General features: G+C 41.1%; 4 protein-coding genes across 4 annotated transcripts; all 4 read left to right on the top strand.

Moving 5' to 3' along the window:
• Positions 1-19,023: 19,023 nt before the first annotated feature.
• On the top strand, positions 19,024-30,935 carry LOC130743597 (uncharacterized). The gene is made up of 5 exons (XM_057595838.1): positions 19,024-19,470; positions 19,882-20,583; positions 29,255-30,021; positions 30,151-30,691; positions 30,843-30,935. Exons 1-5 carry the CDS (start codon positions 19,024-19,026, stop codon positions 30,933-30,935), a joined length of 2,550 nt encoding a protein of 849 aa, XP_057451821.1.
• Positions 30,936-38,628: 7,693 nt separating this feature from the next.
• LOC130748153 (cytochrome P450 CYP82D47-like) lies at positions 38,629-42,015 on the top strand. Its single transcript, XM_057601315.1, has 2 exons — positions 38,629-39,802; positions 40,972-42,015. The coding sequence occupies exons 1-2, from the start codon at positions 38,813-38,815 to the stop codon at positions 41,599-41,601; spliced, it is 1,620 nt and encodes a 539-aa protein (XP_057457298.1). The 5' UTR covers positions 38,629-38,812; the 3' UTR covers positions 41,602-42,015.
• Positions 42,016-56,399: 14,384 nt separating this feature from the next.
• LOC130743595 (isoleucine N-monooxygenase 1-like) lies at positions 56,400-64,755 on the top strand. Its single transcript, XM_057595837.1, has 3 exons — positions 56,400-56,411; positions 57,313-57,591; positions 63,922-64,755. Exons 1-3 carry the CDS (start codon positions 56,400-56,402, stop codon positions 64,555-64,557), a joined length of 927 nt encoding a protein of 308 aa, XP_057451820.1. The 3' UTR covers positions 64,558-64,755.
• A 2,526-nt stretch (positions 64,756-67,281) lies between these two features.
• Positions 67,282-68,634, top strand: LOC130748915 (AMP deaminase-like). The gene is made up of 3 exons (XM_057602163.1): positions 67,282-67,482; positions 67,747-67,954; positions 68,336-68,634. The coding sequence occupies exons 1-3, from the start codon at positions 67,297-67,299 to the stop codon at positions 68,368-68,370; spliced, it is 429 nt and encodes a 142-aa protein (XP_057458146.1). The 5' UTR covers positions 67,282-67,296; the 3' UTR covers positions 68,371-68,634.
• Positions 68,635-71,811: the final 3,177 nt, after the last annotated feature.

Genomic DNA, 71,811 nt, shown 5'->3' with positions numbered 1-71,811 from the left:
AAGTTTTGATCTAGTAGTACAACTCTATGTTTTGATGATTACAAGTTAACCTTTTAATATGAACAATTGTGGTACTCTAACGTGTTTTTTAGAGTGTGCTATTTACAGGCTCTGACCTCAACTCAATCTCACACAAATCAGAAGCACTGTGTATAAAGAGCGACCCAAGCAACGCTTTCGCATTCACCATGTTCAGTATGAACAGTGGAAAAGCTTCAGAAGTTCTGAAGTTATACAAACTCTGATGTGGACTCAGTCACTAGAAGTTCTGAAGATCCAGAAAGTCTGATAACCAAGAAACACTGAAGGCTCAGATATTCTGATGGTGTAGAAGACTCTGAAGATCCAGAAGCTGATTAGTGAAATTCTGATGTCCAGAAGCAAGATACTCTGAAGACCATGTACTTCCCTCTGAGTTCAGAAACAGAAGAAACAATGGTCAGAGGATCTGGGCTTTCCCTCTGACTCTGATCAACCGGCTTCACAAGTTCCAACATGAAGCTTTCCCCTGATCAGAAGTCTCCTAGGTTTAAAGGTCAAGTCGCTATCCAAGTACAAAAGCAACTGTACCTTCCTGACGACCTACCTAACAGTCTCAGACACAGCAGAAGCTGGATTTTCCAGAACTGCCCTCCAACAGTAGCATTTCCCATGCAACGCTCAACCCTAATCCTTGGAGTATATAAAGAGGCTGAAGACTGAAAGAAGCGGCTAGAAGCATTCACATACGCGCAAGACAAATTCAAATTCTTCTAAGCTTTCTTTCATCTGAAATTCATTGAGTTTACTATTAGCTTTTTAGAAGCAAATCTCTTGTAAACAATTCTTTGATAAACAGTTTGTTTAGTTCCTTTAGGAGATCAAGGTTGATCGGATCCTAGAGAAGACTAAGAGAGTGAATCTTAGTGTGAGCTAAGTCAGTGTAATTGTTAGTCACTTGTAGGTTTCAAGTGCAGTTGTAACTCTTACCTGATTAGTGGATTGCCTTCATTCTAAGAAGGAAGAAATCACCTTAACGGGTGGACTGGAGTAGCTTGAGTGATTTATCAAGTGAACCAGGATAAAATCCTTGTGTGCTTTTCTATCTCTTATCTTTAGCACTTAAGTTCTCGAAAGATTTGTCAAAATCTTTAAGGTGGAAGCTTTATCTTGAAAACGTTATTCAAACCCCCCCCTTTCTACCGTTTTTCATACCTTCAATTGGTATCAGAGCGCAAGTTCTGATTACCACACCTAACAGTGTTCAGTGATCCGGGCCGGTGTGAAAAACAATGGCTGCCACCACCAGTGAAACTCAAAGAGAAGGTTACAATGCAAAGCCTCCTATGTTCGACGGTCAAAGGTTCGAATATTGGAAAGATAGACTGGAAAGTTTCTTTCTGGGTTTCGATGCAGATCTCTGGGATATTATTGTGGATGGCTACGAGCGTCCAGTTGATGCAGATGGCAAGAAGATCCCAAGGTCAGAGATGACTGCAGATCAAAAGAAGCTGTACTCACAACATCACAAAGCAAGAGCAATTCTTCTAAGTGCTATTTCCTATGAAGAGTACCAGAAGATTACAGATCGTGAGTTTGCGAAAGGCATTTTCGAATCTCTGAAGATGTCTCATGAAGGAAACAAGAAAGTCAAAGAATCAAAGGCATTGTCTTTGATCCAAAAGTATGAATCCTTCATCATGGAGCCAAATGAGTCCATTGAAGAAATGTTCTCCAGATTTCAGTTGCTTGTAGCTGGCATACGACCTCTCAACAAGAGCTACACAACAAAAGATCATGTCATAAGGGTCATCAGGTGTCTTCCTGAAAGTTGGATGCCTTTAGTGACTTCAATAGAGCTCACAAGAGATGTTGAGAATATGAGTTTAGAAGAACTCATCAGCATTTTGAAATGCCATGAGCTGAAGCGCTCAGAGATGCAAGATCTGAGGAAAAAGTCCATAGCCTTGAAATCTAAATCTGAAAAGGCTAAGGCTGAGAAGTCAAAAGCTCTTCAAGCTGAAGAAGAGGAATCTGAAGAAGCATCAGAAGATTCTGATGAAGATGAGCTGACTCTGATCTCCAAGAGACTCAATCGCATCTGGAAGCACAGGCAGAGCAAATACAAAGGCTCTGGAAAGGCAAAAGGAAAGTCTACATCCTCAGGTCAGAAGAAGTCCTCACTTAAGGAAGTCACATGCTTTGAGTGCAAAGAATCAGGGCACTACAAAAGTGACTGTCCAAAGTTGAAGAAGGACATGAAGCCAAAGAAGCACTTCAAGACAAAGAAGAGTCTGATGGTGACATTTGATGAATCAGAGTCAGAGGATGTTGACTCTGATGGTGAAGTCCAAGGACTCATGGCTATTGTCAAAGACAAAGAAGCAGAGTCAAAGGGAGCTGTTGACTCTGACTCAGAATCAGAAGGAGATCCTAACTCAGACGATGAAAATGAGGTATTCGCTTCTTTCTCTACTTCTGAACTGAAACATGCATTGTCTGATATCATGGATAAATATAACTCCTTATTTTCTAAGCATAAGAAGCTGAAAAAGGACTTATCTGCTGTTTCCAAGACTCCTTCTGAACATGAGAAAATTATTTCTGATTTGAAAAATGATAATCATGCTTTGATCAATTCTAACTCTGTGCTTAAGAACCAGATTGCTAAGTTAGAATAAATTGTTGCTTGTGATGCCTCTGATTGTAGAAATGAGTCTAACTATGAAAAGTTTTTTCAAAGATTCCTAGCTAAAAGCGTGGATAGAAGCTTAATGGCTTCAATGATCTATGGCGTAAGCAGAAATGGAATGCATGGCATTGGTTATTCTAAACCAATTAGAAATGAGCCCTCTGTGTCTAAAGCTAAATCCTTGTATGAATGCTTTGTTCCCTCTGGTACCATATTGCCTGATCCTTTACCTGCTAAAGTTGCTAAAAACCCTCTTAAAAAGGGATCCTTCTCTATGTCTAAATATCATGTAAATATTCCTTTAAAATATCATGTTGAGACACCCAAGGTGATCAGAACCTCTGGGGTAACTAACAAAAGAGGACCCAGAAAGTGGGTACCTAAGGACAAGATTATCTATGTTGCAGATATCCTTGATAGCTCCACTGAAACACCAATCATGGTATCTGGACAGTGGATGCTCGCGTCACATGACGGGAGAAAGGCGTATGTTCCAAGAGCTGAAACTTAAGCCTGGAGGCGAAGTTGGCTTTGGAGGAAATGAAAAGGGTAAAATTGTTGGTACTGGTACTATTTGTGTAGATAGTAGTCCATGCATTGATAATGTGTTATTGGTAGACGGTTTAACACATAACTTATTGTCTATAAGTCAATTAGCTGACAAGGGTTATGATGTTATATTCAATCAAAAGTCCTGCCGGGCTGTAAGTCAAATCGATGGCTCTGTTCTGTTTAACAGCAAGAGGAAGAACAACATTTATAAGATCAGATTATCTGAGTTGGAGGCTCAGAATGTGAAGTGCCTTCTGTCTGTTAATGAAGAGCAGTGGGTATGGCATAGACGGTTAGGGCATGCCAGTATGAGAAAGATTTCTCAGCTGAGCAAGCTAAACCTTGTCAGGGGCTAACCCAATCTAAAGTTTGCTTCAGACGCTCTTTGTGAAGCATGTCAGAAAGGCAAATTCACAAAAGTCCCTTTCAAGGCAAAGAATGTTGTCTCAACCTCAAGGCCGTTGGAACTTCTACATATCGACCTTTTTGGACCAGTGAAAACTGAGTCTATAGGTGGCAAGAGATATGGGATGGTTATCGTTGATGACTATAGCCGCTGGACATGGGTAAAGTTTCTAACCCGCAAGGATGAGTCTCATGCTGTGTTCTCTACCTTCATTGCCCAAGTGCAAAACGAGAAGGCTTGTAGGATTGTGCGTGTCAGAAGTGACCATGGTGGAGAGTTTGAGAATGACAAGTTTGAGAGTCTGTTTGATTCCTATGGAATTGCACATGATTTCTCTTGTCCCAGAACTCCTCAACAAAATGGTGTTGTTGAGAGGAAGAACAGAACTCTTCAGGAGATGGCTAGAACCATGCTCCAAGAAACTGACATGGCTAAGCACTTTTGGGCAGAGGCAGTAAATACAGCATGTTACATTCAGAACAGAATCTCTGTGAGACCAATTCTGAATAAGACTCCCTATGAATTGTGGAAGAACATAAAACCCAACATTTCTTATTTTCATCCTTTTGGCTGTGTTTGTTATGTTCTCAATACTAAGGATAGATTGCATAAATTTGATGCTAAATCTTCTAAATGTCTATTACTTGGTTATTCTGAGAGATCTAAAGGTTTTAGATTTTATAATACTGATGCTAAGACTATTGAAGAATCTATTCATGTTAGATTTGACGATAAGCTTGACTCTGACCAGTCAAAGCTAGTTGAGAAGTTTGCAGATTTAAGCATTAATGTTTCTGACAAAGGCAAAGCTCCAGAGGAAGCTGAGCCAGAGGAAGATGAACAAGAGGAAGAAGCTGGTCCCTCTGACTCACAAACTCTGAAGAAGAGCAGAATCACTGCAGCTCACCCTAAGGAATTGATTCTGGGCAACAAAGACGAACCAGTCAGAACCAGATCAGCCTTCAGACCCTCTGAAGAGACCTTGCTCAGTCTGAAAGGATTGGTGTCCTTAATTGAACCCAAGTCCATAGATGAAGCTCTTCAGGACAAGGATTGGATTCTGGCCATGGAAGAAGAATTGAATCAATTCTCCAAGAACGATGTTTGGAGCTTAGTGAAGAAGCCTGAGAGTGTCCATGTAATTGGAACAAAATGGGTATTCAGAAACAAGCTGAATGAGAAAGGAGATGTAGTCAGAAACAAGGCAAGGCTAGTTGCTCAAGGCTACAGCCAGCAGGAAGGAATAGACTACACTGAAACATTTGCTCCAGTAGCAAGACTGGAGGCAATCAGACTGTTGATCTCTTTCTCAGTGAATCACAACATAGTTCTACATCAGATGGACGTGAAGAGTGCCTTCCTAAATGGTTATATTTCAGAGGAAGTCTATGTTCATCAACCCCCAGGTTTTAAAGATGAGAAGAAGCCAGACCATGTGTTCAAATTGAAGAAGTCACTCTATGGTCTGAAGCAAGCTCCCAGAGCATGGTATGAGAGACTGAGCTCATTCCTTCTGGAGAATGAGTTTGTAAGGGGTAAAGTAGATACAACTCTTTTTTGCAAGACTTATAAAGATGATATCTTAATTGTGCAAATTTATGTTGATGATATTATATTTGGTTCTGCTAATCAATCTCTATGCAAAGAATTTTCTGAGATGATGCAGGCTGAATTTGAGATGAGTATGATGGGAGAATTAAAGTACTTTCTGGGAATACAAGTTGATCAAACACCAGAAGGAACATATATCCATCAGAGCAAGTACACTAAAGAACTTCTGAAGAAGTTCAATATGCTGGAATCTACAGTGGCCAAGACTCCAATGCATCCTACATGCATTCTGGAGAAAGAAGATAAAAGTGGTAAAGTATGTCAGAAGCTCTATCGTGGCATGATAGGTTCACTTCTATACTTAACTGCATCTAGGCCAGACATACTATTTAGTGTTCATTTATGTGCTCGTTTCCAATCAGATCCAAGGGAAACCCACTTAACTGCTGTTAAGAGGATCCTAAGGTATCTGAAAGGAACCACTAACCTTGGCTTGATGTATAAGAAAACATCAGAGTATAAGCTTTCAGGTTATTGTGATGCTGATTATGCTGGAGATAGAACAGAGAGAAAAAGTACTTCTGGAAATTGTCAATTTCTGGGAAGCAATCTAGTCTCATGGGCAAGCAAGAGGCAATCAACCATTGCACTATCAACTACAGAGGCAGAATATATCTCAGCAGCAATATGCAGCACTCAGATGCTCTGGATGAAACATCAGCTGGAGGATTATCAGATCCTTGAGAGCAATATCCCAATCTATTGTGATAACACTGCTGCAATCTCATTGAGTAAGAATCCTATCTTGCATTCAAGGTCAAAGCACATTGAGGTAAAGTATCACTTTATTAGAGATTATGTACAGAAGGGCGTACTTCTTCTGAAGTTTGTTGATATTGACCATCAATGGGCAGATATCTTTACAAAGCCCTTAGCAGAGGATAGATTTAATTTTATTCTGAAAAATCTGAACATGGACTTTTGTCCAGAGTGAAGATGGAACAGAACCTCTGACTATGATACTTCTTGATCAGAAGATGTCTAGTCCAGAAGGTAACTCAATCAGAGTGTGTGTACCCATTGGTACTGACTCTGAAGCTGAGACAGCAACACGTGTGTCAGTATTTCTGATGCATAGTTCCTTGTGCCCGTGTGACAGTCTGTCATGTTGCGTGTAGATGTGTTTCTCTCCTGTGTGTGATATGTGTATTTACTGTTACTATCTATCTTTAATTTTCAACCGTTGATTTTAAATTGCTTTTTGAATCAACAACGGTTATTTGTCAAAACCCACTATACACACACAATCTCCTTCACTTTCGGTTTTTACTTTCTCTCTCTTCTGCTATTTCAAAACCGCTTACCCTCGATTTCTCTCTCGATCTCTCTTCATCTTTCAACCTTCATCTTCTACCTAAACCTTCAACCGCTCCAAAAATGGTGAGTCAAACCAGAAGAGCTACTGCAGATGCAACCCAGTTCCCTCATATGGTAGTTGGTCTAGCAACAGGTCAAAGGGGTCCTGAGAATCCGAATCAAGATCAAGGTCAAGCTCAAGAGCAGATTATTCCGATTGCAGAACGGGGCTGTGCCGTTCACTGCGTATATGCTCCTGAGGAACTTCAAGTACTGGCAGAATGGAGATTCGACCTCGACAACCTTGCTACAAATGGGTATGATCTTCGTCCTGAAGTCCAAGCTCAAGGTTGGGGAAATTACTTCAACAGGCTTCGAGGACCGGTGTATGACAAACTGATCAAGGAATTCTGGAAGCACGCCGACTGCGATGATACTCAGGTGGTATCTCACATTCTTGGAAGGAAGATCATCATTACAGAGAAGTCTTTCGTGAATCTGCTGGGTGCAGAAACTGCTCTTGGGTATCGTTTCCAATTCACTGAATCGAAGCTGAAACCCAAGACGAAGGATGAGACCAACAAGGCCCTGTACACCAATTACAAACCGGGCAAGACTAATTACAAAGTGATGGACCTTCATCCCAAGCTCAGGATCTGGCACAAGATTTTGCTCAACTGCATACACCAGAGACCAAAGGGCAATTCCCCAGACTACATCAACTTCAACCAGAAGGCGATGTTGTTCTTCATCCAAGACAAGAAGAAGATCTGCCTTCCCTACTTCCTGTTCTCCTACTTGAAGGAGTGTATCCGGAAGTCTCGGACCACTGCCTCCATCAAGTCAGCAATCAAGTATATTCCCTTTGGGAGACTGTTGTCTGATCTCTTCATTGAGAGTGACCTCATTCAAGATCTGGTAAATGCTGGATGCACAGAGGATCTGACCACCATTGTCAGTGATGTCTTCACTGCGAATTCTCTAAAGAAAATGGGCCTAGTCAAGAAGAAGATTGCTCGTGCCCATGAAGACACATATTCTGAAATCAGAAGTAGAAGGGTGCCTCTGAATGACTACCCTCTGTGGACACAGGCAGACAATCCTGAAGCCATTAGGTGCTATGTTGAAGACCTAAGGGCTCAAGGCTATGAAATTGATCTCGATGAATTCTTCAGCAGACTGCCGCCAGCTCCAGAGTTTCCTTCTCCTATCAAGAAGAAAGTTCAGAGGAAGATGATCCTAGAAGAATCTTCTGAGGAATCAGATGTCCCTCTGACCAAAGGGAAGAAGGCTGGTCAATCCAAGAGAAAACATGATGAAACCAGCAAGCCAGATGATGGTGATGATGGTGATAATGAGGATGGTCCTCCTTCTCCTAAGAAGAAGAAGAAGCAGGTAAGAATTGTGGTGAAGCCTACTCGGGTGGAACCAGCTGCTGAAGTGATCAGAAGGATTGAAACTCCTGCCAGAGTGACAAGATCATCAGCACAATCAAGTAAGTCTGCAGTTGCTTCTAATGATGATTTGAATTTATTTGATGCACTCCCCATATCAGCCATGCTCAAACAATCTTCAAATCCACTCACTCCTATTCCTGAGTCCCAACCAGCTGCACAAACCACCTCTCCACCACATTCCCCAAGGTCTTCATTTTTTCAACCTTCTCCTACTGAAGCACCTCTCTGGAATTTGCTCCAGAACCAACCCTCTAGGCCAGAAGAACCAACCTCTCCCATTACCATCTAGTACAACCCATTAACTTCTGAACCCATCATCCATGAGCAACCAGAGCCTAACCAAACAGAACCTGGACCCAGAACCTCTGATCACTCTGTCCCAAGAGCATCAGAACGTCTGGCTCCCAGAACCACGGATACAGACTCTTCCACAGCCCTTACACTTGTATCCTTCCCAACAAATGTTGCTGACTCTTCTCCTTCCAACAGCTCTGAATCCCTTCGAAAATTCATGAAAGTTAGAAAAGAAAAGGTGTCTACCTTAGAAGAATATTATCTCACTTGTCCAAGCCCTAGGAGATATCCTGGCCCTAGACCTGAACGTCTAGTTGACCCAGATGACCTATCTTGGCCAATCCTTTACATGAGGCAGACCCTTTGGCTCAACAAGCTCACCCTGCCCCTGACCAACAAGAGCCTGTTCAACCAGAACCTGAACCAGAACAATCTGTGTCTAACCACTCCTCAGTTAGATCACCCCATCCTCTGGTTGAAACTTCAGAACCTCACCTTGGAACCTCTGAACCAAATGCTCAAATGTTTAACATTGGCTCTCCACAAGGTGCCTCTGAAGCTCACAGCAGCAATCACCCAGCCTCTCCTGAAACCAACCTCTTTATAATTCCTTACACTCACCTCCAACCCACATCTCTCTCTGAGTGCATCAATATTTTCTATCATGAAGCCTCATTGATGCTACGCAATGTGCAAGGTCAGACTGACCTAAGCGAGAATGCTGAACATGTGGCTGAAGAGTGGAACAATCTGAGCACTTGGCTAGTGGCTCAAGTTCCAGTTATGATGCAGCTCCTGCATGCAGAGGGAAGTCAGAGGATCGAGGCTGCAAAGCAAAGGTTTGCTAGAAGGGTGGCTCTTCATGAACAAGAACAGAGACATAAGCTACTTGAAGCTATTGAAGAAGCCAAAAGAAAGAAAGAACAAGCAGAAGAAGCTGCACGTCAAGCAGCAGCTCAAGCTGAACAAGCCAGATTAGAGACAGAACGACTTGAAGCTGAGGCTGAAGCTCTTAGATGCCAAGCACTTGCACCCGTAGTTTTTACTCCTGCTGCTTCTGCTTCCACTCCAGCTCCTCACGCTGCTCAGAATGTTCCTTCTAGTTCTACACAGCCAAACTCGTCCAGACTCGACATTGTGGAACAACGTCTTAATACTCATGAGTCTCTGCTGATTGAAATGAAGCAAATGATGATGGAACTTCTGCGTCGATCTGATAAACCCTAGCTTTAGGATCTCTTCGTTTTGATTTCTTTTTCTTTACCTATGTTTTATTTCGTTAACCTCTGGCTCTTTCTTGTTAATCTTTACTTTGCTCGTTTGTGATTATCTATGCATATATCTGACATTATGTTTGCAATTTTTTTTATTATTCATCATAACTGCTTTTACATCATACATTTTCTTTCTTTTTCCTAAAATCCTAGAATGGAGGATCCCTCCTCATTCTTCTGCACTCCTGGCGCTGCTCTGACCTCTCCTTCTCCAGACGCTCCAGTGCATACTGGATGTTGTTGAGCCTGTCTTTTAGCTCATCCCTCTCCAGAATCTCTTCTGCAGTCTTGAGCTTATTTTCCAAGATCTCTTTTTCTTCCAGCAGCTTTAGTTCAAGCTGGCTGAGTTCTTGCACCTCCTCCACGAAGGCGAGAAATTCCCTCAAGTCTCTCTTCAACTCTGGACGCAGGTCCTCCTCCAGCAGTGTCCGTGTTAGCTCTGAGATGGTTGTTGTACCCTCTGGATGCCTAATGTTGAGAAACAAGTCCTCCTCAAAGGCTCTCTTTCTTAGCTCCTCTAATGCGATCATGTCTGATGCCATTTTTCTCTGGTATGATGTTGTGAAGCTTACCCCTCTCTCCAACGCTTTATATAGGCTTCACTTTCTCTCTGAAAGTTAATGCTCCTACAGTTTCTCGAGGTTAAGTTCTTGGTAACTGACCCTCCTCTTTACTCCCTTGGCCGGTGGTAAACGTTCTTATCTTGCATTAACTCTTCTATTTATTTCGCCTAACTCTGATTCATGCATCGTTTTCATTTTCTTTAAACTTAGACCTTCTCTAAGGGGGAGTACCTTGTACTTCAAGCTAAGTTTTTCACACCCCAAGCTTTTTGCTTATGACAAAAAGGGGGAGTAAACCCAGTTTTTGATGTGTAAGATGTGTTAGTGTGATTTCTTTTTCTTTTGGAGAATTTAAGAGTTCCACCTTTATGACCATAGATGTGTCACTGGGCAAATACAAGGAATACATTTCACTTCTTCTGAAGTGATTCTAATTTGACTCTGATACCTAAGACTCTGATACCTTGTCCGTGACTCTGATTACTTATGCGCTCTGATTACTCTATTTTCATCTATGTCATAAGTTTTTCACTCTGAACTCTTATATCATTTAGCTCAGAATCTAGACTTTACTAATGTTTTCATCAGGTATTAGATTCAGGGGGAGCTAAGCTCAGAATCAAGCAGTGACTTGAATTCAGAATGAGCAAGATAAATTATTCACATCAGGATAAGTCTTGTTCTATATCTCTAAACTCTGAGTGAATTCAGTTTAATGTTTAAGAATTGTTCATCAAAAATCTTAGTTTTGTCATCATCAAAAAGGGGGAGATTGTAAGATCAAGTTTTGATCTAGTAGTACAACTCTATGTTTTGATGATTACAAGTTAACCTTTTGATATGAACAATTGTGGTACTCTAACGTGTTTTTTAGAGTGTGCTATTTACAGGCTCTGACCTCAACTCAATCTCACACAAATCAGAAGCACTGTGTATAAAGAGCGACCCAAGCAACGCTTTCGCATTCACCATGTTCAGTATGAACAGTGGAAAAGCTTCAGAAGTTCTGAAGTTATACAAACTCTGATGTGGACTCAGTCACTAGAAGTTCTGAAGATCCAGAAAGTCTGATAACCAAGAAACACTGAAGGCTCAGATATTCTGATGGTGTAGAAGACTCTGAAGATCCAGAAGCTGATTAGTGAAATTCTGATGTCCAGAAGCAAGATACTCTGAAGACCATGTACTTCCCTCTGAGTTCAGAAACAGAAGAAACAATGGTCAGAGGATCTGGGCTTTCCCTCTGACTCTGATCAACCGGCTTCACAAGTTCCAACATGAAGCTTTCCCCTGATCAGAAGTCTCCTAGGTTTAAAGGTCAAGTCGCTATCCAAGTACAAAAGCAATTGTACCTTCCTGACGACCTACCTAACAATCTCAGACACAGCAGAATCTGGATTTTCCAGAACTGCCCTCCAACGGTAGCATTTCCCATGCAACGCTCAACCCTAATCCTTGGAGTATATAAAGAGGCTGAAGACTGAAAGAAGCGGCTAGAAGCATTGACATACGCGCAAGACAAATTCAAATTCTTCTAAGCTTTCTTTCATTTGAAATTCATTGAGTTTACTATTAGCTTTTTAGAATCAAATCTCTTGTAAACAATTCTTTGATAAACAGTTTGTTTAGTTCCTTTAGGAGATCAAGGTTGATCGGATCCTAGAGAAGACTAAGAGAGTGAATCTTAGTGTGAGCTAAGTCAGTGTAATTGTTAGTCACTTGTAGGTTTCAAGTGCAGTTGTAACTCTTACCTGATTAGTGGATTGCCTTCATTCTAAGAAGGAAGAAATCACCTTAACGGGTGGACTGGAGTAGCTTGAGTGATTTATCAAGTGAACCAGGATAAAATCCTTGTGTGCTTTTCTATCTCTTATCTTTAGCACTTAAGTTCTCGAAAGATTTGTCAAAATCTTTAAGGTGGAAGCTTTATCTTGAAAACGTTATTCAAACCCCCCCCCCCTTTCTACCGTTTTTCATACCTTCAATAGGTTCTGAGAATCATTCCCTCAAGAGCAACTAAAGTTGACAATGCATTATTCATTGAGACTTCAAAAGAGTTGTAATGTTGGCTAGGTAAAGCACATGGTAGGTGGTCCCTAAGGAAGACTAAGGTTGCACAAGATTTTGAGTGTGGTCCTTCATGAAAACCGGAGCTTAAAGCAATTGATACTTAGCAAACAAGTCTCTTAACCCCCTTTTGTTTCCGAATTTTTTCTTTTTTTTTTGGAACTCCACCCATTCAATGGAGTTCATTTTTTTCTTTTGATTTTTTTTTTTGGAACTCCATCCGGACATGGAGTTCATCTTTTGAATTTTTTGAATTTTTTTTCTTTGGGGCAAGAGACAATTGCATTTTCTATAAACTAGCTCCATTGAGAGTTAAGAACCACAACTCCCCATTTTTCCAACCAAACAACCAGCCCAAATAACAAAGGTAACAAAGAAATCTCCATAAGGCTCAAAAGGGTCAACTAGGGACAAAGATGTTATAAAACAATTTCTGAAGTACAAGAAAACCTACCAGTCTCGAGAATGCAAGTCTCCTAAAGCTACACTCAAGGAGGCATAAAATGAAACACAGAACCAAGAAGTGCAAGTGAGTCAGGATCCTCCAGGGAAATTATATAGTGAAGGGTCAAAGATGGACCCTTGTGAACTCACATCAACTCTATCCTCAAGATAACACTTAGAAGACTGAAGTCTCTTCCTCTCTTTCCCAAACATACAATCACTCCCCAAAAGAAAGCACAAAGTATCCACTTAAAAACATTTTCAAAACCAGCATCATGTGAGTGAGCAAGACTTGGGAACATGTCATTTGAGTAAAGTGTGAAAAGACCAAGGTATGAAAGACTCTATAAAAAAAATGCATGATAAAAAAGTTAAACAAAATCTATAAAAGAAAAATATGCTAAAAATGCATGGACTAAAATTCAGAGTAAGAAAAGAACCTCCTTCCAAGTGATTGAGTGCTTCCAAGTGTTCTCCTTTGGTCTTTCAAATGCTGGAAAACAAGGTGCTCAAGTGCTAATTGCCACCGCTCGAGCGCCATTGTATCCTTTTTATTTCTTGGAAAAAAAACAAAAGAAACAAAACGTAAAACAGAAAAAAAGAAACATGGGTTGTCTCCCATTCAGCCCTAAGTTGGAGTCTTAGGTAGACTTTACCTCAAACTCGTAACTCAAACCAAAAATCACAAACAATCCCCGGCAACGGCGCCAAAAACTTGTTGGTCAATTCGCAAGTGTACGAATCCACCCGGTTTTAAATATCGAACCACAGGGATTGTGAGTGACTAAATTCAGCTTAAGCCTTGAGTATGAAGGTTTGTTTTATTGAATAAGAGATATGTTGAAGTAGTAATAAGGAAAAAAGGAAAATAAAAAGACAATTCAGAAAATAACATGCTTTGGGTTCTTGTTCAACTAGTGAATTTAAGCACATCATTCTATGCACATGTTCTCATGGATCTCTCCTTGATGATATAGCCTAGTTACTCACTTATTGATTCCTCACATAAGCAATTCTCTCATACTAAAAGCTAAGCCCAATTCCTTGTGTACTTAGTCATTTATATGAGGTTTTAGATCATGCAATTTCAGGCCATCAAACCCCAACCCTTCCTCTATTCCTATAGCAAACATAGAAGGGGTAATCCCAAATCGGTTCCCTAATCTATAACAAACTTCCGTTCTGATTATAGAAAAGCAAAAAGCAAGCATGCATACAAGCTTAGATTGAAATTCAGAAAATGGGATTCAAGGGAAGAAGAAGAACATGTGGGAAAGAACTTAAGATTATAACTCAAATATAAAAAGTCTTACAAAGAAATCCAAAGCAAAAGAAGAGAGATTAGAAGAACCTGAATTACAAGCTTAGAAGCCCTCTCACACTCTCCTAGATGCTCCTCTACCTCTAAGTTTATGTAAAAATGAAAGTAGTATCAAAGATTACAAAAGAAAATGACTAAAATCCTATTTATAGGCAAAATTCACGAGGTTGGGCTGTTCCGGGCGCTCAGGCGCCAATTCAGAGCGCCTGAGCGCCAATTCCATCCTGAAAACATGCTCTCTGGAGCTAATTGGCGCCTACCCAGCGCCTGCCAACGCCTAGGCGCTCCAGCTCGCTTGGAAAAGACTCTTTGGCTTCTGTAACTCCTTTTTCAATCCTCTTTAAGTCCTCCTTCAATTCCATGCTTCTTGTCCTTCTTTCTCCTTCAGTTTCTGCTCTCCAAACCTAACCAACAAGTCAAGGAAGATTCTAGAAGCTCCAAGAGCTCATTAGCACAAGAGGTCCTTCATAAAACACAACAAAACCATGCAAGTCCTAAACTTTACTTAAAATGCAAGAAAACTCCCTATAAAACTACAAAATTACCAAAACAAAACAAAGACTCAAGAAAAGATAAAAATGCAAGAGAATGCATGAAACACTACATGAGACACAAGAAAAAGACTCAAAACCTACAAGGAAAAACCCTAAAAACATCATATAAACCCGGGTCATCAGCTCTATTTGGACTGGAAGGGACAGGGTTGTAAAAGTTTTTAATCGGTATTGAGGGACCTCCGGGACCTCCAAACAGAGGCCCCCGGCTGCGGTAGAGTCAGGATCACTCCCAGAAGAAGATGAGGTGTGATTAGGGGAGTTTGGGTTTGAAGCCATCTTCTATAATCAAATGAGGAAAAGGGGAAAGGGATGAGTAGAGATGTGATGCAGAGATAAGAGAAGGAGGACTCACCAGAGAAGGATGTGAAGAGTGGGTAGCGGAAAGGGTGATAGGCAACGGCGCCGGAGCGGAAGTGGGAAGAAGGAGCTTGGTAGGCAATAAGGGAGGTAAAAAGCGGTCTCGGAAAAGGATGATTGTAGGGAAGAAGGGATTTTATAGGCAGGGGGTGAAGTTGGAAGGGTGACGCGTGTGGGACACGTGCGGAAGGTTGGAAGTCATGATGCTTTTTGGGAAGTGGGTCGCGTGTAATGGGGAGTTACTGCGCACATGGGACAATTATGAAAAGTGGAGTGACGGTTCCGGAGAAAGAGGAAGACTGATGTAACTAACGCGTCACATGGGGCAGTTAGGGATTTGAAAGGTTTTTGAAATAAGTGGAAGCGCGAAAGGCTTCGCCACCATAGAAACCGAACGTCATCGCCTGACAAGTAATACCGGCATTGAAGTTTAGTTGCTCGCTAGGGACTTTGTCAGCCAGCGCTTGGGAGAATGGTACCTGATCAATGCTAGCCACCTTTCTCGCCGGCGAACGATCGCTCACTTACTCCAACCAGTCGCCAGTACGGAACGGTCGTACTCGCCGCTTGTGGACTCGTGTACTAGCCGGTTTGGGTTGCTCGCCAAAGCAAAAAAATGCTTGTTTCCTTTAGCTTACGCCGTGTTGGCGACGTAGTTTACTTCTTTTTCTCGAGCCATGTTGGCAGCTTAGATCCCAGTGTATTGTAGGTACATGCAAGGGCATTTAAAAGACACGCTTAGCTCTCATACTTCGAGCTCGGTGTCTTGTGGACTAGTGGACTGGGCGAGCCCCTAGAGGGGCAACGCCCAATGTGTAGCCCGCCCCAAGGCGAGAGCCTGGCCTTAAGTTGGGCCTCAGCTTCGGAGGCCCAATTGGCCCAATAGGCAGTATCCAAACTCTATAAATAGAGGGTAGTTACCAATTGGAAGGGACTTTTGGCTCATTTGATGAAATAACACATAAAATTCAGCATTATCTCTCTCATTCTCATTCTCTCTTTGGCACATTCTTCCGCTCTCTAGGCACTATCCCTATCCTCAATGTTCATTCCTAGAACTAGGCTTTTCAATACATTTTGTCTTTTGTATTCAATGTCATTTTCATCTCTTGGAAAATAAGCGTGACATTAATACATATGTGGCCACACCCACTAACCTAGCACACTTACATTGTCAGAAAAAAGAAAACACATTGTGTGGTTCCCCCCCCCCCCCATTTCATCATCTTTCTTTCTCTTCCACACAGAGCGGAGCCAAGGTGGGACTTGAAGGTACCATGGTCCCCCCGAAAATTTAATACTGTATGTTGAAACTATGCCTTATTCTACTAGACCAACCACCACCTCAGATAAAAGCTCATGTCTGTTGCACTAATCCCTTTTATTTGCTAAGATGATATTGTATGTTGCAAGTGCAACCAACTGAGAAGGTGATCAGAATTATCATAAAAAAATATAAAAAAAAATTGTTACTTTTATTATTGTGTTTTAATAGTGAGATGATTCACTTCAAGTCTTCAATGTTTTATTATTGTGTTTTATTTCATTTTGTTTTATCATGTTCAGTTTTATTACTGAACTCTAACTTAGTATCGATCGAACGGTGTATAGGATGGAATTGATCATTTAATTGATGGATTGAAGGAATTGATTGTGCATCATGAGAGACATCTGGATATGTCGGCAAAAACGCGAGGAAAGGACAATTAAACACATGCCAATTGATAATATATAGAATGAATGGACCATGTCACTCTTTAAAATAAATGTTAAATGGAAACCAATCAAATAAAAGGAAAGGAACGGACGAAATGTTTTTTTTTTTCGTACAATCATGAATGTATCGGAAGTATGAATTCAATCATTTAATTTAATGGGGTACTATTAGAATGAGGTGGTAGATGGACACGTGATTTGAATGGATATTAAAATGATTTGGTGGTGGGGTCACATTATTAATTAGAGGGAAAGATTAAAGGTTCGTTTGGAAAAACATTTAATTAAGCACTTATGATCATAAATTGTTCTGGGAATGAACATTGAAGATAGGAATAGTACCTAGAGAGTGGAGAATTGTTCTAGAGAGAGAATGAGAATGAGAGAGATAATGCTGAATTTCATGTGTTATTTCACCAAATGAGTCAAAAGTCCCTTACAATTGGTAACTACCCCCTATTTATAGAGTTTGGATACTACCTATTGGGCCAATTGGGCCTCCGAAGCAGAGGCCCAACTTAAGGCCAGGCTCTCGCCTTGGGGCGGGCTACACACTGGGCGTTGCCCCTATAGGGGCTCGCCCAGTCCACTAGTCCACAAGACACCGAGCTCGAAGTATGAGAGCTAAGCGTGTCTTTTAAATGCCCTTGCATGTACCTACAGTACACTGGGATCTAAGCTGCCAACATGGCTTGAGAAAAAGAAGTAAACTACGTCGCCAACATGGCGCAAGCTAAAGGAAACAAGCATTTTTTGGCTTTGGCGAGCAACCCAAACCGGCTAGTCCACGAGTCCACAAGTCCACAAGCGGCGAGAACGACCGTTCCGTACTGGCGACTGGTTGGAGTAAGTGAGCGATCGTTCGCCAGCGAGAAAGGTGGCTAGCATTGATTAGGTACCAATCTCCCAAGCGCCGGCTGACAAAGTCCCTGGCGAGCGACTAAACTTTAATGCTGGTATTACTTGTCAGGAGATGGCGTTCGGTTTCTATGGTGGCGAGGCCTTTCGCGCTTCCACTTATTTCAAAAACCTTTCAAATTCCCAACTGCCCCATGTGACGCGTCAGTTACGTCAGTTTTCCTCTTTCTCCGGAACCGTCACTTCACTTTTCATAACTGTCCCATCGTGCGCAGTAACTCCACATTACACGCGACCCACTTCCCAAAAAGCATCATGACTTCCAACCTTCCGCACGTGTCCCACACGCGTCACCTTTCCAACTTCACCCCCTGCCTATAAAAACCCTTCTTCCCTACAATCATACTTTTCCGAGACCGCTTTTTACCTCCCTTACTGCCCACCAAGCTCCTTCTTCCAACTTCCGCTCCGGCGTCGTTGCCTATCACCCTTTCCGCTACCCATTCTTCACATCCTTCTCTGGTGAGTCCTCCTTCTCTTATCTCTGCATCATATCTCTACTCATCCCTTTCCCCTTTTCCTCATTTGATTATAGAAGATGGCTTCAAACCCTAACTCCCCTAATCACACCTCATCTTCTTCTGGGAGTGATCCTGACTCTACCGCAGCCGGGGGCCTCCGTTTGGAGGTCCCGGAGGTCCCTCAATACCGATTAAAAACTTTTACAACCCTGCCCCTTCCAGTCCAAATAGCGCCCTCACACGAGGCCATTGACCAACCCTCCGTTTTCCAGGATAGGGAGTCTATCGTGGAATTCGTAAGTAGCCTCGGCGGTTTGTCTGATGATGATGAAATAAACGCCAAACTCCGGATTTGGCCCTGCAGTGCTGACGACCGCCCCTGGCTTCACAGGGCTGATGGCGATGTGAAGGGATCTCATTTCTTTTTTACTTATGAGTATATGTTCGGCGAGCTTGGAATCAGACTTCCTTTTTCGCCCTTCATTCAGACCGTTCTCCGCGATATCAACGCGGCTCCTTGCCAACTTCAACCCAACGCCTGGGCCTTCATCCGGTGCTTTGAGATCTTGTGCGCCGCTGTTGGCACCGCCCCATCTCTCACCAGCTTCTTTTACCTCTACGATTTTGACCCCAAGTCCATCAAGAATAAAGGGTGGATCTCCTTAAAGGCCCGAGCCGGCCGGAAGTGTTTGTATCCCCATAAAAGCAACGCAAAGTCTTCCTTTGCCCGGAGGTACTTTCGTGTGGCGGTTCATCCCGCCTATCCAGAGGCTTTCAACCTCAGGGACGGGACTGCCCTTTTTCCTCTTTACTGGACGGAGAAGCCCAACGGGATGACCGATCCCTCAGAGGAATCTTTGTCCGCCAACGACAAAGCCTTCCTGAATCTTCTTGCTCCACTTCCCATCCTTGACTGCTCAACAGTCTTTGAGGGCGCTCGCCTCTCAAGGACTCCTAAATACCTAGGTCATCCATAACTTACTTTTATCATCGACATTTTCTTTTTCATCTTCTATGTCGTCATTGATCCTCTCTTTTTTTTTATTGTTGCAGAAGATATGAACTTCACCAACGCCGAGCTCTTGAAAGCTCGTGAGAGGAAAATGGCCCGCTTTTCTCCAAAATTCAATAACGAGGGCGATGGGAAGAAACGGGGCGGTGCCGAGAACCAAGCTGAGGGCGCCCAAGCCCCCAAAAGGAGGAAATTGGTCAAAGTCTCCTCTGCCGCCGGCTCCTCCAACCCCGGCGCTCAGCCCCCTAACGCCGCTGCGTCTAAAGGCAAAAAGGTTGCTAAAGCCTACACCGCCACGACCACCGAGTCCACCACCATTCCAGTTCCCAATCTCGCTACCGCGGACGCGGCCACCGCCGTCGCCGCCAAGTCCACTACTGTAGGTGCCACAGCCGCCTCCGCCGATGCCACAACAACCTCTGGTGATCAGTCACCAGCCGCTGACACAACCGCCACCATTTCTCAAACCTCAGCTGTTGAGAAACTTGTTGCCGTCAATGCCACAAAAGCTGCCGCTTCCTCTGGTGCTCCTGCTGGGGAGAAAGAAAAAGAAAATGAAACCCCCAAGTCTCCCTTCCGCCAAGACGCACCTCCTAGCCCACCCCCAACGAATGATGGGCGTCAAATGCCTTCCCCACCTCATCAAGAGGAAAGATCCTCTCCTGACGCTGCCACTACTTCGGAAGCTGCCCGGATTGAGCAAGCTCCTGTTCCCGAGGGCGGTTCTTCAAGCTATTACAATATGCTTCCCAACGCCATTGAACCTTCAGAATTCTTACTCACCGGACTCAACCGTGACGCCATAGAAAAAGAAGTTTTGAGTCGAGGCATTAATGAGACCAAGGAGGAGACTCTTGCATGTCTCCTACGCGCTGGGTGCATCTTTGCCCACGCCTTTGAGAAGTTCAATGCCGCCGCCGCTGAAGCTGAGAGGTTGAGGGCTGAGAACGCCAAGCACCAGGAAGACACCGTCGGCTGGAAGAAGCGCTTTGACAAACTGTTGGAACAAGCGGGAAAAGAAAAAGTCCAGGCCGACAAGCTGATTGGCACGGCGGGAATCAAAATCGGCGAGCTGGAAAACGATCTGGAGCTAATGAGGGAAGAAGCAGATGGTCTTGATGCAAGCCTCCAGGCTTGTAAAAAGGAAAAAGCCCAAGTTGAGAAGGACTTGGTTGCCAGAAGCGAGGCGCTGGCCGCTAAGGAGTCGCAGCTCGACGCATTACGCGTTGAACTGGAATCAGTGAGAAAGGCGCTGGCGGAGCAAGAGAAAAAATATGCTGAGTCTTTGGCTTCGGCGAGGGCTGACCTGGAGGTTGCGGTGCGAACCGCATCTGAGGAGATCAAGAAGGCGGACGAGGTCCATGGCGCTGCTCTCGCCGCGAAAGATTCTGACATTACCTCCCACCTTGCAAAGATTAAAGAGCTAGAGGGCGAGTTGGTGATGGAGAAAGCTAAAGCCACTGAGGCAAGGGAACAAGCTGCTGACATTGCCTATGACAATCGTGAGCGCGGCTTTTACCTCGCCAAAGACCAGGCTCAACATTTGTTCCCAAACCTTGACTTTAGCGCCATGGGAGTAATGAAAGAGATCACCGCCGAAGGTCTGGTTGGTCCTGATGACCTTCCTCTGATTGACCAATACCTCTGGATGGCAACTGAAGAAGAAAAAGAAGAAACAGAAGAAGAAAGAAATAATAAATAGTGTAATTTTAATTTTACCTAGCCTTTACCGCCCTCTGTAATGCGCTTTTCGTCATTCTAACATATAAGCAACCTTTCGCCATAGTTTTTATATTGCCTTTGAATATTTTGTAAATTTTGTTGGATCGCCTTCCCCCTACACTTTTTTGGTCGCCGCATTCTTATCGTTTAAAAAATTTAAGGATGAATTTCGTAGCTCAACGCCCCAACACACCGGAGTAATAAAATACTCAACATCCTGAGTGACATAGAACTCGCCTTCCACCTTATTCATTCGTCGACCTTATATCTTGCGCTATTTTTTCACGTGTCATGTGATTGAATTACGCCTAACGACTTCGTGCATTAATTTTAACTAGGACTTGTTGCTTGGTATTTCACCGCCAAGACTTTAGACGTTTTCCCAAAGGAATAAACGGCCTCCATTTTTGAGGACTTCGCCCGGGGCTTTGCCCGCTCGGGGCTTACAATGCTTGGGTCCCAATGGCCATTTGGGGGTCCCAAGTCTTTTGCCTAGTTTACGGTGCTCGTCGTATTCTGGCGAGACTTTACCCAGCACGTCGCTTACGGGACCGGCGATCACATCAGACTTTCCATGGGGAGATTCCCAGGCGTCAAAGGCCATTTGTGGAATCGCCACCACCTTTAGGGTTCCAGCAAGCCCCTTTGGGGATCAAGCTTGTCCCACCTAGTGATCGTCAGGGAATCCCTGGAATTTTTAGACGCGAATTTCACGAATTTTCGTTTTATTGATGATGCGCCTCATTAAAAAACTCCTTTTAGAGAAAAAGAGCACGCTTTTGTTTTTGCAATACATTGGAGAGTTTAAAGACACTTTTTAGAAAGATTTAGAGATATCAAGCTTTGTCGAATTCACTTTGTTCAACTTCCCGCCTGCGATCAACTATAATAGTAGCGCAAGCTTAAGCCATTGAATGACCTGGGTAGCCGCCTTCCATCAAGGTCTTCCAAGTGATAGGCCCCGGTACCAAGAACTTTGACAATGCGGTAGGGCCCTTCCCAGTTCGGAGTTAACTTGTTTCCCGGGGCTCCTGATCGCCACTTGAGGACCAGGTCGCCGACCTGCATCTCTCGGACGCGAACCCTGCTATTGTACTTTGCGGCCACGCGCTGCTTCATCGCCGTTTCTCGAATGTGTGCTTCATCACGCGTTTCAGACAAAAGGTCCAGCTCCATCGCCATATTGGCCTGATTCCCCCCCTCGAAATCTGGCTGAGTCCGCCACGTGAAATTGTCAATCTCCACCGGCAACACAGCACCTACCCCGTAAGTCATCCTAAAGGGGGTTTCCCTTGTAGTGGATTGCACAGTGGTGTTGTACGACCACAATACCACTGGGAGTTCATCCAACCAGGCTCCCTTAGCCTCCTCAAGTCGTCGCCTTAATCCGCGCAGAATTACCCTGTTTGCAGATTCTACTTGCCCGTTCGTTTGCGGGTGCTCCACAGAGGCGAACCTCATCTGTATGCCCATTTCCTTGCAAAATTCCCTTGTCTGACTGCTTGAAAACTGGGTCCCGTTGTCAGATACGATCGCCCTTGGGATTCCAAACCTGCAAACCATACGCTTCCAGTAAAAGTTGACTATTTTTGCTGAAGTTATCTTGGCCAGGGGCTCGGCTTCAATCCATTTAGTGAAATAGTCCACCGCCACTAATATAAACTTCAATTGCGACCTGGCGATCGGAAAAGGTCCTACCAAATCCACAGCCCACTTGGCGAAAGGCCATGGGGCGCTCATCGTTACCAGCTCTTTTGGCGGTGCCTTAGACAAATCAGCGAACACTTGACATTTTTTGCACCGCTTCACAAAGTCCATACAATCTTTCCTGAGGGTGGGCCAGTAGAATCCCGCTCTTAGCACCTTGCAAGCCAAAGATCTCCCCCCAATGTGGCTTGCACACACTCCCTCATGGACCTCAGACATTATCGCCTCGTATTTTTCCGGCGGCACGCATTTTAGCAATGGCGTCGAAAAACCACGGCGATACAAGTGTCCGTCAATGAGAGTATAGTGGCTCGCCTCTCGCCGTTGCTCTTTCGTGCATTGTTCCACTTCCGCCGGGTCCCCCGCCAAGATGGATAATATGGGTCCCATCCACGTCGCCCCTCTGTTCACACATGCCATGTCAGCCTCCTCTCGCTGGCGATGAAACTTAGATTGTCATGGCCGGCGTTGCTCATAATCATCACGCCGTGGATACAACTGTTCCTTGGTCGGCCTGAATGTCGCCTTCCCTTTATCTTGCCTTTGCTGCTTGCCATCCCCCTTATCTTCGCCATTCTTATCTTTTTTCGCACGCTTGGGCAACGTGTCGCCTTTTTCCAGTTTCGCGCGCTTTCTTTTGAAAGCATCGTCCTCCTCGTCCAGAATATAAGTGCTGGCGCGAGCACGCATCTCTTCCATCGAACGTGCCGGCTTGCGTGTCAACTTGCTGTTCAACCCTCCCGGTAACAAACCATTCTTGAATGCTAAAGCACAGGTTCGGGGCTCCTCGTCTTCTACCTTGACCGATGCAGCGCTGTACCTTGCCATGTACTCCTTCAGTGACTCTCCTTCTTGTTGGCGAATGTTGTATAGGTCATTGATCGTCACCGGCTGATTCTTATTCGCCGAGAATTGCACTAGAAACTTGGATGAGAAGTCTCTGAAATTCGAAATTGATCTGCGCGGCAAAGTTGTGAACCATGCCATCGCCGTCGATTTGAACGTCGATGGAAACATCCTGCACTTTACCGCATCTGATGCCGCAATTATCACCATCTTCGTGTTGAAATACAGAAGATGATCCTTCGGATCAGAATCTCCACTGTAAGAATCCATAACTAACGTTTTCATATTATCTGGAATTGCTACACTCTCAACGTCCTCTGAGAACGGACGGAACTCAGCTACGGAATCCGCCTCCCTGCTTCCATCATCTTGTTGCTCGCGGCGGTAGAAATCCAACTGAGCTTGCAGATGTTCATTCCGCTGCTGAATGTTGCCATTGCTGCGCATCATCTAGCGTCACTGCTCCTGTGTCACCGCCGGTTGTTGCTCTGGAGTAGGTGAATTTTCTGGTGAGCGCTCCAGAGATCCGACCTGCGAAGGCGATGGAGGAGGTGGTGGTGGTGATAGAGGAGGAGAAGGCGGCTGTACTCCCGCCGTTCGTATCGGAGAATCCAGGATAACTCGATGAGGCCGTCGAGGTGGCGAAATTCGCTGTCGCACTGGTGAATGATGCTGCCTCCTGCGTCGCGTCTCCATCTAAACCAGGAATGGCGTAAACTTGATCGAAAAACGAACGCCGGTCACAGAATCAGAATAGGAAAATTCGAGAACCGCCTAATCGTAATCAGAGATAGCTTCTTGCACAATCAATCCACGTGAATGGGAGTAGAAAGTTTACAGGTCCCCACAGACGGCGCCAAATGTTCTGGGAATGAACATTGAGGATAGTGATAGTACCTAGAGAGTGGAGAATTGTTCTAGAGAGAGAATGAGAATGAGAGAGATAATGCTGAATTTTATGTGTTATTTCACCAAATGAGCCAAAAATCCCTTACAATTGGTAACTACCCCCTATTTATAGAGTTTGAATACTACCTATTGGGCCAATTGGGCCTCCGAAGCTGAGGCCCAACTTAAGGCCAGGCTCTCACCTTGGGGCGGGCTACACACTGGGCGTTGCCCCTCTAGGGGCTCGCCCAGTCCATAATTCAAAGTGCTTATTTATAATATCTCAACGTCAAGGTGCTCCATTGGGGAGGTGAATGGTGAAACTTCAATTTCATAACAAGTGGGGACAGGTTGCTTTTTTGGCTGGAATTTTAGGCATTTGGCGCTGCAGTGGGGATTTGTATATATGTGTGTTTATTATCTAGCAACCTTTGTGGTGCTAGTAATTTACTTTGTGTTGTCATTGTTAGTACCTATGCCTTAGCTGTGCTAATTTCCTGGCATAGTCTTTCTTTGCTTTCTTGTGTCCGTTTTCTTACTGTTATTTATCTTGTTTTGTGTCCTATGTATTATGGGTTGAATACTCATTATTCTCCAAGTTTTGATATAAGTTTGGCTTAAAAAAAAATATTTTTAAAAATTTATTGAAATAAATTGAAAATAAGTTGTATATAAGCATAAGCTCTTTTTCATAAGCTATCCTAAGTAGCTTATGAAAATAAGCTCAAAACAGCTTATGATAAGTCATAAATTGTTTGCATAAGTTCTGTCAAACACTTACACAAATGTTTATGCTATCAAATAAGCTCTTCCAAATGGGGCCTGAATGGGTTGAAAAAATAGAAGGAGCAATGTCGTAGAGGAACGCTACTGAAATGCAATTATTTTTAACTATTCTAAAAATAAATTAATAGATTATTGGATACGTACTGAAATGCCATATAGGACCAAACATTTATTTTTAATTAAAATAAAGATAATTTTTAAGTAGTGAAAATTAATTAAAAACGTGTGCAAAAGAAGTTTACTGTGTCAGTACATTAACCATTTTCTTATAAATTAACTAAAATTGTTTTAATAAAAATTTGGATCTAATAATTTCAAACTCAGAAAATATTGAGTCCACACTTATTATACCTCCACTTTTATACTTTGTTTAGTAGAGAAGAGAAAAATAGAGAAGAGATAATAGAGAGAGAATATAAGTAAAGAGAAATTTATGAGAAATATAGTAGATTGATAGGTTGTTTGGTATGATAGAAATAGATGAAAAAGAGAAGAGAAAGAATGAGGGGTGTATAATTACATTTTAAATCAAAAGACATTTTGAACCAACTATATAAAATAATAAAATAATTGCATTTATAAAAGACATGAGGACATAAAGGTGAAAGGAAAAAAAACAAATGTCATTAGTACATTTGTCTTCAAAATGAGGGGAAAAAAGGCTTATGGACCACACTCTTTCTTGTCTCTATGTGTTATAGTGTTTGAAACCAAATAAGGGTGAGATAGAACTCTCTCCTCAAATTTCATATGCTCCATCTCCCTCGGCACAAACTCATTGATAACAAACAAATCGTTAAAGAAATACAAGAATGGCGGAGAAAAAAGTTAATGATATGATGTGGTAAGTGATTAAAAAAATATATAATAAAAAATAAATAAAAATGAGATATAAGTGAGATCTTAGCATTCAAAGGGTGATCGAGTATTGAATGTTTATAAAAAAAATAATAAAAAAAAATTATATGCATGTGAAAAAGAAGTTTACAGTAGCCAGGGGTGGAAATAGGCTAGGCTGAGCCAAACTTGCTTAAATAGGTCTCGTTTATTCAAAAAATTTAAAGCCTAAGCCTGACCTATTATCTGTTATACGCTTTTTTCGGCCTAAGTCTTGATCTGTTGAAATTTTAGCACAACCTAATTGCCTATTTAAAAGGCATGTTTTATCATATGACATTCAACTATACCAACAATTCTATTTGTAAACATGTCAATAGACGTATAGATTATGAGAAACAATATAATAATATCATTATATCGTCTAAGTCAAAGTAAATAGGTCATTATGCCTTATCTATTTATTAATTTGGTCTGGTCTGACCTGAGCCAAATATAGACTAGAAAGTAGGCTCATGTCGGCAGCCTGACTTACTTCCATCCCTAACAATAGTGTCAGTACATCGACCATTTTCTTATAAATTGAACTAAAATTGTTTTAATAAAAATTTGGATCTAGTAATTTAAAACTCATAAAGTATTGAGTTTAATTACACTTATTATACTTGCACACTTTCTGAGAGTTATAAGAATATTATGAGTTAGAGTTGTGATTCATACACACCTCCACTCATTTTTCACTTTAATTTTTTCATTAATCAAATCACCTAGGGCTGGGCAAAATTTAAGGTCCGACCGAAATCCGAGCAGCCCGAACTGAAGTTAGCATGTGGCGGGTCTGGACAGTTTTGCGGGTCAACGAGTTCAAAAATCGGTTTTATATGGTTTTAAACAGTCGAAATCAGTTCCGTGAAGTTCAATCCAACGGTACCCAAACCCGACCGCAGGGTATATTTTATTAAAAATTTATATCTATGGCAGCTGGCTTGGACAGGTTTCAGAGCGTAGCAGAGCAGTGCGCAGGTGCTCAGTGGCTTTTTCATTGGAATGTGGAGACTGAAAAGACAATTCTTTTTTCAAAATTCACTATACCTAACCCCCTAAGAGCATCTTCAATGCATAGTTGCTAGTTGGGTTTCTTAAAAACTATTTCGGTGGGTCCAGACAGACACATAGGATTTAAGCAACCCAAGCAGAATTCGCTCCAACCATGGTTGCTTAGTTTACTTTTAGTTGGGTCCCATTATACATCTTATATTTATATTATTTCAAGATAATGACACTATACAAGTACATGAATCAAAGAGAAAATATGATTTTTTAGTCAAAAAGTAAGGAGAGAAAAAATAAGCAACCTGTTCTGGGAATGAACATTGAAGATAGGGATAGTACCTAGAGAATGGAAGAATGTGCTAGAGAGAGAATGAGAATGCTGAATTTCATGTGTTATTTCATCCAATGAGCCAAAAGTCCTTCACAATTGATATCTACCTCCTATTTATAGAGCTTGGGTACTACCCATTGGGCCAATTGGGCCTCAGCGATTGAGGCCCAATTTAAGGCAAGGTACCCGCCCTTGGGCGGGCTGAATCCTGGGCGTCGCCCCTCTAGGGGCTCGCCCAGTCCACTAGTCCACAAGACACCGAGCTCGAAGTATGAGAGCTAAGTGTGTCTTTTAAATGTTTTTATATGCATCCTACGGTGCACTGGAATCTAAGTTGCCAACATGGTTTGGAAAAAAGAAGAAAACTATGTCGCCAACATGGTGTAAGCAAAAGGAAACAAGCATCTTTAGTCACCCAGTCCACTGGTCTTGGTGAGCGAACCAACCCGTCAAGTCCACAAGTCTACTGGCGGCGGGAACGATCACTTTGTACCGGCGAGCTAGGTGACAGGTGTTAGTCACGTACTGATCGTCCAAGTGTCAGCTGGCGATGCCCATGGCGGGCGATTAAATCCCATTGGCGACACCATTTGTTAGGCGATGGCATTTAGTCCTCATGGTGGCGGGGCCTTTCGTTCTTTCCCTTATTTCGAAAACCTTCCAAATCTCTAACTGCCCCATGTGATACGTCAGTTACGTCAGTTTTCCCCTTTCTCCGCAACCGTCACCTCACTCCTCATAGCTGTCCAATCATGCGCAGTAACTCCCCATCACACGCGACCCACTTCCCAAAAACCATCATGACTTCCAACCTTCCACACGCGTCCCACACGCGTCACCCTTCCAGCTTCCCCCCTTTGCCTATAAAAACCCTTCTTCCCTACAATCATCCCTTTCCGAGACCTCTCTTTACTTCCCTAATCGCTTACGCTTTTCACCCTTTCCGCTACTCACTCTTCACATCCTTGCCCGGTGAGTCTCTGTTTCCCTATCTCTGCATCTTATCTCTACTCGTCTTTTCCTTTTCCTCATTGCATTGTTAAAAATGACTTCAAACCCTAACTCCCCTAATCACACCTCTTCCTCTTTTGGAAGCGACCCCGACTCTACCGCAGCCGGCGGCCTCCGTTTAGAGGTCCCGGAGATCCCTTCTTACCGACTGAAAACTTTCGCGACTTTGCCCCTTCCAGTCCAAAAAGCACCCACCCACGAAGCTATAGACCAACCCTTTGTTTTCCAGGATAGTGATCTTATCGTGGAATTCGTGAGCAACCTTGGTGGCTTATCTGACGATGACGAATTTAACGCCAAACTCAGGATTTGACCCTGCAGTTCTGAGGACCGCCCCTGGCTTCATAAGATCAATGGCGATGTAAAGAGATCCCACTTTTTCTTTGTTTATGAGTATACGTTTGGCGAGCTTGGAGTCAGGCTTCCTTTCTCGCCTTTCGTTCAAACCGTCCTCCGCGATAGCAATGCGGCCCCTTGTCAACTCCATCCCAATGCCTGGGCCTTCATCCGGTGCTTCGAGATCTTGTGCGCCGCTGTTGGCACCGCCCCATCTCCCACCAGCTTCTTCTACCTCTACGACGTTGACCCCAAGTCCATCAAAAACAAAGGATGGATCTCCCTAAAGGCCCGAGCCTGCCGTAAGTGCCTGAACCCTCATAAGAGTAACGCGAAGTCCTCATTCGCCCGGCGATATTTCCGCGTGGCAGTTCACCCCGCCTATCCTGAAGCTTTCACCCTTAGGGACGAGACTGCCCTTTTTCCCCTTTACTGGACGGAGAAGCCCAGTGGGATTACCGACCCTTCAGAAGAATCTTTGTCTCCCAATGACAAAGCCTTTTTGAATCTCCTCGCCCCGCTTCATATCCTTGATTGCTCGACAGTCCTTGAGGGCGCTCGCCTCTCAAGGACACCCAAATACTTAGGTCACATAATTTATTTTTACCATCGCCATTTCTCTTCTTACCCCTCATTTCGCTACTGACCCTCTTTTTTTTTTTGTTTATTGTTGCAGAAGATATGAATTTCATCAACGCCGAGCTTTTGAAAGCCCGTGAGAGGAAAATGGCCCGCTTTTCCCCGAAGTTCAACACTGAAGGCGACGGGAAAAAAACGGGGCGATGTTGAGAACCAAGCCGAGGGCGCTCAGGTCCCCAAGAGGAGGAGATTAGTCAAAGGCTTCTCCGCCAGCTCCTCCAACCCCGGCGCTCAACCCACCGCCGCCGCTGCAAGCTCCAAGTCTCCAACTGACGGGACGAGCAAACTCCCTGCCGCCGAAGCTTCCGCCGCCGCGGCCACTGAGCCTGTCACTGTCACAGCCCTCAATTCTGCTGCCGCTGGTACAGCCACCGGCGCCGCCGCCAAATCTGCCACTATAGGCGCCACAACGACAAACACTGACCAGTCGTCAACTGCTGGCATAAGCGCCGCAGCTGCCGCCACATGCTCCAATGCTGCCGCCGGGGAGAAAGGAAGAGAAACAGAAAAAGAAAACCCAAAGTCTCCCCCACGCCAAGTCACACCTCCTAGCCCGCATCCCACGAACGATGAACGTTCCTTGTCTCCCCCGCCTCGCCAAGAAGAAAGACCCTCTCCCGATGCCGCCACTACTTCCGAGGCAGCCCAGATCGAGCAAGCTCCTGGTAACAGAGGTGGTTCTTCTAGCCACTTCAACATGCTACCCAATGCTATTGAGCCCTCAGAGTTCTTGCTCACTGGCCTCAACCGCGACGTCATAGAAAAAGAAGTGTTGAGCCGAGGCATTAACGAGACCAAGGAGAAGACCCTTGCCTGTCTTCTACGCGCTTGGTGCATCTTCGCCCACGCGTTTGACAACTTCAACTCCGCAGTTGCTGAAGCTGAACGGTTGAAGGCTGAGAGCGCTCAGCACCAAGAAGCCGCCGCTGCTTGGGAAAAGCGCTTCGACAAACTGGTGGCGCAGGCGGGAAAGGAGAAAGTCCATGCCGACAAGTTGATTGGCGCGGCGGGAAACAGGATCGGCGAGCTGGAAGACCACCTGAAGCTGATGAAGGAGGAGGCGGACGACCTTGATGCAAGCCTCCAAGCTTGTAAAAAAGAAAAAGATCAAGTAGAGAAGGATTTGGCCGCCAAAGGTGAGGCGCTGGCCGCCAAGGAGTTAGAGCTTGAAACATTCGGCGTTGAACTGGAGCTAGCAAAGAAGGCGCTTGCGGAGCAGGAGAAAAAGTCTGCTGAGTCTTTGGCCTTGGTGAAGGCGGATCTGGAGGCAATGCGGGCTACTTCTGAAGAGATCAAGAAGGCGAACGAGGCTCATGAGGCAACCCTCGTTATGAAAGATGCTGAGATTACTTCCCTTCTTGCGAGGATCAAAGAGCTAGAGGGCGAGCTATCAGTGGAGAAAGCCAAAGCCACTGAGGCGAGGGAACAAGCCGCCGACATTGCCTACGACAATCGCGAACGGGGCTTCTACCTCGCCAAGGACCAGGCTCAACACTTGTTCCCGAATCTTGATTGTAGCGCCATGGGAGCGATGAAAGAAATCACTGCTGAAGGATTGGTTGGTCCTGATGATCCTCCTTTGACTGATCAAAACCTCTGGACCGCAACTAAAGAAGAAGAAGAAGAAGAAGAAGAAGAAGAAGAAGAAGAAGAAGAAGAAGAAGAAGAAGAAAGAAATAATGTATAATGTAATTTTAGTTTTTTCTTAGCCTTTACCGCCCTCTGTAATGCACTTTCCTGTCATTTCCATATATAAGCAACATTTCGCCATTGTTTTGATATCGCCTTTGAACACTTTGTAAATTTTGTTGAATGATTGCTTTCGCCGTAAATCTTTTGGTCGCCACTTCACAAATCGCCGCATTCTTATTGTTTAAAAAATTTAAGAATGAATTTCATAGTTAAACGCCCCAACGCCCCGGAGTAATAAAATACTCAACATCCTGAGTGACCAAGCACTCGCCTTCCACCTTATTCATTCGCCGACCTTATATCTTGCGCTATTTTTCACGCGTCATGCGATTGAATTACGCCTAACGATTCTGTGCGTTAATTTTAACTAGGGCTTGTTGCTTGGTATTTCTCCGTCAAGACTTTAAACGTTTTCCACAAAGGAATAAACGACCTCCGTTCTTGAGGGCTTCGCCCGGGGCTCTGCCCGCTCGGGGCTTACAATGCTTGGGTCCCAATGGCCATTTGGGGGTCCCAAGACTTTTGCCTAGTTAATGGCGCTCTTCGTATTCTGGTGAGACTTACCCAGCACATCGTTTACGGGACCGGCGATCACGTCAGACTTTCCGGGGGGTGATTCCCAGGCGTCAAAGGCCATTTGTGAAATCACCGCCACCTTCAGGGTTCCAGCAGGCCCCTTTGGGGATCAAGCTTGTCCCACCTAGTGATCGTCGTAATTCTTTATATCGATTGACAATTCCGATCGTCAGGGAATCCCTGGAATTTTTGGACACGAATTTTATGAATTTCCGTTTTATTGATGGAGCGTCTCGTTAAAAAACTCCTTTCGGAGAAAAAGAGCACGCTTGTGTTACAATGGAGAGTTTGGAGATACTTTTAGAGAAGTTCTTCCTTGGAGCTCCTCGCCTTTCCAGCTTTCTCGCTCACGATCAACTGTAATAATAGCGCAGACTCAAACCGTTGAATGACCTGGGTATTCGCTTTCCATCAAACTCTTCCAAGTGATAGGCCCCTGTACCAAGAACTTTGACAATGCGGTAAGGCCCTTCCCAGTTCGGAGTCAGCTTGTTTTCCGGGGCTCCTGATCGCCACTTTAGGACCAGATCGCCAACTTGCATATCTCGGACGCGAACCCTGCTATTGTACTTGGCGGCCACGCGCTGCTTCATCGCCGTTTCTCAAATGTGCGCATCGTTACGCGTTTCAGACAAAAGATCCAACTCCATCGCCATATTGGCTTGATTCTCCCCTTCAAAATCCGGCTGAGTTCGCCATGTGAAATTGTCAATCTCCACCAGTAACATGGCATCTACCCCATAGGTCATTCTAAAAGGGGTTTCTCTTGTAGTAGATTGCACAGTGGTGTTGTACGACCATAGTACCACTGGGAGTTCATCCAGCCAGGCTCCCTTAGCTTCCTCAAGCCGTCGCCTTAATCCACGCAGAATTACCCTGTTTGCATATTCTACTTGCCCGTTCGTTTGCGGATGCTCCACAGAGGCGAACTTCATCTGTATGCCCATTTCCTTGCAAAATTCCCTTGTTTGGTTGCTTGAAAACTGGGTCCCGTTGTGGGATACGATCGCCCTGGGGATCCCGAACCTACAAACAATACGCTTCCAGTAAAAGTTGACTATTTTTGCAGAGGTTATTTTGGCCAGGGGCTCGGCTTCAATCCATTTAGTGAAATAGTCCACCGCTGCTAATATAAACTTCATTTACGACCTGGCGGTCGGAAAAGGTCCTACCAAGTCCACACCCCACATGGTGAAAGGCCATGGGGCGCTCATCGTTACCAGCTCTTTTGGCGGTGCCTTAGACAAATCCGCAAACACTTGACATTTTTTACACCGCTTCACAAAGTCCATACAATCTTTCCTGAGGGTGGGCCAGTAGAATCCCGCCCTTAACACCTTGCAGGCCAAAGACCTTCCCCCAATGTGGCTTGCACACACTCCTTCATGCACCTCAGACATTATCGCTTCGTATTTTTCTGGCGGTACGCATTTTAACAATGGTGTCGAAAAACCACGGCGATACAAGTGTCTGTCAATGAGAGTATAGTGGCTCGCCTCTCGCCGTTGTTCCTTCGTGCATTGCTCCACTTCCGCCGGGTCCCCCGCCAAGATAGATAATATGGGTCTCATCCACGTCGCCCCTCTGTTCACACATGCCATGAGCTCGCCTTCAATGATGGGGCATGCTAGCGTTTCCTGAATCACACTTTTGATGTTGCCGGGCTTCCGCGTGCTCGCCAATTTGGCCAACGCGTCCGCCCGCTGGTTTTCTGCCCGAGGAACATACTCTACTACAACTTCTTGAGAAAGTGTCATCAAATATCGCACTCGCTCAAGGTACTTGATCAGATTGGGATCCTTGACCTGGAAAGTTCCCTTCACTTGATTCTCTACCAACTGCGAGTCCGTTCTTATCAACAAACTTCCGATCTTTACTTCACGCGCCAACTTCAATCCGGCGATGAGAGCTTCATATTCTGCCTGGTTGTTTGTCGCCTTGAACTCGAATTTCAGCGATTGCTCCAATACTAGATCTCCTGGTCCTTCCAACGTTACTCCCGCGCCACTGCCACTGTTATTGGAGGATCCATCCACAAAGAGAGTCCACTGAGTGTCCACTTTTTCAAACCGGTCTGGGGTCAACTCCACCACAAAATCAGCCAGTGACTGTGCGCCAACTGTGCCTCGCTTATCATATTGTAACCCATATTCAGATACTTCAACCGACCAGGCGACCAATCTAACTGACAAATCCGGTTTTTGTAATACTTGTCTCAAAGGCAAATCCGTCCGCACCTTCACTGGAAAAGTCTGAAAATAAGGTCTCAACCGCCGGGCGGTGACAAGGACCGCCAGCGCCGCCTTCTCAATTTTCTGGTATCTGACCTCTGCGCCCTGAAGTGTGTGGCTAACAAAATAGACAATTCGATGCTCGCCATCTATTTCCTGCAGTATCACAGAATTCAGAGCACTATCACTCACAGCAAAATACAAGTGCAGCGGGTGTCCCTGTATTGGTTTTGACAAGATTGGCGGTGACGACAGGAGTTCCTTGAGGCGAACAAAAGCTTATTCACACTTTGTCGTCCACTCAAATGCAACATTTTTTCGAAGACACTTGAAAAAAGGGAAAGATCTATCACCAGACTTAGGAAGAAATCGAGATAAAGCTGCTATTCACCCTGTTAGACGTTGGACTTCTTTCACATTAGAGGGGCTTTTCATCTGCTGAATCGCCTTGCATTTATCTGGGTTTATTTCTATTCCTCTGGATGTGATCATGAATCCTAAAAACTTGCCGCCCTGAACACCAAAAGTGCATTTCTCCGGGTTGAGGCGCATATTGTGCTTCCTTATCTCGCCAAATGCTTCTTCCAGATCTTGATGATGGTCCAAACCACAAACTGATTTAACGATCATATCGTTAACATAAACTTCCATGTTTCTTCCCACCTGTCCAGCAAAAACCATATCCATCAATCTTTGGTAGGTCGCCCCAGCATTCTTTAATCCAAACGGCATGGTGCGATAACAATAGTTGACTCTGGCGGTCATGAAAGTCGTTTTGTCTTCGTCTGCCGGGTGCATGCGGATTTGATGATAACCAGAATAAGCATCCATCAAGCTAAGCAGTTCGTTGCCCGAGGCACCATCAACGAGACCATCAATGCTGGGAAGGGGATACGAATCCTTTGGGCATGCCTTGTTTAAGTCCGTGTAGTCTACGCACATTCGCCATTTCCCATTCGCCTTCTTCACCATCACGACGTTCGCCAACCACGTTGGATATTTCACTTCCCTGATGAATTCTGCTGCCAGCAACTTGTCAACTTCCTGTTGAACCGCTTTTCCCTTGTCTCCACCCAAGCGTCGCCTGAGTTGTGAAACTGGCTTGACACTTGGATTCAATGCTAATCGATGGCAGATGAAGTTTGGATCAATTCCAAGCATGTCCTTGCAGCTCCAAGCAAACAAATCTAGGTTCTCACCTAGCAGCTTTGTCAGGCGCGTCTCCTGCTCGTCTGTCAATCTGGTCCCAATCTTCAAAGTGCGATCGTCAAACTTTAGCGCCTTTGTCTCCTCAATTGGTGTGGGTCTGTTCACTCGCCCCTCGCCACGTGGGTCAAGATTTTCATCCGAAGTTTCAATTTCATAACATCTGTGTCCAACCAACGCACTCTTCTTGCCATACAAGTTGAGGCAATTATTATAACATTCCCTCGCCATCTTCTGGTCAACCTTCAGCTTGCCAACCTTTCCATTGCTTAGTGGATACTTGACCGCCAAGTGGGCTGTTGAAATCACAGCACAGAGGCGATTCAATGTATTTCGCCCAATGATGACATTGTAAGATGCCACCACCTGGAGAACCAGATACCTTACCTTCAAAACCCTGGCACACTCATCTTCCCCGAATATTGTGTCTAGATCAATGAATCCTCGCACCATTACTTGCTCACCCGCAAAACCTACCAAGGTTCCTGCATATGGAGTCAGATCATTGTCAGTCAGTCCCAACTTGTCAAATGCGTCACCATAGATAATATCAGCCGAACTACCCTGATCCAGGAGTACCCTTCTAACGTTGAAACTATTCAACCTTAATTGTACTACTATCGGGTCATCCTTGTGAGGTTTTATCCCCTCAAAGTCTGCCATCGAGATTGTTATGTCAGGGTGCACGAATCCGAAAGCAACTTCATGAACTGAATTAACTGCACGAACATGGCGTTTCCGCACCGCATGGGTGTCGCCACCACCGCCAAATCCTCCAGCGATGGTGTTTATGGTCCCTACGGGCGGTCCTGAGTGTTGAGCGAACTTGTCATCAGCCCCTTTTGTGGCGATAGCCGCTGATTCTTGCTTTTTCTTGCCCTTAGTGTCTGTTCGCTCTTCTTCTCGCTTATGCGTTTTGTTGTGATCGCCGTTGTTGCGCCACTGGCCTTTGCGATTTCCTTGATATCCCGCCCGAATCAACTTATCAATTTCCCGCTGCAAAGTCCAGCAGTCGTCCGTGTCGTGCCCGACGAACCGATGGTATTCACACCACTTCTTGGGATTGGCGTCCCGTGGTTGATACTTCGGGACCTCTGGCTCATCCACTAGATTTGCGCCCCTCGCCTCGCGGAGTATATCCGTTAAATCTGTGTTCATCACCATGTCAGCCTCCTCCCACTGGCGATGAGACTTAGATTGCCACGGCCGGCATTGTTCATAATCATCACGCCGTGGATACAACTGCTCCTTGGTCGGCTTCAATACCGCCTTCCCTTTATCTTGTCTTTGCTGCTTGCCATCCCCCTTGTCTTCGCCATTCTTATCTTTTTTCGCGCGCTTGGGTGACGTGTCGCCTTTTTCCAGTTTCGCGCGCTTTCTTTTGAAAGCATCGTCCTCCTCGTCAAGAATATAAGTGCTAGCGCGAGCACGCATCTCTTCCATCGAACGTGCCGGCTTGCGTGTCAACTTGCTGTTCAACCCTCCCGGTAACAAACCATTCTTGAATGCTAGAGCACAGGCTCGAGGCTCCTCGTCCTCTACCTTGACCAATGCAGCGCTGTACCTTGTCATGTACTCCTTTAGTGACACTCCTTCTTGTTGGCGAATGTTGTATAGGTCATTGATCGTCACCGGCTGATTCTTATTCGCCGAGAATTGCACTAGAAACTTGGATGAGAAGTCTCTGAAATTCGAAATCGATCCGCGCGGCAAAGTTGTGAACCACGCCATCGCCGTCGATTTGAACGTCGATGGAAACATCCTGCACTTCACCGCATCTGATGCCGCAATTATCACCATCTTCGTGTTGAAATACAGAAGATGATCCTTCGGATCAGAATCTCCACTGTAAGAATCCAGAACTAACGTTTTCATATTATCTGGAATCGCCACACTCTCAACGTCCTCCGAGAACGGACGGAACTCAGCTACGGAATCCGCTTCTCTGCTTCCATCATCTTGTTGCTCGCGGCGGTAGAAATCCAACTGAGCTTGAAGATGCTCATTCCGCTGCTGGATGTTGCCAATGCTGCGCATCATATGGCGTCATTGCTCCTGTGTCACCGCCGGTTGTCGCTCCGGAGTAGGTGAATTCTCTGGTTAGCGCTCCATAGATCCGATCTGCGAAGGCGATGGAGGAGGTGGTGGGGATAAAGGAGGAGAAGGCGGCAAAGAAGTGCGCGTAGCCTGTACCCCCGCTGTTCGTATCGGAGAATCCGGGACAACTCGATGAGGCCGCCAAGGCGGCGAAATTTGCTGTCGCACTGGTGAATGATGCTGCTTCCTACGTCGAGTCTCCATCTAAACCAAGAATGACGCAAACTCGATCGAAAAACGAACGCCGGTCACAGAATCAGAATCGGAAAACTAGAAAATTGTCTAATCGTAATCAGAGATAGCTTCTTGCACAATCAATCCACGTGAATGGGAATAGAAAGTTTATCGTCCCCACAGACGGCGCCAAATGTTCTGGGAATGAACATTGAAGATAGGGATAGTACCTAGAGAATGGAAGAATGTGCTAGAGAGAGAATGAGAATGCTGAATTTCATGTGTTATTTCATCCAATGAGCCAAAAGTCCTTCACAATTGATATCTACCTCCTATTTATAGAGCTTGGGTACTACCCATTGGGCCAATTGGGCCTCCGCGATTGAGGCCCAATTTAAGGCCAGGTACCCGCCCTTGGGCGGGCTGAACCCTGGGCGTCGCCCCTCTAGGGGCTCGCCCAGTCCACAACCGTTGCTTAAATAAACAACCGTTGCTTAAATTTAAGCAACCCAACTGCCACGTCATGTTCCTCCAGTGGTGCTCCAAAATAAGCAACGTTGCTTAAGTTGCCAACTGTATTTAAGCAACCCCCATTGGAGATGCTCTAAGATAACCAAGAGATTTTACTCCCCACTTTAACTCTGAAAGACTCATTCCTCTTCTCGTAAAAACCTCAATCTTCAATTGAAAAATAAAAAACCACCATCACCAGGTCCTTCCTCACCAACACAAAACTCCAACAGCTTTAGCCTACCCACAAATTGAAACACGACCCACAATAGCGCCGCTCGTTCTCCAGCTTTCCTCGTTGCACCACCACCGTCTTGAACTGTGACGCCCTCCTCTCACTTTGTAGTCACCTCTCAAAGCCACCATGCCCACCCCTAAAATCACCTAACGTATTTTTATTTTTTTTCTATTTCTTTCTTTCTCCATCTCTTCACACCTAAAAAATGATGTGTGAAGAAATAATTATTCATAAAGATATAAAAAAAGTGTTAATAATATGACGTGTGATGTGATAAAATATAAAAAAAAAATTAGACAAAAAAATAAAATGAGATCTTAGCGTATCTATCTAAGATATTTAAAATCCTACTTACTATCCACTGGTTAAAAACGCACACCCGTTGCAGGGATTTGGATCCTCTCCATCCAACTTCTCTCCATCCCCTCTCCATCCAAAATCTGAGCCATCGATTTTAAATTTTATAGGTGAGGATTAATTCATGTTTTCTCTCTCTTCTTAAATTGATCCAAGCCTTTAAATACAATTCATTTTTTCTCTCTCTTCTTAAATTGATCGAAGCCTTTAAACTTCAAAATTAATGGCTCAGATTTGGATGGAGAGAGGATGGAGGGAACATAAATGGAGAGATCCAAACACATGTTGCAGAGGGCAGAGGGATGGAGATTTGGCAGGGAAAGGACCCAAATCATCAGAAAATTATTATCCAAGAAGGCAAGAACATGTGGTTACGCTGCTCCTATATTAGATCCAAGAGAGTTATCATTTCACCCTTAGCTGGACCAATCAGAAACTTATTAGTGTTATCGTCTACGACTACTAGCTACCATTGGGATCTGTGCCTGTTCCTATATTATATATCCGAGAGTTATCACAGCTAGCTGTACCATTGAAACCTCTGGTTGTTCCTAAAACCCATATGCTATAAGCCCATAGCACCAGAATTTCCAACAAGATGGCTTTGGATACTCTCCTCTCATGGTCAACCACCGAGCCATTTACAATCCCAGCCACATTGTTGTTTTTCTTTTTCCTTCTTTTCTGGTCACTCAAGAAAAGAAGCCAACCTAACACACCCAAAAAGGCAAACCCGCCACCGGAAGCTGGCGGTGCATGGCCTTTTATCGGCCACCTCCCCCTCTTAGGTGGGTCCCAACCACCTCACATCACGTTGGGAAGCCTGGCTGATAAATACGGACCCATCTTCACCTTGCGTTTAGGTGCTCATCGAGCTTTGGTGGTGAGCAACTCAGAATTAGCCAAAGAGTGTTTTACAGTAAACGACAAAGCGTTTGCTACTCGTCCCAAAACTTTAGCCAATGAAATTGTGGGTAAAAACTTATTTGGTTTCTTACCCTACGGTTCATATTGGCGTGACGTGAAAAAGATAGCCACAGTGGAAGTCCTTTCCGCCAAACGCACGGAGATGCTGAAGCATGTGATGGAACAGGAGGTGAAGGCAGCAATGAAAGATAGCTATGATTCTTGGGCAAAGATGAAGGAGAGTGGTAGTGAAAAAGTGGTGGTTACTGAGATGGAGAAATGGTTTGCGGACATAACACTGAATGTGGTGTTCAGAACGGTGTTAGGAAAACGCCTAGTTGCGAGAATGGGTAGTGATGGGAATGAGGAAGAGAACAAAAAGATTCGGGAGGTAGTTAGGGAATTCTTTCGTCTCATGGGGTTATTTACTGTTTCCGATGCTCTACCATATTTAAGATGGTTGGATTTGGATGGTGAGGAGAAGAAAATGAAAAAAACATCTAAAGAATTAGATGACCTTGCTACGGTTTGGCTTGAGCAACACAAACAAAAGAGAAAGAATAATGGTTCAGGGGAATGGAAAAAGGGTGAATATGACTTTATGGATGTGTTTCTTTCAATTGTAGATGATGAAGGTTTCCATGGTCATGATGGTGATACCATAATAAAAGCGACATGTCTGGTATGTATTACTAGCTCACGTTTCATTAATTCATTGATATTTAATTTTTGTCTTCGACATTGGAAAAGAAATCAGGTTTTTATTCACTTTTTTTTATAAGCAGGTTTTCATTCACTTGATTCACCTTTTTTTTATAAGCAGGTTATGATTCACTTGATTCTCTGAATCAAACAGGTAACGTAAAAAAAAAATATTGTATTTTAAAAACAGAATGAAAATAGGTGTGAGATTCTTGTCCTTTGAAAGAGGTTATCTAAATTACCATAAGAAAGTTTGTGTTAAATAATAATATTTTAGGTAGATCAATATTGTTTTAAATAAGTTAATTGAAAATTACACCCATTTTACTTAATTAATTTTAATAAGTAATATTTATGGTACATAGAATGGAGTTTCTTAACCAAATAAGTTTTTTTTTGGTACAACCAAATAAGGTTATTTAACCTCATAAATTAAGTGAAAGAGTTGTCTAAATGACCCATGATAAAGTTTGGGTTAAATAACTCATTATCCAATCACATTAAAGATAAGTGAGTTGGAATTTCTATATTTTATTTATTAATTTATTTCCAACTCATTTATCTTCAATGTGATTGGATGATGGATTATTTAACCCAAACTTTATCATGGGTCATTTAGACAACCCCAAATTAAGTTAGACAACCCCAAGATTTTATCATTAAATTGTTCACCAAAAAATTCCATAAGAAGTTTGTTATAGCCATGTGACTTCTCAATTATGTTTTTTTTCTTTCTCAAATTGAAGTTTTTTTTAACGACGAAAATTGAAGTTAGGAAGTCCAGTATCTAGCAAACCAATTTTCACCTCATGATTTTGTTCTTTATAAGTTATAATTTTTAATAGGGAGTGAGCTTTAAGGAAATTGACCTCCTTTTTCTTGTATTATTTTTAATTTCATTTTTCATTAATTATTTGTTTGTGCTCTTCAATTGAAATAAAATAATTTATTTTACATGTGTTCAAAAATAATACCCGAAAGGGTTTGATATTATTTTTGTATACATATGATTAAAAAAATTATCCTTTCAAATTTCACATATGAATGAACTGTTAGTTTCAAAAAAAATGAATGAACTGTTTAATTGTTTTAAATAAAAATGGAAAATTAATTAAAAATAACTAAAATGATGTGTATTGTGTTTTGTAGCAACTAATTTTGGCCGGCACAGATACTACGACGGCAACATTAACTTGGGCTATCTCTTTACTTCTCAACAATCGTGAAGCCCTAAACAAGGCCACACATGAGATAGACACACAAATGGGAGGAAGAACTAAGATAGTGGAATCAGACTTGGAGAAATTTGTGTATCTTCAAGCCATTATTAAGGAAACATTGCGCTTATACACAGTCGTTCCGTTAAATGTGACTCACATGTCTATGGAAGATTGTGTTGTGGGTGGATACCATGTGCCCGCTGGCACGCATCTCCTGACTAACATTTCAAAAATTAACCGAGATCCTTCAATATATTCTGATCCAATGGAGTTTCGTCCAGAGAGATACCTCACAACCCATAAAGACCTTGATCTGAAGGGCAAAAATTTTGAGTTCATCCCATTTGGTTCAGGCAGAAGAATATGTCCAGGAATCTCTTTCGCTCTTCAACTGATTAAAATGACACTTGCTACATTATTGCATGGGTTTGATATCGTGACTCTTGATGGAGGACCAGTTGATATGGTTGAAATGTCCGGGTTAACCAACAGCAATGCTTCTCCAGTCCAAGTCATTCTTACACCACGGCAATCTAACCAAGTTTACAGTCAAAATTAAAAAAAATTATGGTTGAAGCTACCGTTGTGGGAGTGGGCTGCATAATTTCTGGTGTACTTGATACTAGTTCTTACCCTGCCTTAGGTATCTCTTTCTCGGTGGTTGTTTCTGATTGTTCTCTGCTGGTCTTGGCGATTTCCCCCATCTATCTATTATTGGCGTGGCTGCAGCACGTTGGTCCTGTTAAGCTTGTGGTTGTTGTGTCCCTTTATGTTACTTCTTTATTGTTTTTTGTTGCTATTTTTTCGCCCAGTTGTTTTTAGATGCTTCAATTCCTTTGTTTTTCTTTATTGTGTCTTGGGTGTTGTTGTCTTAGTGTTGTTTTTGTTTTTCTATTGGCTACTTTAATTTGGTAAGCCTTGTACCCAAGTTTTTTGTTATCTAATAATATTTTTTCAATTTTCAAAAAAGAAATATATATTTCTTTCCTAGTAAGAATATAAATGAATTTTTTTATAAATACTTAGTTAAATCGTCATAGTTTAGTTTTCCAAATAATATTTTGATATGTGTAGGAATTTTTAGCTCAAGACACATATCAGAATATTAATGGACCACTTAAGACTGGGATAATTTTACATAATATTGGTGATTTAAACAATAAATTAAGAGATTATTGGATACGTATTGAAATAATTTCATATATGACTAAACATTTATATTTTTTTAATTTTAATTGATAAAAATAATTCTTAAATAATGAAAATTACTTAAATGCATGTGTAAAAGAAGTTTACAGTAGTGTCTGTACATTGACCATTTTCTTATAAATTGAACTAAAATTGTTTTAATAAAAATTTGGATCTAGTAATTTAAAACTTAGAAAATATTGAGTTTACACTTATTATACCTCTCTACTTTTAGGGAGATATGAGAATGGTGCCCGCTAGGGTGTGTAACTTTTTTTTTGGTCCACCGGTGGTCCATTGTTGATTACCGGTAGATAGAGCTGGGTATGTGGTTAGACCGCCCCGCGTAGGCCCGCATTTAAACAGGCCTCTATTACGCTGGTCTGTCCCCGCCCCCGCCCCGCGGGCCACAATTTAAATTAAAAAATAAATAAGAATGCAACTTAAAATTAAATTAAAAATAATTTTTTTCATTAAAAACCTTATAGATGACTAAATTAAAAAATAAATGGATTTTTTTTCCAAATTAGGAGTGAATTCAGATTTTAGAGAGAGGAATGACTTATTTTTTAGTAGGACCTGTAACACCCTGATTTCGGTGGCGTTACTTTAGTAACCAAAAATAAACTTGATGCGGAAAAACGTGAATATTTTTTTTTCTCGATAATAATATAGACTAGACTGAATTAAATAAAACGCAAATGCGAAGACAACAGAACTAATATACAATATAGATTACAGCCCCCGCTGTAAGTAGCTAACCACGTCACGAGTAAACCTCCAGTGACAGGAAGTGAGAAAAGAGTAACGCTCGTAGGCAATAAGTACAGACCAAAGTAGAGGTGAAGTGTCCGCAACACAAACCTCAAAAACGAGAATAAGTTAGCCCAATCGGTCTGAAACAAGACCTCCTAAGTCAAACCAACTCTCTGTGATTCCCGTAAGGAAACCACACAAAAAGCTATAGGTGGGAAACTACCCTGTCCCAAAGGAAACAAATGACAGTCAGAGCTAAGACTCTACTCCTACACTAATCCTATCTCGAGGAGCTCACACTAAAACTCAGTCATACGTGCTAGCATGATCGTCGTCTGAATCAGAATCCAGAACGACCAAGTCTAGGTACACTACCCGTCCTCCTCTCGCTACCGCGATACGCTCCTGTTCCAGCATCTCAACCCTAGTTCCCCCCGAAGGGTGAACCGTCGTGAACCAGCCCGCCAAAGACATCTGACAATGGGCGTTTGTCCGCCAAAACACACACAGAAGACGCGAGGGTCAACTCCAAAGAATTATGTAAATAATAGCACCGATAGATACAGATAATATAATAGCCACTTAGGCTTATAGCTAGGGATAACATCCTAGGGTTGTATATTCCATAATGAATGTAAACAATAATAATAACAAATAGCATGCATCAAATAAGATTAACAAGTATCACTCACACACAGCAACTAAGTCAGTATGCATGTTGCATGAAATGATATGACGATTAACCCAGTTAACCAAATGCATTCCGGAACGGATGGACATCAAACAGATCAATCCTAGCACCAGCAATGGTGGGACCATTTCTGCCCGCGTGCCTCTTACTCCAACAACAACGGTAGTCAGATTAGCAGTAAACCCGAAGGTCTGCCATTTCGGTCTGCTACAAGAGTCGTCTACAAACGCTCTTACACGGCATTCCGGGTCTTATGACCATTTTGGAAACCGACGAAGGTCCGGTAATCACGCCGTGTATTAACCTCCAATGTATGCATGAATGCAAAGTGATTAGCCAAACAACGTCTCCGACCTCACTCGACACGTCGCCACATGTTCTAGCTAACTTAATGTAGATAAAGAATACCCTAAGGTAAAAGTCGATTTTGCGACAAAATACAATTAATCGTAAAATGAGTGCAACCACTCACGATAACTCTTCGAGTCATCAATGCTCTCACGAAGTCTCACGCTTCAGTGGAGTCCCACACATTCACAAAGTCTCACGCTTCAGTGAAGTTTTATGCTTTCACGGGGTCTCACGCCCCAGTGAATTTACACACTTGCACGAAGTCTCACGCTTCAGTGAAGTCTCATGCTGTTCACGAGGTCTCATGCCTCAGTGAAGATTCATGCTTTCCACAAGGTCTCACGCCTTAGTGGAGTATCCCGCATTCACAAGGTCTCACGCCTCAGTGAAGTCTCATGTTGTTCACGAGGTCTCACACCTCAGTGAAGATTCATGCTTTCCACAAGGTCTCACGCCTCAGTGGAGTATCCCGCATTCACAAGGTCTCACGCCTCAGTGAAGCTTCATGCTGTTCACGAGGTCTCACGCCTCAGTGAAGATCCATGCTTTCCACAAGGTCTCACGCCTCAGTGGAGTTTCACGCATTCACAAGGTCTCACGCCTCAGTGAAGCTTCTCGGCTCATCCCTTGGATGGCTAAACCAACTGCTCCCAGAGTACAAGAGTATCAACATACTCAAAACTTCTTAACATTCTCAACACTTGGGATCCGACGACACTTCTCGCTTTCCAAGACTAAGATTTGAATCCTAAGCTTCCTTTCGAGTTTGTTATTATTATTTGAAGATTTAGAGGTTGTTTAATGTCTTATGAATTTTCCTTATAAAATAATTTCCTTTTAGTCTTATCGCAAAATCTTATAAGTTCTCGGGATCTCCTAATCCCCAAATGACTCCAGAGAATGTCTCGATCCATGAAACACCATAACAAGGCCTGAATCTCATTCGTCCTATCAACTTTCTCAAAACTCTCAAAATAAAATCGGCATGACCTGCCCGCTATTCTCACTACTCAGAATCACAGATATCATTGAAAAGCATAGTTAAATCAGCACAGTCAATCAACATGTCATATATCAACACATTCTAGAATAATCACTTAACACTTAGCATATAAAGCATGCACCACACATCCTAGATTACCCACATAGCACATAGCATGTAAGTCACTCTCAAAAACATTCAGTAGATGAATCATCTACATTGTCAGCCGAAGCCTCAGAAAACATTTTTCCAGTCAAACACAAACAAGTGCCTAAACAGTAAATCAATGTCGAAAGCATCGACCCTAAGCATTAACTAAAGATTCAGTGAGAAGCCCTCACCTTAGCCAATTTCCATACTAAGGTGCAACTCCGATCCGATTACATCTTTATTTGCATATGTTGGCTCGATTCCTCCCATTGTGTAGCTTCGATGCAAGGTGCTTCCGTTCATCGTACGAAAATCAAGTTTCTGAAACTTGTCGGCGAAGAGTCGCCAGAGAAAGTTGCGGCTCACGGGGTTGACGGAGGAACTGTCGCCGGAGACACAAAGGAATGTGTTCCTTCATCCTTTCGCGGCCAGAAACTCAACGGCGCTGTCCGTTTCCCCAAAGAGTCGACGGTTTGCCCAGAAAGTTCAGCCGAAGGTCGACGGTGGTTATCGGGGTCGTCGAATAAAATGACCCAAATACGAAATTGAAGATAGGATTTTGCTCTCCTCACGGCAAGGATCGTAGCGGTATCCTTTGTTTTTCTATCGGTCGTCGGAGTTGACCGGAAAGAGCTCCCGAAGGCGGCAGCGGCGGCGGTCGACGACGACGGAACGACAATCCGGAACATGGGTTTTGTTGTGGACGTCGCAAGGGTTCCAACGGTACTAACCTCGCTGTGAACGGAGGCCCGGGGACACCGGAATCAAAGGTCGAAGTTGACGGCGTCGACGACGTCGGCGGCGTCATACTCCTCTGTTTTCACGTTTTTCTTGCTCTGTTTTGTTCACGGTGGCTGTGGCGGCTTCAAGCTGTGATGCGGTGGTGGTGTGGTTATGTTGAGCTCATTGATTGGTGGCTTTTCCTCGCCTGAAAAGGAGGACGAAGGAGTACCCACGGTGGTGGCTTGCTCGCGGCCAAGGAAAAGAGGAGCGGCAGTTGCCGGTCTTGGTGGTGTGGCACGTTGAGGAAGGCTGAGTAGTGGGATGGCTTGTTTCATGAGGAAAGGAGGGTGGTGGTGATTGCTGGACCTGCGGTGGTGCAGCCATAAGAGAGGAGCTCGTGGCTCTTGGGCTCATGGTGGTAATGGTGGTGCGGTGACTTGCTGCAAGAAAAAGAAGGCAACGTGATGGTGTTGCACAAGGAAGATGAAGATGGTTGACGGTGAAAAAGATATATGGTACGGTGATTTTGGTGAGGAACAAAATGATGTGGGTGTGAGCAGGAGAAAAGAAGAAACGCAAGGGAAGAAGGAGGTTGCGGCAAGGAGAAATAAGGAGAAGAATAAGAAGAGAAAGGAAGAAGAAAATGTGTTCTGCAGAGGAAAGAAATAAAACGTGAAGATGTAAGGAGAGAGGATGAGAACGGATTGGTGGAGGGACAAGGATGAATAGATATTTTGTAAATATATTCTTGAAATTGGTACGAATTGATTTAGACATCGGAAGATTTAACTCGTAGAGTTAAGAGAAAAATATAAGGATGATATACTATTATCCTAAAAATTATGAAGAACTTTATGAAATAATAAAATATAAGTTTGGATCACTTTGAGCAAATTAAAGTGATCCATGGACAAAGAAATGAGTAAAAACTGAGCTAAAGAATATTTGTGAGACGATCAGAACAAATATGAAGTTGTCATATTATGCATCAGAGTTAAGTATCTCTCTATAAAAAGTCGATACTTGTTCCTGGTTCATTTAAGTGAGAAAATAGCTTGAACGTAGTATGGGTTGAAATACGCCGCAGAACTACTTTTTGTGTTTGACGTCGGATGAAGAAACTTCCTTCTGAAGAAAGATTAGAAACATCGAAAGAAATGGGTGTATGCGTGTGGAATCTTCGTTCGAAGCTCCGAATAGAAAAAGTCTTCATCGTCGGTTGATTCTAGGGTTTTGAACTATCAGGGTTTTGGTTTCGGCAAACTTCCGATGATTGGAATCGGACGTTCGTAGATCCTAGAGTTTCACCTTGAAACGCTTGTTATATATGGAATAAGAGAAGTTCTAACATTTCTCTGAAGATTTTTGGACTAAATTCCTACAATGTTCCAAGGGTGGAAGATCTTTGGAAATTTTATTCCTATAGTGTTCCAAAGGTGGAACATAGTTCTATTTTCTAAGGTTCTTGTCCTAGGTTTTAAAGCGAATATCGATCGTGCTATAACTTAAATCTACTTCGATACAATCCTTTGACTTTTCCTGAACTTCCTCCTTCATAAATTTATTTCATCCGATAAACTCTTGTTCAGGTTTTTCCTTCGCGATACGTCAAGCCTAATCGTAAATGGAAATCTCTTCCACTTATTCTAAGCTTAAAAACTTGGGTCTTACAGGACCCGAGGGAGGATTGGGTTGGACTTTTGGAGTCTTTAACTGTTTTTTTTATGTTGGGTCAGTACTTCAAGACTTAAAATTTTTTTTTGGTAATGTGGTCCAGCCCGCAAAACCGCGGTTTAACCCGCCTGAACTCGCGGGTTGAGCGCGCCAGACCGCATAGGCCCGCTTTTAAACGGGCAAGCAATCACCGGGCCACAGCCCGTGCGGACTGCGGGTTTAGCGGGCCGGCCCACGTGCACGGGCCAAGTCCAGCTCTACCGTTAGATCTTGAAATATAGGAATATTCTTTAGATAGATGACTAGGATTAAAAGAATGATAAAATGGTGAAAATGTAATATTCTTTCTTTTATTAATTAAATAATAAATTTTAAGATTTTCCCAGATTTCATCCCCTGACTCTCTCAGAACACTCTCCACTAAATTCCCAGATTTCACCCCTAATCAACCGTGGGTTCTTACCTACATTCCCGACGAGCACCACGCAGAACCACCGTCACCTCTTCTCCTTTGTCTCCGGCGAGCGAGACCATGACATAACAGAGCACAAATGACGAAGAACAGAGGAGAAACGGAACCCTAACCACCATCAACTTCTCCCTTGATTCCGACGTCGTCCGACCTCCAATGACAAAATCAACACCACGGTTAGACTCTCCTGGAAGCTTCAAAACCCCTAAAGAAATTTCTAAATTGGGCCACCTTCCGCCGAGCACCCCCACCGGCGTCTTCTCCGGTGACGCTTCACCTGCAAGTTTTCAGAATTGGGTTTTTAGGACCGTCTCTGTCATGGGAATGGAATTTTCGTGACCTTGATGAGGGTTGAGGGAAGCCTAGTTCTTGTTCCAGGTCGTGTAGCACTTACAAGTTAACATCTAGAAGGCAGTTTTCTTTCTCCTTCCTTCTCGTTTTAGCTGGCCAACGACCACCACCTTGTGCCTCCCTATTCCTTAACGCAGCAGTTGCAACACCATCACCTTTACTCTCACATGGTTGATTCTTTTCTCTCTCCCTTGTGTTTGTATTTAAAGGATGATAGGAATTGAATGAGTACCCATGTGTGATTAGAGCTGCCAATTTGGATGAACTCAATTTCATCTTCGATCTCTGCTATGGTTGGTTGAGATGACTAGGAAAAAAAAAGGGTTGGGACACATGATGATGAATGGATTGGGTTCTGATATCCAATAATGGAAGGTGTGAAATTAGGGTTTAACTTTTTTTTTATAATGATAAATTACTTAAAAACCCTAGGTGGACCAAAAAATAAAATGTTCACCCTAGTGGGCACCTATCAGAATATAGGAGAGTGGATTGAATTATGTTTCTTTCACACTTCTATTTGAGGTGGAAAGAGGTGGAATGAGGAGAGAGATAAGAAGAAAAGAAAAAATAGGAAAGAGAAAACATGAGATGTGATAGATGATAAGATGAGAGAGATAGATAGAAATAAAAATATGTGAAAATAAAATGTTTAAAAAATGAGGTGTGTGTATATATCATTATTGGAGTGGATTTAAAAAAAGAGAATATAGGAGAATGTTAATAATATTAATGTGTGATGTGATAAAATAAAAATAAAAATGTAAAAAGAAATAGTAAATAAAAATGAGATAAAAAATAAAATGAGATCTTAGCGTATCTATCTAAGATATTTTTTGGAAAATTATTGCCTGTACGAAACGAATTTTCGTCCAATCCTTTCCTTTCTCTTTATTGGATTACCACTAGTGATATTAACACGTGAGATGTACGGAGACTGAGTGTTCGATTTTATCAATAATTTGTATGGAATGCTAACATAAAATATAATGAAATCATTTGTGTATATGTTAATATGTATGTGTGTGTCTATATATATATATATTGTGTGTGTGTATGTTTGTTGTGATATAATTAAACTGTTAAAATTCATATTAAAATTTGTATGATAATTAGGGTAGACACTTCTCATTATACATGGGTAAGAGGAGCAAATATTAAGGAATACAAATTGTGTATTTCACACAAAACTACGACCTCTATCCTATTAATAAGGCTTAATACCACTTTTCATCCCTGATCTATCACGATGCAATTTTGATATCACTATTTTAAAACGAGCAATTTGCAAACCTCACGTTTGTGTCGTCAACAGTTTTAGTCCTTCCGTTAATATTCCGTCCAAATAGTGACGACTTGTGCTTATGTGGCTCTCATTTAATGACTTGGCACTCCAAAACAGAATCCACATAGATGCCATGTCAATATACATAATTAAAATATTAAAAGGAATTATTATTTAGTATTTACAAATAACATAACATAACATAACTCAAAAAAAATCAACCCGAATCCTAAACAAGAAAAAGATGAACAGTTGTCATCTCTTCAACCTTCTTCTTCAAGGATCTTTTACAGAATCTCAACAGTTCATTAGTTTGGAGATTTGGATCTCATATCTTCTTCCCCTCTCAGAATCTCAACAGACCCGAGACTTTCTTCCCCTCTTAGAATCCCATCTGAACAAGAACATCATAGAGCCAATTTCAACAGAACCCCAAACGAAGAAGGAAGAAGACGACATTCCAGATCTTAAATCAGGGGGGAGAATGGTGCACGTGTTAGGTGAGGAAAGAACAAATCAAAATACCACAGTCAACCCAAGTTCTAGCTTAAAGATGAAGGAGAAAATCAAAGCTACAAAAAAATCATTTTTCCACTTAGCAAACCCAAGTTCTAGCTTGAACCAACACCGTCAAACACCTTTGCCGCCAGCGACCTCAATGCCATCACACCAGCCACCGTCTAACCCAAACCCATTTCCCCACTATTTCCTCGGCCTCCATCAAAACCCGAGCCACCACACTGTACCGCACCGCGCCGATGCCATCTGTGCACCGCAACAGCCACCGCTTGATCTCTCGCCTCCGTAAAAGAACACTGCGAGGTACAAGCCTTGCGTCGTCTCTCTCGCGATCGAAAAGTGGAATTAACCCTATTAATAATGAAGTTGTTACATCTTTATACATAATATCAGTTGAGAATAGTTACACCTATATGAAAATGACAAAAACACCAAAGGTTGTGTGGCTTACAAAAGTTCAAATGCATTAAAATGAAATCACGTAATTTGAATTAGTTTATAAACTGTAGTCCTTTATCTATGGCAACAATTGTTTATATTTTTATCAAGATAAATCTTGTGCTAGATGATACAAACACTTGATTAAGGAACTTTTGTGCTTTCAAGATTCTATTTTAAAAAGTACTCTATCCCTTTGTTCATTTTTATAAGAACTAAATTAAAGGTGCACCTTAATCTTTTTTTATAAGAATTAATTTGGAGGTTTTTGATAAATCAATTTGGAGTTTGTAGGACATTAATTATTTGTCTCTCTGCCTTCTCTAAATCATCAATAATGCAAAGAAATTGAGAAAAATATGATGAATAATTTCATAAAGTTGACATAAAATAAGAATCGTATTTGTTTGGCTCTTATATTACGGAGATAGTATTTTACTGCTCTTTTTCTCCTCTTTTAGTTTCTACATTCTCTTTGTGCCTCAGTTATTTTGTATTCCCTGTCCGTTGATTGTGTTAAAAAGTTTTCTTACAAAGAGTTTTATTCAAAGTTTCCCAGAGATGGACTCTTATTTGATTCCTGCGGCCAATCTGTACAAGGATTGCTTTGTTGCCATAAGTCGTCCACACGAAGTAATTTTTCATTGTATTTTCCATTTCTTATTTATTATTTGAAGTTTGATGTTATGAAACCTGATACTTATTATTCTATAATTTTTTGCAGACATCCACTCTAATTCCTCAAGACTTTGTTTCCAAATATGAAGATGAACTGAGTTTTGTTTTTAGCTTCGCTGATCCTTTTGGAAATAACCACAAAGTTCGCTATGAAAAAGTCTTGGACAAACATCTGCTGACGGATGGATGGAATGAGATTCGTAAGTTTTATGGATTGGTTGGAATTAATTGGTATATCTTGAAGTATATTGGGAGATCTGTGTTTGACATTACAATATTGGACAATACTGCTAAATAAGTTTCTTATTTAAAAGTTGATCCTCCTTTTCTTATGGCTAAAAAGCACTTTTGGCCCCTGATGTTTTAAGTTTGTGTAAATTATGCCCTTATTCTATTTTTGTCGACGTTTCTACCCCTCATGTTTTCAAACAGTGCACCGTCTACCCCTCCGTCACTCAGGTTTTCTCAGGAGAGATTCCTGAGTGGATTGGAGAGATGAAGATGAGTATATGAAGTTGATGATGATCAAAGAAATGATATCAATTAAATTTGCTTGATGTATTTATCAATTATGTATGTAACTGAACTGGTTAAATACATGTTTTGTTACTTACAGGTCTTGAGTTTGAATCTCTCATGCCCAATTTTTTCAATTTCACTTGTAATTTCCATGTGAGAGATCCAAATAATATAAAAAAAGTCAAATTAGCTCATTCCGTTAGTTTTTTAACGTGTCTGAGTGACAGAGGGGTAGACGGTGCACTGTTTGAAAACATGAGGGATAGAAACATCGACAAAAATAGAGTAAGGGCATAATTTGCAAAAACTTGAAACATCAGGGGCCAAAAGTGCTTTTTAGCCTTTTCTTATTGATGCCCGCCTAACAATTCCTTTTCCGGATCGTTCTCATTTCTTAGAAGCTGGCTATCCTTGTGCTTTTGTTTTCCAATTGACTATATACCAATCTAAAGCTAGCCAACTGGTAATGTGGTGATTTTGTTTATGATGTGTTTTCTAATAATGTTATTTCTCTATTTTTCTATCTAATACTTGATGAATTTTTTATTTTTACAGGCTCTTCCAAGACATGCTGCTGATTTTGTTCATAGGTGTGGTGTATTTAGATGGACTCTTAGAGAACTAGAAGATGCTGAAGTTGTTTGCTCTCTTCTTGCTCCACCAGGAGCCAGGTATGCTAAGATTGGAAAAGGTTGGAAGCGTTTTTGTGCTATCCACAAACTGAAGCCTGGAAATATACTGAAGATTATGTTTAGTGATCCTAATTTCAGTGTTGTTGATGTTGGGTTTTGCCCATGAAAATTTCCCCATCAATAAAATGTTGTTTTATGTTTCTGTAGTTTATTGTAATGGCATGTTATTAGTTTTAAGTTTAAGTGATTTTTTGGTATTCAATAAACAATGTTTTTTCTTCATGAGAGTAATATATTTAGTAATGGATGGAATTTGTGGTATGAATTGATTAGAATAATATGTTGTTCTTTGAATCTTTTATTTGAGTGTACTCTTTTTTTTAGATGCACTTGAAAACCTATTTTGTAATGGTTTTTGTTACCAAAAAAATTATGTCAACAAATCTTTAACCCGTGAAACGCACGGGTGAACATTCTAGTAAATAATATATTGAAACTCATGTAATCTCAAACTTTGACATTAGTGTAACGCTGATAAATATTTGTTGTCTTTCATTCATTCTGAATATCTCTTGATAAAACTTCGTTAGTACCCCAGTTAACATAAGCACAATCAAGTCAACGTAAAAATCATAAACAAATAACTAATGAAGTAAAATACTAAAACGACCTGAACCTAATTAATCCAGAATCATTCAAGTTATCAAAGCATGTGCATAAAAGATAAGAAAATTTGAGACGTGCGGGCATATTTGGGTTGTGTGTAAAAGAAAAGATTTATAACAAATGATCAATATTTAGATAATAGAATAAAGACAAATGCTATTGTTTCTTTCTTTTGAGATCACTTCAAAAATTAGGCATATCTTTGCAAACACTGATTGGGAAGCAGAACCAACTATGATATGTGTATGTTGAATTGAATAGGTTTGCAGTGCCTTTTGGAGAGGTTTTTAGAGGTTCTTCTGGATAGATTTGTCACTGTTCATGAACATTAAAAAGTGCACAAATTTTCTGAACTTCAAGCATTCACTGCATTTCAACCTTTACCATAATCTCACTCTAAATCTGATATATTCAATAAATGGGTTAGCCTTTCTCCAATCTTTTCTTTGTCTCTAGAGAAGAAACAAAATAATGAAGAAACAATTCTGCAAAGAATCTGAACAATGAAGAAACAAAATAAGAATACTTTATAAAGAAACTTGAAATATGTGTTTTCAAGTTGAAGATAGGTTCACTGACCTTTATGTTTTTTAAGGAAAGAGTTGTTTGCCTCAAACAGTGTTTTCTCATGCAGCTGACTGAAATAAAAGAAATAAACAGATGAAGTTAAAATTCCATCATAACCATAAAATGAATAAAAGAATCCTAGATACCTAAAAAAATAGAGAAAAGGTAAAAACAACAGCATTAGGTACCTAATAGTTGAGCACTCAGCTTCTAAGACACTCCATAATATCAGTTTCTCGCTTTCAGACACAGGAGTACTCATGGATCTTGTAACGCCCCGATTTCTCGAGTGTCACACAGTAAACCAAACATCACCATTTTCGTAAAGTATTTTCGTCGTTCGATTATTAATCTTTATTTAATGACAAAAGTTCAATTAATGTGAAACTCTTGAAAACCTTACGATATAAATTTTGCGGAATAAATAAGACATGCATTTCTGAATAAAATGACTTTATAATAAAAGAAACCACTATAATTCAAAGTACATAAATGGGAATCTCGGGCTAAAGCCCTACATCAACGCTACATCAAAACCCGGAAAATAAAACTGATAAAAGATAGTTCAGCACTACGAAACACTCAACCCCCAGCAAGGCAACATCAGTCACTCGTCGAGCCAACCGCACTGTCTCTGGCGCTTCTTCACAGGAGCCCTGACCTCTGGTGCATCTCCATGTCCCTCCATCTCGACATCCCCAGGTGCATCAGCTACTGCAACGTACCGTGGAGCAAAGTCCTCCATAGGCTCAGTAGGGACCGGAAGGGACTCTGGAGGCGGAGCTGGAAAGTCGCCAATGCGTGCCCACCAATCTGGTGCCCCGAACGCCCGTGAAGAACCATCCTCTCCTGCAACCCACTGTGGAGAGTTCGAGCAAGAACCCTCATCTCCTGGATGCAAGAAGCGACATGGTGCGAAGGGCATCTTGACCTTGCCCCATTCCATGATCTGTGTCTCGACGAAGTTCCCGTGCCGGTCACGTCTCGTGATCGTAGCGCTGCCGACATAAAGGCCACGTACCTTGGCAGAGTCGGTCTGCCAGGCATTGTCCTTATGCTGGTCATGCAAATCTATCGTCCACGAGGTCACTGCGCTCTTGACCTTCACCATTTAGGCCCCCCCCCAGAATAACACATAAACAAATAACAGGGTCAGATCTCATGTTCTCATATATACAGTTGCATAATCATGTAATTCTCATAATTAACAAGATTTAATAAGGAAAATCTTTAAATTATATCACAGTTAGTCACCTAAGTTCAGTTAGGCTAACGACCTCACCATCCTCTAGGCCATTGTACAGAAGCAATAGATCATGCTATTCATCATCATAATCAGCCCTAAGCATACAATCCAATACAGAATTTATTCTAGGCACAAACATGGCAACATAGTCAAGTCTTGGCAACTATGACAAGTAGCATGGCATCAAGCTTTGATCATATTTGTGGCTGCACATATAACACACCCTAAGCATGATTTCTACCCTCAACCCTCATACATCATCAACCTAAACCAACTCAGATCATAGGCATGCAAATCAAGGAAAAACTTCCATCATGTAGAAACCTAGACTCTACCCACTAGATCCACCCTTACCTTAGTCTTAGTGTTTTGAGAAGAATAGGTGAAGATAAATGATTCAAAGAGAATGATCCTTGCTCCCTTCTCCTTGCTCGAAATCTCCTCCTCACCCTTGCTCCTCCACGGCTTCTTCTTCTTCTTCTTCTTCTTCTTCTTCTTCTTCTTTTCTTCTTCATCTCTTCCACGGCCTTCCTCTCTCTCTCTCTCTCACTCTCTCTTTCTTTCTTTCTTTTGCTGAATGTGTGAAGTGATGAAAATGTGAAGAGGGTTTCTAATTCTTCTCTCCTTTTGTTCACTCCAAAATCTGAAAATCTCTCCCCCTTTTACCCTCAAACCCGCGGCCTATATAGACTCCAAGGGCATTCACAACCTTTTCTTTCAATTTGAAATGAGACATGAAATTAATGCTCATCAATTTCTCATTATTCCCTCAACAAAACTGATTTTCATTGACTAAGGAGTCATAACCCCCAAATCATTACCACAAATTAAGCACAACCAAGTCAAACAAGTCTTCCCTCATTCCTTCCTCATGGGATTCGACCATGGCACCATGCTTGGCCTCCAAGCAACTCAAACTCATTCATCTTGGGATCATTGACCTTATAAAAATTATATCCTAGCCCTTAAGTACCATTATCACTTCCATAATACTTCACACTACAAAGCATCAAGGAAATTCACAAATCATAAGCAAGACACATTTTATCATTTATTATAAAATAAATAATTTTATTCATCAAAGTAGGGTCTTACAATACCACCCTCCTTAAAATAGTTTCGCCCTCGAAACTTAAGAGTTTACAAACAAATCGGGATGTGACTCCCACATCTTATTCTCTAGTTCCCATGTAGCATCGCCTGTCGCTTGATTCCAAACGACCTTCACCAAGGCCACCTCCTTGTTCCTTAAACGCTTCGTGCTCCTGTCGACGATCTTGATGGGAGGCATCACCATCGTCAGATCATCCTTTAGCTGAATGTCGTCAGGTTTAAGAACATGAGAATCATCAGCCATGTACTTCCGCAACTGTGACACATGAAGTACATCATGGATATTGGATAGGAAAGGCGGCAACGCAATCCTAAATGCCACTAGCCCAACTCGTTCCGTTATCTAGTACGGTCCAATGAACTTTGGAGTAAGCTTCTTAGACTTGATCGCCCTTCGGACACCTGTCATCGGGGTAACCCGTAAGAAGACATGATCTCCAGCTTGAAATTTCAGCTCTTTTCTTCGATTGTCAGCGTAACTCTTCTGACGACTCTGCGAGATCCTCATCTTTTCTTGAATTTGCTTTACTTCTTCGGTGGTTTGCTGAACCAGCTCGGGTCCAACCACTAAGTTATCCCCATCTTGATGCCAACACAAAGGCGTTCGACACCTCCGACCATACAAAGCTTCATAAGGTGCCATCCCGATGCTCGCATGAAAGTTGTTGTTGTAGGTGAACTCAATCAGCGGCAACAACTCATCCCAGCTTCCTTTATGATCTAACACACAAGCTCTTAGCAAATCCTCCAATGACTGAATAGTCCTTTCGGTTTGCCCATCCGTCTGTGGATGATAAGCGGAACTCAATCTCAACTTGGTTCCCAAAGCTTGTTGCAAAGCTCCCCGGAAACGTGAGGTAAACCTCTGGTCTCTGTCCGACACAATGCTAGATGGTACCCCATGCAGACGAACAATCTCTGCAATGTAGATCTCTGCTAGTTTCTCCACTTTGTAGTTCAGATTGATCGGCACGAAGTGAGCAGTCTTCGTCAATCGATCAACCACTACCCAAATTGCATCAAATCTCCTTCATGTTAGGGGCAATGCCGTCACGAAGTCCATGGTGAAGGTATGAAAAACGGTAGAAGGGGGGGTTTGAATAACGTTTTCAGAATAAAACTTCCACCTTAAAGATTTTAACAAATCTTTCGAGAACAAAGTGCTTAAGATAAGAGATAGAAAAGCACACAAGGATTTTATCCTGGTTCACATGATAAATCACTCAAGCTAATCCAGTCCACCCGTTAAGGTGATTTCTTCCTTCTTAGAATGCTACTTTCACAATACTTAAATATGTTTATGCCTTTTCCATTTCTGATTTTGTTCCAATCTTGAGGAGACTTGACTTGGATGGCCATAGGAGCAAAATCATGAAAGCTATGAGGATCATGAGGAAGTATCATGATCCCATTATTGATGATAGAATCAAACAGTGGAATGATGGCTTGAAGACCGTTGAAGAAGACTTACTGGACGTGTTGATCAAACTCAAGGATGCCAACAATATACCATTACTCACATTGAAGGAACTCAAGGAGCAAATTATAGTAATATACTTAATTTTCCCTTCAATTTTCCTCCCGCATGCATTATTGCTTAATACACTTTTCAAATATATTTGCCGCATGTTGTCATTGACGTTAAAATATTTTTTTAATTCAAAATATAGTTATAGTACATACATACACACATTATAAAAAAAAATTGCTAGCAATCCTCTTTTTAACACATTTTTTAACATTCGTTTTTCTATTGGTTAAAATTTATATAAAATTCACTAAAATGTGAGTGAGTCTCACTTCTAATTAGTAGAACCCACATGCATTTTAACTAGAATGTTGAAAAATGAGTGTTAGGGTGAGGGTTAGTATCCCTTCTCAACATTACAAACATCTCACATATATATAATTTTTTCTGTATCTATTATTCACTTTTTGTGGCGTCATATTATATATCACATTTGCTAATTTTCTTTTTTTAATGTATCTACATCTATAGAGTGTTAACCCAACATTTTTCTTCGGAGAATAGTATGTTCGCGCTCCAAATTTAGTCACATCTAGAGAAATTGGTAGAGAAGACACATAGATTAGTGACATGATATGTGACATAATAAAAATAAAAAACGAGAGATATAAGAGAAAATAAGTGGAATGAAGATGAAAGGGAAAGTAAAATATAAATATATATAGAGTACGTTTAATTACAGGTTTTAAAAACGGTTTGTGGTTTGTTATTTTTAAAATCTGAAAATTTCAAAAATTTGTTTTTTTTTTCAATAACTGTAACCGTTTTTAATAAAATTCCCAATTTCAATTTCTAAGATCTAATTCAAAAATTATTTTTCCTTAAAAAAACAATTTTTAAATACAATAATTTTTAAAATCTGCAATCAAACAAAATAACCTTTTAGAGATGTGTTAGGCTCGTAGCTTTTCTTCTTCTGTTTTTTTACTTTCCGATGAAAAAAAAACATTTTTCATTAAAACAAGCTAACAAACTTTTACGTTCAAAAAAAGGGTTGTCTAAATAACCCATAGTGAAATTTGGGTTAAGTAACCCATAATCTAAATGGACCAATCACATTTAAGATAATTGAATGAAATTTTTAAATTTTATTTATTAATTTATTCAGGGTTAAATATGTTTTTGGTCCCTAATTTATACGCATAAATCTAAAATGGTACCTAAATAAAAAATGCAAAAGTTTTAGCCGTTGAAATTTTATTTGATTTAACATGGTTCCATATGAATTTTTCACATCTACTTTGGTCCCTCCAAAAATTTTTCCAACAAATTAAGTCATTCTCCCTCATAATTATTTCAAAACCCAGAAATTCATATCTTCATCCCAAAACTCAGAAATTCATCTAAAAAACTCCTCCATCTTCATCTTCAAAACCCAGAATTTTTCTTCATCTTCTTTCTCCTCTTCTCCCACCCAAAACCACCATCACCACCCAAACTCCCTTCTCTTGCCCCGTTTGTAGATTGGGAATCGATTCTTGGTCTATGCCTGGGATTGGACTCGGTGCGCTCTATTTACTCTTGTTGCCCTGGTGCCTGGATTGGGTTTCGTATTTTGGGAGGAGGCAAGCTTGCCCTGCCTGTTTTGCCTCTGTGTGCTTTTCGGGAGTTTCTTCCCCTGCTCTTGTCCCATGGCTTTTTAGCCTGGCTTTTCTTCCTTTTTATTAATGTACTGGACACGACACTTCTTTTGCTTATATATATATAATTTGCCTTTCAAAAAAAATCACCCAAACCCCCACCCAGAATCAATTAGCAGCAGCAACAATTGCTCTCCATGGTCCTCCAACAAGAAGTTCTGTTCATCGCAAAATACCCAAATTCTTACAATCACAAACCTCATCTACGACAATAATTATTCATCAAAACAGTAATTTTAATTTCTTATTCAACCACCACCACTCTTTTACTGTTCATCAATTTAATTGGGCTAAATGGGAATGTTACTTTTAATTTTACAATCCTTTTCCGCACATGAGTCTCTAGACTTGCTGGATGGGGTTTGCTTATGTGCTCCATCGTCAAGCAGGTGTATGCGGTAGACAGATTCACGACGTAAAATTAGAAAAAAGTGACTTGTAAATTTTAGTCACGTGGTGATTCTTAATTGAAGGGACATGGAGACAATAGAAACAGGAGATTCTCATCCTTTCTGAGATGAATTTTGAGTTTTAGGATGAATATGAATTTCTGGGTTTTGAAAAAATTATGAGGGAAAAATGACTTAATTTGATGGAAGAAATTTTGAAGGAATCAAAATAGATATGGAAAATTCACATGGAACAATTTTAGATTAAATAAAAAAAATTCAAGGACTAAAACCTTTATATTTTTTTCAGGTACCATTTTATATTTATGTGTTTAAATTAGGGACAAAAACATAAATAAATTATCTTAAATGTGATTGGTTCATTTAGATTATGGGTTACTTAACCCAAATTTCACCATGGGTCATTTAGACAACCCCTAAAAAAAAGCTAACAGACTTTTAATATATTGTTCACTAAAATTTTTGTGACACATGCACGTTAAGAATGTGAGAGTATATGTTGCTAAGGGTTTGGATCCTCTCATGTGTAAAAAAACTTTAGAGTGTCAAGTTTCATCATCTCACCATTAATTTTATTTTATTTTATTTTTCATTTATTATCTACACAAAAGTTAATGGTGAGATGGTAAAACTTGACACTCTCAAGTTTTTTTACACATGAGAGGATCCAAACCGCTAGCAGCACGTACCCTTATGTCGACTGTGACATTTCAGTGTTTTTATGCTCCCACTTCACTCTACTTTAAAATTTATTTCCCTCAATATGTCACTTCTGGGGCCCACTACTCACTACAACAAAATTGGTATTTAGCGGAGGACTTTCTACGGCGGTTACGCGAAAACCGCCGCAAAATGAAAAATAGAGGCGCTTTTCCAGGCGGTTAACGCAGCCGCCGCATTTTACTTACAATTTGCGGCGGTTATTTTCATTTAGTGGCGGTTTTTCACGCATTTGCGGCGGTTATTTCAGAGGCGGTTCGACCAGGCGCCGCAGAATAATTAAACCAGAAAACCCTAAATTAAACCCACTTCACCTCTTCTTCATTTCATATCGCGATTTTCACGATTTCACCTTCACCTCTCAAGCGATTTTCAGAAGTTGAACCCACCACACCTTCACCTCTCAGATCACGATTCTTCACCACACCTTCACTCCTCTCTCAGCGATGGCGATTTTCAGAAGCAAAGTTCCAGATTGAAGCTCAATCACTGATTGAAGGTAAGCACTTAGTTTGTTTTGGGATTTTAGGTTTTAGGTTTCAGGTTTCTGATTTGGATCTGTTTGTTTTGGTTAGGAATTAGGGATTTTAGGTTTCAGATTCACATTCTCATCAAAACTGGTGTTCGTGCTCTCGGTTCTCACTCAGATTTTCATCTTGGGTTTAAGTTTCTTCTCCTTGTAGCTTTGATTGAAGGTAAGCACCTAGTTCTTGGTTTCAATTTCTTCTCAGATGTGCAATTTCTTTGTAAATAAACCTCTGCTTTCACTTCACTCAGTGAATGTGGTTTCGTAACATAGCCTATGATGAAACATAGTAGCTTCTAGCGTTGATAGTTCCTCCTCCCATCTCTAGTTATTTGTGTCCACTGGGTAGCTACAGCCAATTTCGTTGATGTTGTAGTACTAACATCAGAATCCACCTCTAGTTATTTGTGTCCACTGGGTTCTCTAGGCATAGCTCAACTAGACCAATCAAATATAGAGGTAGTATTTACCAGTTACAGCCACTGTTTACATTTGATATAGTGAACACATCCAAGGAGTTGTTGGTGAAATCTGCACCATCAAAATCTTGTAGCTGATCTGCCCAGCAGTTGACTGGAAGAATCACTAGGATTCCAATAGTCCCAGCAAAAGTAAATATTTTCAAACTGCATACAATAAATACAAGAATTTAGTCTAAAAATGCTTAATTACTTGCTTCCCTTTTTTTGTTGTTTTGGAAGGGATGGATATGGAAAAGGGTCATGCACAAATTTAAAAAACCATGAAATGGAAAGGTATATATACCTGAAGGTTATAATACGCATAAAAACCCCACAGTATCTAACCCTGACAATGATAACAGTTCCTCCTCAGAAAGGCTCCTGGAAGGTTATTTCTGTGTACTGCTCAAGTTTTGCATTGGTTGTGTAATAATGAGAGCTACATAGTACATAAAACCCCACAGTGAAACTTCCCCTTCATTGAGCATAGTGTTTCATGCATCGGGGTTTGATTTTGATTACACCGATTATTTTTTGATGCCCTTTTCTTGGTATTACTTCCAAAGGTGATGCTGGGAATTGCAAACTGTGAATCAAATAGAAAGGGCAGAAATCTTTCTTTCCCTTTTCCCCTTGTGTTCTCCTTTTTCATCACACAAGTTTCTCATACATAACATTAGAGAGTGGTCAAGATTCTGGAATGTAGTACTAGTATCTTTATGAAATGAAAAGAAAAGGGGTCAACATTATTTATTTATTATTATGCTAGCAGAGATTGTTTCATCTGTTATCATAATTATAATAACAATATTTAAATACCATGCAATTAGAGGGATTGTTTGCCTTGATTATTAATTAATTGTCAATATGGTTGATGATTGCGTGTATATTTGAAACAAGAACTAGATATTAGATTTTGATTACTTCTATTTTGTTCTATTTAGTATTTTGCATTAATCCCCTATCCACACTTATTATGTGATAAACATTTATTTTGTAAGTTGTACTTGATCATATTATACTTACTTCTATTTTGTAAGTTACTTTTTATGAATCCTTTAAATACATTTGGGTGGATGAAAGTGCTAGTACATTTGGCATATTTCCAAGGTGTTTGGAATAGGTTGATTTCTTTGCTACTGTTTATAAATACTATAAGCTTCATTTTATTTAAAGAGATCATTTTATAAAGATTATAAGCTTCATTTTATTTAAAGAGATCATTTTATAAAGATTATAAACTCTATTTTATTTAAAGAGATCATATTATAAAAGATTATAAGCTTCATTTTATTTAAAGAGATCATTTTATAAAGATTATAAGTTTCATTTTATTTAGTGATTAAATTAAATATATAATTTGACTTTTAAAAAAAATTGAAAAACTATTTTAAAACTCCTTGTAGCAAAAAAAAAACTCACTGTAGAACTTTGCGGCAGTTTGAAACCGCCGCAAAACAGAGCCGGAATGAATTACAGGTTTTGCGGCGCTTTTAACCGCCGCTATATATTGCGGCGGTTATTCCAACGCTTGGATATAAGCGTCGCAGAACGGCCCCGACGCTCGTAACTGCGGCACTCGAGGAAACGCCCCATTATACATTCTGCGGCGGTTTTAACCGCCGCAAAATGGTTCCAAAAGCGCCGCAAAATGGCTTTTTTTTGTAGTGACTGATGAAGCTCATTATATTTATTTTATTTTATTCATGTGTTGTGTTGTGTACAGTAAGAAAATTTAGTACCTAAAGAATTTCTATATCAGTGGTTAAAAGTGGTATAAAGCCTGAGATCAATAGTTTTATTCTTGAGAGACGAAATTTTTGTTAAACCTTTGATGTTTACCACATTTGGATAGATTAGGATTTCCTCAAATGAATGCATGTATGATTAAAAAATTAGGAATATTTTACTTTTACCTGAAAAATTAACTACTCACTTTTTTTTAAAAAAGAAATGAATATTATTAATATGAATAGTCTGATCAAAAAATAGCATCAGACAAGAACAGAGTACAAAACGAATTGAAACTACATCAAGGTTACTAAACCACACCTTACTCTGTGGTAAAACAACCACAAAGTTTTATTTTATTAGATAGTAATTTTTTTGGGAGAGAGTTTTCTTATATTTTTTTCTAGCGATTCCGCGTGAACATGTAGCGTCTATCATATGTCTCTCAGTTCTTACCACTTGATCAATAATGTTTGAGTGTTTTTACATTATTCTCTTCACAAAAAATTTCTAATATTTATTTTTTCTTTCCACACAAATTAGTTTTCATAAATTTTATTTATTATAGTTTTACATATATATTTTCTCAGATTTCGGTCCACCACAACTTGGTGGGATGATCTCATCTCATATTGAATCCATTGTAGCTCAAATATATAACTGCATATATAATTACAACGGATTAGGTTATGCCTATCAATTTTTTTTTTACGCTGCCAATCATGAAATAGGTGACTGACTAATTAGGTAGCATAATAATTTGTTGGTAACTTTGTTTAATTTTTGTTTTCCATTTTCCTAACTTGCTATTTGAGGTAGGATCTATATAATTACTTTATTAAAAATCAATTTTTTCTTGCAGGAATTGGCGATTGAAATGGTGGACAATCCATCAAATGCTTTTGAATGGGCACTAGCAGAAATGATAAACCAACCTGAGTTGCTCAAACGAGCCACTGAAGAATTGGACAATGTAGTTGGCAAAGAGAGGCTTGTCCAAGAATCAGAAATTCCTAAGCTCCAATTTGTTAAAGCTTGCGCAAGAGAAGCTCTTCGACTTCACCCCATGGAGTATTTCAATGTTCCCCATCTTTGCATGAATGACACAATGGTCGGTGACTACTTGTTCCCAAAAGGAACTCAAGTACTACTAAGTAGAGTTGCTCTTGGTAGAAACCCAAAATTCTGGACTGATCCCCTCAAGTTCAACCCGGAACGCCATCTCAAGGAGGGTATTGATGTGGTTTTGACAGAGCCAGATTTGAGGTTCATTTCCTTTACCACAGGAAGACGTAGTTGTCCTGGAGTAGCACTTGGCACCACATTGACTGTAATGTTATTTGCTAGGATGCTTCATGGCTTCAGCTGGAGTCCACCACCAAACGTATCAAGCATCGATCTTGTCCCGTCCAAAGATGATCTCTTTCTAGCTAAGCCACTTTTACTTGTGGCAAAACCAAGATTGGCTGCAGAACTCTATCGAACTAATGAAATTTAAGTGATTTTTGATCATGAAGGATCACAAAATATCCAATCTAATAAATTAATGTAAAAGAAAAAACCCCAAATAAAAGATAGTTATGTCATGACTATCTTAGTTTCCGAATTCTATTTTTCAATTTTCTCTTTGTTAGCATGTGCTGTTCACATTGTAAAGCCATGCAGTTGTTGAATTCCTCAAGTATTTTTTTTGAAAGTAATTTCTCTAGTGTGAATAAAGGAGAAAGATCAGAATCAATGACTTTTGCGATTCTGATTCATTCAACACATTCTATTTTTTTTTTTTTGGTCAAAGCAACACATTCTATTTCTCTAGGGATACAATTGAAATCTGTGATTTGGGCCGTAGGGCCCTTTCTGGGTAAAAAAAAGAGCAAGCCTGGGCAAAAAAAAACAAAGCCGAGCTGCCCTTCCATATTTGTCAGCTCATTGCACAGCGAATCTTGGCCACCATGGATCACTACTGGAGAACTGGATCTGGATTCAACCGCAAGTATTATCTCAAGCCTTGGCATGAGATAAGCTTAGATCAGATCAGGAGGAAGAAGAGAGCTCCAAGACACCATTCAAATAGGCACAGTCCTTTGCCATTTACCAGAGGAGCCCTCACGAGCATAGACTAAAGAAATTGGGGAAGAAAGACACATTTTAGGGAAAGTAGCCCTCAGAAAATAGTTTTCTATTAGATTTGCACGTGTTTTACTCTCCTGTCAATGTACCAACTAGTTGGTAAGGTTTTAAAACTCACATAGTTGTGTATCAAGCTCTCAGCCTTTGGGTTAGGCCCAATTTAATGGAATATAATCCATGCTTTTCAGAAAAAAAAAACAAATGTATGAACAATATATCCTTTTTGCGAGTAAATGTATACACATGAAAAAAAAAATGACAAAAAAAATGTATTTGACTAAATTTTATGTGGGTACATATATACTTTTTTTATTTTTCCTTTCTAATGGGTGAGTTTTTTTTTTTTGGTAAATCAGATTTTTCTGTTTGGTTGATGGTGAGTTTAGAATTATGAGTTGGTCTAATTTTCTTGTTGAGGCTGGTTAACTATAAGAAAAATCACTACACCAGAAAAGGGCTTTTACAGCGCCCCTTTTACAGCGGTTCAGGTGGCAGCCACTGTAAAAACACAAACACGGAGCGGATGATGGGCTATTACAGCGTTTTCTTAAATAAACCGCTGTAAAATTGTTCCCTATTAAGGGCGGTTCAGGTCTCAACCGCTGTAAAAACAAAAACACGGAGCGGTTGATAGGCTTTTACAGCGGTTCGTTTAAGTAAGCGCTTTAAAAGATAAGTAAAAAATAAATCTTGGATTCTAAATTTGTTTCATATGAGATTCGAACCCGGATACCTTAGGCTATTTCAAAACCACTTTCCACTGGACTCAGATAAGATTTATGTTATTGTTTCGATTTGTTAATATTTATCAATTGATTTCGTAAAATTGCAGAACCCAATAACTTTACCCAAATCCCGTAAACCCTTATCAGTTTCGTTCTATCTCGATGGTGCTACCTCAGTCTCTCTCAACCGCTGTGCTCCTTCTCTCAACCCCTACACCCCATCGTGCCGCCACCGTCCCTGGCGCGCCGCTGCCGCTCTTGTTTTTCATCGTCCAACACTTTGGCTCAAGGTTCTTGGCCGCAGAACTGAGGTCAGTGGTTCTCCATCCTCGATCTGTTAACGCTGAGGAAGGCCAGCGACTCCAATTTCTCCTCCACGCCTTCCAAACGCATCCTTGCGAGAAGGCCTCGCCTCTTCATCCTCCTCCCCTGCACATTGGCCCCTCACGGTGGTGGAAGGTTAGGTTTGTTTGTTTACTTTGTTTCTGATTTAAGCCTGTTATAATTTATTTGGAAGGTTGTTATTGGAATTGGATTGATATCTGATTGAAATTGTTGGCTAAAGTAGTTTTGAGTTTGATCATTGTGTTTTTCTGTGTGATTGTGTAGATGGGTCGAATTTACCGATAAAATAGTTGCTAAGAGGGATGCCAATATGTTAAATGGTGAACAGATAGGTATGTGTTTGTTTGAAAGTATAGTATGGTGTTTACTTGTGGTAGCCGGGTTATGCTCTAGTAGGGGCTGTACTTGTTCTTCCTTATTGTCTTTTAATGGAAAGCACAATGTTGTTCTATTGTCAATTCTAGAGTTATTTTATTCCTTTAATTTTGTGAAAGAGTGATCGGCTGCCGGATGTTACGACGATCGACGGCGGGCTAGATGGGGAGGAGAAGAGGAACGGGCTGATGCACGTTGAGGGGATTCCGGCTGGGCTTCCGCGGCTGCATACGCTCCGTGAAGGTACGGTTGTGCTCATGGTTTTATGATGATATTGAGTTGATTCAATGATTATCTCAGTGACTGTGTATTGAGCTTGAGCTATAATCTGGCAAATTTTTGGTGTTCAATTGGTTCAGCTGTGTGTTAATCTCTTTTTGATCTGTTTCCGCAGCTTGGAATGTGTATCAAGTTGTGATTTCTCACTTAAGGAGTGTGGGTTTTTCACTTCACATTTTTAGTGTAATTAGAGACATTGAAGTCAATTTCAAATGGGTTGGAATGAATTGATTCTGTTGTTTTTTCTTGTGTATTTTTATTATTGGCTCTGTTTTTTGTTGTTTTGGTTCTGTTCTATGATGTTAACATGATAGAAGAAGATGACAAGATGTTATAGAAGACTAAGATATGGGTTAATCTCAACTTTTTTTCCAGACTAAGATATGTTTCTCGCAGGAAAATCTACGAATACTGGTTCCTTTAAGAGGAATATTTTAAGACCAACTTCTCCCAAATCTCCTGTTGCAAGTGCTAGTGCCTTTGAAAGCGTAGAGGAATCAGATGACGAAGATATTATATCAGAAAGCGCTAATTTAGATACTACATATCTGCACTCGAATGGAGATGTTGTAAGCAATGCATTTGTTCAATTAAGTTTACTTTTCGTTTGATTTTCTATATAAGAAGAAAGTTTAGTTTTGAGATGATAAGTAACTTGGCCTTTGTTTCTCTGCTTTTTTTTCCTCCTTGCCCTTCCCTCTCCTGCTGGGCTTGCAATCACTCTAGCTTTTCTCTCAATACTTTTTAGCTGTGCTAATATGATGCAGTGTTCTATATTCACTAAGGTCAACAAATTGAATTACCTTTTAAGATTGATTTTGAAATGCATGCAGGGGGCTGAAGGTAAAAATCCATACGAGACTTTACCTAATCATGTTAATACTAATGGAGAGCAGATGGCAATCACTGCTTCAAGTATGATCCGTTCTCATAGTGTTTCTGGTGATCTGCATGGTGTTCAGCCCGACCCAATAGCAGCTGACATTTTGAGGAAAGAGCCAGAGCATGAAACTTTTGCTCGATTGAAAATTACACCTATTGGTATGAACTAGGAAATATAGCTTATTCTCTTGAATGCCAATAAATTGCTCCAAACGGGCTCTCTCATGTCATGCATAGATTCCCCTTCCTTTAAAAACCTTGCTAACAACAGTTAAAAACTTGCTTATGGGTTAGTTACTTTTCTGTATTCCATATTTCTTTTGGGAAAAACTTAGATACAGTACCATATGTATGGTTGGTACTGTTCTCCAATAAAAATGTGACACCTAGGTTACTTTAATTGCACATTAGATCTAGTAACTCAACCGTGATTATTTCTGTTAACTCTGAGTTAGCTATTGTTTCGTTTCTCTTATCCTTTCCGTTTGTTAACTATCGTTCTGTTTATCATCGACCATTGTTTTTTCACCATTCATGCAGAGGATAAAAAGTGCAGGAACAAATCCAATATTTGAGATTGGGTCGCTCAAGTTTGAGGGATCCCAAATCCACCGGTTAATAAGAGAGCGATCCCATTCAATTCAATGTTGATTGACATGAAGTTGAAATTAAAGAGTACTGAATTCTAGATCCACTTTCGCAACAGGGGAAACCATGGTCACTTCACTTGTGCTTGCTGTGACATCAACCTTTTCAATTTTGTAAACAAGTAAATCTTGAAAATTCAAGGACTTGCTGCAGTCATTGATGGAAAGAAACCTGCAACAGTGTCTGGTACCTTGATCAATTCAACAGAATTTGTATTCAAAGTTTTGAGAAGGTTCGAGAAAGGATTGAAGAGCAGGACCAGGGGGAGGGGGCTACAACTTTTCCTTTAAGCGGTTTGAAAGGTGAATTTTTTTTTCTCTGCTTAACGACGTCAAAGTTATTTGAACGGGGACAACAGTTGTAGAAATTAAAGCCATATGTCAAATTCTGATTGGGCAACAACATGTACTGCACCTGCGGTACTGCATGTAAGTTTTACCCTTTCTTTTTTCTGTACTTTACAATTCTGTACTTTACAATAAAATACACAATAGTTTGTAATTTCATGATTTAGAGATAGGTGAAGTTAAGGACGTGGTTGATATGCTTTAGAAATTGTTGATTTTATGGCTGAACTAGCATGGTAGGTGATGGTATATAGGAATAAAAGAAAAAGACTTTTTATAGCGGTTCCACAATAAACCGCTGTAATAGAGAGACGAATTACGGCGGTTTTAATTATAAAACCGCTATTAAAGATGTTCACTTACAGCGGTTATTATACAAAACCGCTAATAAGGGATCTTTTACAGCGGTTTGAACCGCTGTAAAGTCTTTTACAGCGGCGAGATCTACAGCGGTTCAAACCCGCTCAAAACCGCTATAAAAGGGCGAAATTAAGCGCTGTAAAAGCCCTTTTTTGGTGTAGTGAATGACGCTTCACACTCATTTCACTCACAATTATAAGAAAGATAGGAATAGGAGTAAGAAATGAGATATATAATAAATAGTGTGATGAAAATAAAAGACAGATATAAAAAGAAAGATTAAAGTATGTGGAATGCGGTGGAATCAACTATCTTTATGATCTAGTGAACAACTAGCAAAGTATAGAAGTAATATTGATCAGCCGGGTTCAATCAATCAATTAGAATTTTAGGTTGAGAGAGGTGTAAAGTTTTATGAGAAGGAATGTTTAGATTCTTTTGTGTGGGATATAAATATTATAGGTATAACGATATAAGGGAATTGACAGAAAGTCATACTCTAAACCGTTCTCTTTATGTTTATGACTCCCCCGATATTCACGCCGCAACATCGCAATTAGCTAGGGGTGTACAAGACCCGGCCCACATATATATTTTATAAAATTTTAATTTGTTATAATAATCAAAATGTGATAGATGGTGCTCAAATTTATTTTACCATGTGGATGAGATGAAAATGTTTAACATCTATCTTATGAATTAATAAACGTTGGTCAAAAGATGGACACTTTCATGCTCTAACAAGAGAAAATCATGCATGTGCATTATGCACATGTGAGATAAGTGAAGAGAGATCAAACAAAATGAGTGACACATGCATATAGATCAAACAAAACGTAAACCTCTCGAGTGCAATAGATTATGCAAGAATTGGATCCTTTCAAGTTCTTTCTTCTAAAAAATAGTTCTAACTTATAGCTCATTTAGTATGTAATAATCTTTAAATTTTATAATTAGCATCAAATAGTCTTAGATTTATTGTCTCTCAGGCCAACACGGTCCTGTTCTACATAGACCCGTTCTAAATTAGACCGTATATTGTCGAGTTGCTTTGGGTCTAGGGACGGGTTATGGTCTATGAATTGACCCGGTCAATGTTTAGGGCCGGGTCGGGGTTAAGCAAAACTCGTCCCTATCCGTCCCTTGTACACCCCTAATCGCAATGTTCGCAACAGCAACACCTGTAACCGCGACCGTAATTTAAAACCCTTGGTCAGACGTAGACAGTTAGGCTTAGGCTTAAATTTACCCAGGATCCACTGAAATCCTGGCTCCGTCTCTGGTTGGCTGGAATTATATTATTAGAAATTTTTCATCTTTAGCCCTTTGTAGTGTTGTAGTTTGTTGTATCATTAGCAGTGATTTTTGTAGAGGCAACTTGCTTTCCTATGAATTGATGCACGTTGGTCATTGATACTCTCCTGGTTAGCATTTTGCTAACTTTCCCTTTGTACTTGGTTGGAGGACCCATAGTACTCCCAATTTTATATCAATTTTGGCTTACATAAAAAAATCTCTCTAGTTTTCTCTTGTGGTCTGTTTTTTTCATGGGAGTTTGAATGGATGGAAGTAGTTAAGGAGGAAAACAACTGGAAAATGGAATCTTTACTTGTTTGGGACAGAGTGGAAAATGGAGGGGGAGGGGAAACCGTACATGAATAGTGCCATGTTAGTTTTCCCCTCTAGAATGGCAGGAAAATGGTGATGAAGATGGAACTTATAATAAAAGACATTAGTACCCACTCTTTGTGTAAGACCCCGAATTAAATAATTATATTATTTATTTACTTTCGTCGTGTTGATTAATTAAGTTATTATATTTTATTTTTTTATGTTATTTTCATGACTCGAATCCTATTATGAGTCACGAAAACTATTTATATAATAATTAAGTTCAGATTATGTTTAAGGTTGACACTGTAGTCAGCTTAAGTAATAACACGAGCCATATTCGCACCCGACTATGGTCGAGAGTGTCCGAAAAAAGCTATATCCGCTCCTAGAGCACTGTTTAAGAGAATTTTAGAATTTAAGGGAGAATAAGAACCTCTAGGTATTTTTCTCATGACCAGTGTTTCGATACGAAACTCTGGATTGTACGCTTGTTAGGTTTTGCTTCCCGGAAGTCCGTCGAAGCTAGACTTTAACTTCTTGGGGACTTTAATTAAGACCCTGAATGAAGAGTTTTTCTATTCGGAGCTTCTAACGAAGTTTCCATCCGCGTTGTCACAATTCTTTCAGCAATCGCGACATTTCTTCAGAAGGAAGTTTCTTCATCCGACGTCGACTGCAAAAAGTAGTTTTTCGGCGTAAATCGGCCCACATCGTCTTTGAGAAGTTTTCCTCAATTAAATGAACCTTGATTTGAGTTTCGACATTCTGTCGCCGAATACTCAATTTTTATCAGCAGATGAAAGTACCAAAACGATAGGAACCACGAAATCTCGATATTTCGGATTTTCCCCTCACCTATAAAAAGGGAAAAAATGAGAAAATATCTCATTTTCTCCCAAAGTGGCCGAGAGCTAGAGAGAGAAAGAGAGAGGAGCAGAGCTTTTTCAATTCTTGCCCGATCGTCCTGATTTCAGAAGCTACGCGTAGGTGCAGAGGTAAGGATGCTTAATCTTACTTCTGTTTCTTCTTTCTGTTGGGTTTTTCTAT

Source organism: Lotus japonicus, chromosome 3 (assembly GCF_012489685.1).
Source record: "Lotus japonicus ecotype B-129 chromosome 3, LjGifu_v1.2".
Classification (NCBI taxonomy): Eukaryota; Viridiplantae; Streptophyta; class Magnoliopsida; order Fabales; family Fabaceae; genus Lotus; species Lotus japonicus.
Note: the sequence above shows the minus strand (reverse complement) of the source record. Positions and strands in the feature narration are given on the sequence as shown.

Bases quoted from the DNA above. Each gene is read 5' to 3' on its own strand.
- LOC130743597 (XM_057595838.1), top strand. From the start codon at position 19,024: ATGAACTTCACCAACGCCGAGCTCTTGAAAGCTCGTGAGAGGAAAATG. The intron at 20,584-29,254 runs GTTGGTCCTGAT...TCAACACTGAAG, and splicing joins AGATCACCGCCGAAGGTCTG to GCGACGGGAAAAAAACGGGG. The intron at 30,692-30,842 runs GTTGGTCCTGAT...GTTTTTTCTTAG, and splicing joins AAATCACTGCTGAAGGATTG to CCTTTACCGCCCTCTGTAAT.
- LOC130748153 (XM_057601315.1), top strand. From the start codon at position 38,813: ATGGCTTTGGATACTCTCCTCTCATGGTCAACCACCGAGCCATTTACA. The intron at 39,803-40,971 runs GTATGTATTACT...TGTGTTTTGTAG, and splicing joins TAATAAAAGCGACATGTCTG to CAACTAATTTTGGCCGGCAC.
- LOC130743595 (XM_057595837.1), top strand. The intron at 57,592-63,921 runs GTAATATACTTA...TTTTTCTTGCAG, and splicing joins AACTCAAGGAGCAAATTATA to GAATTGGCGATTGAAATGGT.
- LOC130748915 (XM_057602163.1), top strand. From the start codon at position 67,297: ATGTTTCTCGCAGGAAAATCTACGAATACTGGTTCCTTTAAGAGGAAT. The intron at 67,483-67,746 runs GTAAGCAATGCA...AAATGCATGCAG, and splicing joins TGCACTCGAATGGAGATGTT to GGGGCTGAAGGTAAAAATCC. The intron at 67,955-68,335 runs GTATGAACTAGG...CCATTCATGCAG, and splicing joins ATTGAAAATTACACCTATTG to AGGATAAAAAGTGCAGGAAC.